The sequence below is a fragment of the Coptis chinensis genome, chromosome 7, assembly GCF_015680905.1.
Source record: "Coptis chinensis isolate HL-2020 chromosome 7, ASM1568090v1, whole genome shotgun sequence".
Taxonomy (NCBI): Eukaryota; Viridiplantae; Streptophyta; class Magnoliopsida; order Ranunculales; family Ranunculaceae; genus Coptis; species Coptis chinensis.
Window position 1 is genome coordinate 39,700,483 of NC_141462.1, and position 72,089 is coordinate 39,772,571.

Below are 72,089 nucleotides of genomic sequence, written 5' to 3' on the forward strand. Positions count from 1 at the left end.
CGACGCGGGCAGAAACAGCACACAAGTCAGCAGAACTTTCGAAGGCCGTATCTTTGGACTCAGACCTCGGAATGGGGCCTACCTTATGTCAAAACGACCGGCTCGGAAAGAGCTTTCCAATGGTCTAAGCCTTGATCTAATCAGAAGAGCAGAAGTGGACGAAAAGTCTGTTGAAGCCAACTGCAGTTGAAGATGCCTTTTTGGACTGAAAGTATTGGGTTTTGGGCCTGATTCTCTGGCCCAAAACATGGCTCCAAGCCTATGCACGATTTTTGGATCTGAAAGTATAAAAACCAAAGCTTAGCTCTTTGTTAGTAGTAGCTAGTTAGACCTAAAATCATATAGATAATTCTAGATCTAGTTTTCAGTAGATTAATTAAGTTTTAGTTCCATTTTCAATTCTTGTTTTAGATTAAGTCTTTGAATCATTGTTCTTGATTGATTAGATAAATAAAATAGTTATTTTGTCAATTTCGATTTTTGTCATCTCAATTTATAGATCTAGTTTTAATTATTGTTGATTATCATTTCGTAGTTTAAGTAGATTGAAACATTGTTAGTTAATTTAGTTAAGTTAGAATTTTAATATGACGAGTAGTTATAATTCAATGGGAAATGATGGTTTGATGACTCAAGGCTAAAACCTCCATTAGAGGGGTTGATGAAGCCTTGATGAAAACTTAGTGGTATAGTGTAGAAGCATTGTAGAATCTATTCCACTCTAGAAGGTCGTGATTCGCCATGAGAATGGGTGGACGACCTCACATGCTAGTTAGTATTCGGTAGAAATGTCATGAACACTAGGGATTAGAACTCGAATTTCTTGTCGTAAGAACGTAAGAATCGAGATACAAGAATCTATGCTAGGTTATTAAGTTGGATTCGAGGTGGATTCAATTCCCCTCTAATCCTTTATCTAGATTCATACACAATCATATTTCCATAGCATTCGTAGTTAAATTCAACATAATCAATTTCATATAGGTATCGTAGTATAACACCCTTCGTAAAGCTCTCATTAGACTTAAGACAGACTAATTAGACTAGAAAATATTCCATGCTAGAGCACTAGGAGTGGAACGAATTTGTTACTCCACTCTATTTCGATAGAATTGAGAGTAGAAACTTTGATAAACATATAGGCACATAGATTAGTTTTAGTTTACTTACGTTTTGAGTTCATCGTTCATTTCGTAGGTAAACTATTCATTTTATGTTTTATCAAATGTCTTTAGAAGATTTGGAAGAATCAGTGTTACTCCAACGGGTGCTTCGTGAAGCCTGTTTCTGAAGAAAAGTGTATGCTTCAGTAGCGCCTTTGTCCATGAAACACCCGCCGTTCATAATATCTAATGTTTCCTTTTGATGGTCAGAGAGACCATTAAAGAATGAACGGACTAAGACAGCGGTGTCGAGTTGATGATGGGGACATTCGAGAAGTAGACTAGTAAATCTGCTCCATGCTTCTGAAAAGGATTCCTGGGGGTGCTGGTGAAAGAATTGAATCTTCTTAAGCATTTATGTAGTTTTCTTCTGAGTTTAGAACTTTATCATGAACGCTTGTACGAGTTTGGCCATGTGTCAATGGATTGCGGCGCTTCGCCTGTGAGCCAAACTGAGGCTTTATCAGCTAAGGTGAAGGGAAACAACCTAAGCAAGACTTGTTCGTTGATAACGGTTAGATGGCGGAAAGTGGTGACTACTTGTTGCATCCGACGAAGGTGATTGTACGGTTTTTCATGGTCTAGACCATGGTAAACATGTAACAAACCGAAAATGTTTGGCGGAATGCAAAAATCTCCTACAATCTCATCAAGTTTAATGTAGGAAGCATGTCCTTTCTGTAAGGCAATATAGAAGTCCAAAAGGGGTTTATCGACTGTGGGATTTTCCTGGGCCATAATTAAGGGAGATAATGTCAACGGAGATACTTGACGAGGTTGGTTTACGGAGAAAAAACTATGTCTAGGAGATAACTTAAGCAGTTGTTTATTGTATTTCCTCCGACGATATATAAGTTCTACTTCCTTATTAGTACCAGACCGTAGTCTTATACAAACACGAGTTTTAATTCTAGGCTCATAAGGAACAACTTATGACAGGGGAATCGAGAATTAAGGAAGAAAGGAGGTGAATCACGTCTTCCTGAGCTGTTGCTAACTTGAGCAGGTAAGCTAGGATAACGTGTGAATATTCCAGCAGCCAGGTCACCTAAGAGAATTGAGGGAGGTTGTCCATGCTAGCACGTTCCTTAATTAGGTAACCTCATTCTCGCAAGTTTGCTAGACACTGATGAAATAGGATGATGATTTATGATGGTGTATTATGCGGGGTATTATTAAGATGATTATGATGAAATTTTAATTATTAGGATTTAATTATTTTATTTATTTATTATTTATTTATTTTTATATTTTATATTTATTTATTTTTTAGTTTACGTAATTAATGTATTATGGAGACATGATTACGAAACATGCAATTAAAAATGATAGATGCCAAAATAGAAAACTAAACATACAATTAACACAAGCTAGTTTTACACAAGAAGTCTATACATGCAAATCTATATTACTTATACGTGAATAGAATTATGTCCTACGCATGCAATAATCTATAGCTACCGATAAGTGCAACTATATGTGAGCTAGAGGAATGTCAAGAACGAACTCATGCAAATGATCACCGTATACGTGAATTGATGTAACATACACATACAAAAATATTCTAAACAGGTGGTTTGAAATTACGTATACATCCAAATATATTCGAATCATATCAATTGTATTAACGTGAATATTTAATGACGAACCATTTTACATGCGAAGAGTTCTCATGCCAACACACAAATATGTGGGGTAAAATAGGTTATAGCAAGCATAATATCTTCGCAAAGTTTGAGGAGTTTAAGAATTCGAAACCTGGCGTCTCATGATTCCTCATACAACGATTGAATTAACTCCTGAGCTCGTGAACTTACTGGATGGTGGATAAACAGGACTAGAGAGTCCAAAATAGTACTAAAAAGGAAAGTGGCCTGTACCTAAAAATTGGAGTGTTGATACTCCAGGTTAGTCTCGCGCGCTACTAATTTAGTATCGTCTGAGACCTTTTTATCAGTTCAGTACTTCAACTTCCTACGGAATACTTAGACTGTGCTAATAAAAATAAACAAGATATGGTTCACAGATATCTGTTAGTAGAAAAATTTAGGGCAAACAAGTACGTAACACGTTAGTATTGCAAAAGAAATGGAAATAAAAAAGATGAGGGGGTAGGGGAGGGGGTTTTTGTTTGATGTATTCAAGTTATTACGTTAAATGTCTAGAGTTCTTCGGCGTGCAGTGGCGCCATTTGATAAATCGTTGATTTCATGTTTTGGTTTTATACTTAAGTCCGAGGTTCACAGTTCGAAGTCCGAAGACCAAAGTCCAAAGTCTAAAGTCCGTATAGTCGTCCGTTTAGTCAAGTTACCTTACTCACGTGGGTTTGGTAGGATATGTTGAGTAAGGGATCGTCCAAACCTTAGGGCTCGGCAAGGTTTACAACTGGATTTACAACTTTTGGTGAGTATGATTTTAGGTTATTTAGTTGGTTTAAGTAAATTAACGGTAATACAAGTAACGTAAATTAATAACGACGATTTCGACGTAAATAAACAAAGATAGAGAAACAGGGAGAGGGTTATTCGTACTCATGTAAGAATCATTTTCAACAGTTTATACTACCACATCACTACAACTCTAATCCGTCTCAAGTTCATAGACAAACCCGAGACGACGTCGAGTATTAATCCCTAGCAAAATACACGCATCTCTGAGCGCATCTTACTAGCATAAGGAGTTGAACTAATATTTCATCTCTAGAATATCATTTCAGCTCCTGGTTCGATTCTACATCAGCTGGACAAATTGGAGAGCTGTCTGACACCATAGAGTCATGCGCGAGACATTTTGGGTCTCTCACGAGACTGTTCTGGAGTATCAACACTCCAAACTTGTACAGTTTCAATCATTTTGGGACCGGATGTATAATCTACACCTAATTCCTTAGTAGTGATTCTAGAACATTAAAGTGTCAATCCAGATTTTCACACGAGCAGCATAACCCTCCCCCTGAGGGGGGGGGATTAGCTCATGGTTATTAAAGGAATAATTAAACTTATTGTATACAATAAATAAGTAAATGCAGAACAGGAAATAATACTTGAAAAGAAATGACTTTTATTAAGAAGAAAGACTTACAGTACTGAAGCTGTTAAGCTACTGGAAGGAGAAATTGATGGAATGAAACTGCATAATGGAAAGCTAAACTATCTGCTAAAACTAAACTAACTAATAAGCAACAACTAAAGCGTGAAGGCTGAAGGAGAAATATTGAAGACCCCCCTAACATATATATAGGATGGTCTCCCTCGTGAAGCCATTTAATTTGGTTTTGTCCTTTTCCCCAATTGAGACATTCAAAACTTTGAAATACGAAGTTTTGGCTTCATATGAATTAATTTGGTTCTTTATCTTTTTGTACCTTATGTTTTGTCCTTTGCCCAATTCAATTCAAAACATTGAATTGGTACGTGTCTTTTCTTTTAGCAAGGTGGCACAAAATTGCGACAATCACTTGCCACCTGCCTATGCTGACTCGTCATGCCTTTTGGACCCGCATAGTGGGTCCACGTGGTGTGTCCTGTGGCGGCGCCAATTTTGGCATTTTTACAACTTTTGTCTTTGAATAGAGTTTGATAAGAGCCCAAAGCTGTAATTTTAACCCCTTTAACAATATCACTATAGACCAATTATATGATTAATAAGTAAGAGTTACTACGGTTATCGTGTTCTTCTGTATTTTAGGCATTGAGTCAAATATGTGAAGAAATGCACCCCTTTTACGAGATAAAGAAGCAAGGGTTGGTTGCTAAGAAGTTTATGATAAAATGTCAAGATTCAAGGAGAAAAAGCTTTTTTAAAGCCCGATCAAAGATGAAAAGTCAAAATCAACGAGGGCAGAAACATCACACAAAAGTCAGCAGAACTTCTGAAGGCCATATCTTGGACTCAGACCTCAGCATTGGGCCTACCTTATGTCAAAATGACCGACTTGGAAAGAGCTTTCCAATGGTCCTAGCCTTGACCCAATCGGAGGAGCAGAAGTGGACGAAAAGGCTGTTGAAGTAAAATCCAGCTGTAAAGCCCTTTGTGGACTGAAGAACTGAGGTTTTGGGCTCGACTTTCTATTCCAAAATAGGCTCCTTAGCCCATGCACGATTTTGTGGATCTGGTCTCCTCCATTTAACAAACAAAGACTTAGCTCTTAAGGATAGTTAGATCAAGATCAGAAAGATAGTTTTATAGTTAGTTTTTAGTTAGTCAATAATCAAATATTTAGTTTTAATTCATTAAATTAGTTTATATAGATTAATCTAGTTAGTTGTCAATTCTATTAGTTGTTAGAACAAGTTTTGAATCTTAGAATAAAATACTTAGTTTATATTTCAGTCTTCAAATTCGAATTCAAGTTATTTTAATCAAGTTTAGTTTAATTTAATTATGTTTTCTTATTATTGTTTATTTTTAATGAACCCAATGAAACTAGGCTAAAAACTCCACTAGAGGAGTTTTATGAAGGCTATGTGAGGGTTATGATTGTTCTTCTTTAGTTTTCTTATTGTCTTATGTGCTTCAAGTTCAAGTTCTATAGTTGTCTAGAGATAGAGATTATAGAAGTTGAATTAGAGAAAGGAAACTCCACAAAGAGATTTATGGAGGATAATTTCTCTTATGCTAATTATATCTTAGTACAGTGATTGCTAGGATTGGTTAGGGATCAATAATAAATTGTGACTTTTATTGTTTTACCTTGTGTAGATTAATAAAGGTTAAGGTTAAAACAAGAGAAACTAGTTAGAATAATCATAGCTTCACATAGATAAATTAATCCTTCCTCTATGTTCTTCCTATTCATTAAATTCACTTTTTAATTGCTTAGTTTAAATTAGTTTAATTTATAATTAGTTTATTGCATTGTCAGTTTAAATAATTTATAATTAGTTTTAGTTTAAATAAATCACAACACTACTTTCATTGTTCTCACCATTGTTTCCTTGTGTTTGATTAATTAAATTCGTTTAGTCTTGATAGATTAAGAGTGGAAATAATCCTGACTCTCTATATTGTATAATGAATTGAGAGTAGGAATATTGATGTAAGAACTTGTTTATGTGGATTGATTAATTGTGTTTACGCATAGATAGATAATCCACGTAAATTTGTCTTTATCAAATGGCGCCGCTGCCGGGGATAGAAAAAAATATGTGAGAGTAGGAAAAAAATATTGATAAACCGTAAGAATAAGGTTAGAGAAATGTAGTTGAGTTTTTACGGGTTATCAAATGCCCAATTACCAAATGGCCCCGCTGCCATCTTAAACTCTTTCAGGACAAGAATTCAATTGCTTGAATCCAAGGGGCAATCTCCCATTCTCAACCCACCCACCATTGTTTGGTTCTCACGTGATTGTCTGGTTCATAAATAAAAAAATAAAAAATAAAAAAATTCGCAAGAATAGCCTGAGCGCGACCCGCTCCCATACATGGCTACTTCTGAGCACGCCTAGCACTGAAGAGCCTAGAACTCGAGTTCAACCTGAGTGCGACCCGTGCCCTAACAAGGCAAATTTCGAGCGCCCCCCCGCGCTGAAGCACCTAGAACTAGAGTTGGACTTGAGCACGACCCGTGCCCTACCAATGCCATTTCTGAGCTCGACCCACGCCCTCTTCTTAAGTAACCCGATTTTCACAGGTTAGTCCAAATTTCCATTTCTTCAAGTTATTCAGTATTTCTAACTTGTTAAATACACTGAACTCGCGTATACAAGACACTATTCATAAGCATAGCAAGGAGGCATTCAGGTACTCCTTCTTTCACTCCTTGTTTCTTATGTCAGAAGAGTTTAATTCTAGTATAATCAGGCTTGTTTTTTGTAGACATAAATACCACACGCCTATCTAGAATTTCACACACTACACCTGCATTAATGGCTAAAGAACAAGAGACTCCTCTCTCTGATTTTTATAAAGCCCTAAACGATGGCCCTAAGTCGTGCATCGTTTTTGCAGACCTAGTGGGGGATTTCCGAATTCCCCCTAATATATTTAACTTGTTACTGGTTTTTCATGGTTTAGACCACGAGAAGCCTTACCAGCATATGCGTAGGATGGAACAAGTTCTCACTCATTCCATCATCCTAACGTAAGTCCGGATCAAGTTAAACTTAGGGTGTTTCCTTTCTCCCTAGTCGACAAGGCGGCGTCTTGGTTAACTGCCCAAACGCCAAACTCGGTGGACTCATGGGCTAATCTTGTTCAATTGTTCATGGAACAGTTTTACCCACAATTGAAGACATATGAAACACTTCAAAAGATTCATTTCTTCCGCTATAATCCTCATGAATCCTTTTCAGAGGCCTGGAATCGTTTCACTGATGTTCTCATTGAATGCCCGCATCATAATCTTGCGAAATACACGCTTGTTTGTGCCTTCTTCAAGGGGCTTTTACATTGTCATAAGGAGGTTCTAGATATCATGAATGGGGGTAGTTTTCTTAGTAAAGGAACCTTGGAGGCTTATAAATTCTTAGAAGATCAATCTAAGAGGAACAACAATTGGGGAGGTAACAAATCTTCCCACCCACTCCTTCTTCTTTTGAGGTTAAAAATGATTCCGAGCTTAAAACTCTTATCGATGCTCTCACTAAAAAGGTAGAAGCTATCTCTGTTAAACAACAACCCACTCCTGTCATGAACATTAAATCTACTCATTGTAATGTCTATTTTAGTCTTGGGCATTCCGACTTCTATTGTCCTCTTGTCTATGCATAACCACCAGCACAACCATCACACTTTAACCCGGTTAACTCAACATCAAGGACAAGGGAACTTAGGTAACCAGAATAGAGGTTTAGTGCCCATGACCCAGAACTATCAATATCAAGACATGAACGCTCAACAAACCTTAATTCTAGTTCAACCATCTACATAAGTAGCAGTAGTAACCTTGTTGGAAAAACAAAATCAAATTATGCAACAAAACTCTAACCTGATGAAAGATCAGCATGATCAAAACTCTAATATGATGAAACAAACGATGCAAATGATGTAGTCTTTGTGCCAAAAGGTTATTGACATGTCTCTTAACCAAAATAATAACCAAATAGGCATATTTCTAGGTCAAGCAGTGCCTAATCCTAAGTCAACAAACACCGCCTTCGAAATAAAAAGTATTTAGTGTAATGGTAATATAACCCCAGGGGACCTACAGGCAGTCACTACCCTTCGTTCAGGGCGAGTAGTTGATAACCAAGTGACTATGCCTAAAGATCACCCGCAAACTAAAAATGATACCATACCAAATACTATAATAGAAACTGAAGACCCTACAACTGTAAAAGTACCAGTTAAACCACAACCAAAAGAGAAAACATTACAAGACCCAATAATAGAAATTGAAGACCCTACACCTGTAGAGGTTCCAATATGAACACCTAGATGGAAAACAACTAAAGATAAAGCAAAGACTAATAATACAATTGACCCTTATGCTAAATATAGAGATACACCACCGTATCCCCAGAGACTAATTGTGTCTAAAAAGGATGAGAATTTTGATGAGATTAGGAAAGTGTTTAAAAATCTGACTATAAACCTACCTTTTCTAGATGCTATAAAAAGTCTACATAGACACGTTAAGTTTCTAAAAGAGTTGTGCACCAAGTAGAGGAAAACCAACATACCCCACGAAGCCTTCTTAACTGAACAATATCCCTTTTTATCTGAACATAACGGAATGAGTGTTAACTTACTCCCTTTTTATTTATATAAACAACTAGGTCTAACAAAACTTCAACCAACCAAAATGACTTTGTAGTTAGCTGATCATTCTATTAAGTATCCCGAAGGTGTAGTTGAAAATATTCTCGTTAAAGTTCAGGATTTTTACTACCCAGTTGACTTCGTTATTCTCAACACAGAAACTGCTCATAATTCTATTCCCATCATCTTAGGGCGTCCTTTCTTGGCAACCGCCAATGCCCAAATGAATTGTCGGGATGGCTCAATGACTTTTTCTTTTGGAAATCTTTTTGTGGAGATTAACATATTTAGACTCAAGCAGGGACAACTAGGTTTGCCTGTAGAAGGAGAAGTGAAGTCCATTGAGAGTTTTGTATCTCACATTAGTGTGGTCGACGCTTTCGTCCCCACACTAGTAGATACCTCTCTTATGGAAGAAAACAAAGATCATAATTTTGGCTCCTTAGACGAGATTGATGACTTTTTCAAAGATGCAGATAAATACCACAATTATGTAGATGCGACCAAGCTAGATGAGGAATTTTATGAGTTTCTAAAAGCCTGTGATGATCCACCCTCTCAAAAACTACCTAGAGCACCACTCGACCACCATCCACCTGAGCTAATCCCTCATAGATTCCAATCATTCTTTCTACCCTTTTCTTCTAACACTTATCCACATTCCAAGTATTTTCCACAACCATTCTTTTCTTCACGATCATTCACTTGGACACCCTTTCGTTCAAAAAAGAAGAGAGTACACGCTCGATTAGGTTCTAGGTCCATCAGATCTTGCTTTCATTCCACTAAGTTGCGTTATAGAAAGTCTTGGTGCTTGATTCTGTTTGGTGGTGCATTCCGTGTTAACTTTTTATAGAAATATCCACAATTATTTAGATTATTGATGTATGGTAAACTGCATGCTAATACATATATATCACATTACGTCTAGGAAATCTGACTTAAAAAGACACATAATTTTTTGTAACATACCACCTTTCTGGAGTATAAGCCAAACAAATATTTTCAAACTTAAAAAGAGTTTTACAATTTTGTTTGGGGGTGGCGTATTTTGGTATTTTATTTCAAATTTTTTTGCCACCCTTTGCCTGTCATGTTTACTCCAGTAGAGTTTGTGTTAGTTAGTACGTAATAGTTTAATTGTGCTTCATGTTATCATATCATCTTTAAAATATTTCTATTACAGGTACTACCAATTATTGCCACGTTTCTATGGTAAATTCTTTCTTTATCTTTTTACACTTTGATGACAAAGTGCTTGATTGTTTGGGGGTGGGATAGAAACATTTGCAAATATTAGGCACTTTTAGGATGTAAATTATGAACTTTTCTTTATAAAAAAAATAAAAAATCATAAATATTGTTTATACTAGGCACTTAATGATAATAGTATTGTTCCCTTCTCCATGATGATATTAGTCTAGAAATCTCACATAGTACTTGAATTAGGATTTAATTTTTGAAACATAGAATAATACGTAGGTAATAGTCATTGCATCTTTTCACGAACATCTTGCATGAGCATCTTTGATTGTACTTGACAGTATTTTTCTGAGACCTAGGTTAGAGTACTTAATACAGATCCTGTGAGCATCTAGCCTAAAAGCCTCATAAAAGTGAAATATATGAGTGATGACACAAGGGAGAAGTCAAATCCGAGTAGAGAAATCACACATCCACTTGTTTGATCACCACACCATATCCTGAGCAAGAATTTAGGCCCTCTTTGGATCGATATAGCCAGAAATTCACACCTATATGAAATTTATTATCGGCTAGTCGCCCCACTGAGCCTTTTATTAGCTTTTTCACAAACCACAAATCATTTACCCAATAAAACAAAATAAAAAATAAAATCAGCCTACCTATCTGGATAAGTATGAGAAATAGGATGAGTGAAGAAAAGAAAAGAGAAAAACATGTGTAAACAAAAATTAGTTAGTTGCTTAAGAAAAGAAAAAGAAAAGAAGTTTCCATCCAAAGAAAAGAAAAGAAAAAGAAAAATGAAAAAGAAAATAAAAACTCCAAAAATAGAATAAAAAGAGTAAAAAAAAGCCAAAATAAAAAGGCTAAGAATGGAAACAAAGTGTAGAAGCAAAAGAACAAGGTTTTCTCTAGTTACATAATATGGATACCCTATTTTCTCGGACTTGTCTTTCTGAATATCCATTTCCTTCCTTCTTTAACCAATACCTACGCCCTGTATCACCTAATAAAGACCTCTAGCTCAATTAGGAATATGTTGGTGTGATTATAAGTGGTAGATGTGTTTGATTGACCTCGGCTTCCTTGGATTGTCATTAAGATTGTAATGAAATGTGTGCCCACTGCACACTGGAGTTAGCAAACTTAAGTGGAAAAATCAGAGTGTTATGTGTTTTGACACATTCCTTGTGAGAACCTACTTAGGGACGCTACCCAAAAGTTTCAGAAACGGACCTGCCATTGCATTTCATATTATAGTTCATTGTATAGTTGTTTATCTTAAGATGATTTGATTATTATTCATATATTAGCTTAGGTTTCGACTTGATTATTCTATATTCATTGCTAGTGAGATGTACGGATATTTGAGAATAAATAAGGAAACAACAGTTTTATTTCTTAGTCGTTGTAGTATAGATGAAGTTTATGAGTACCTTCACTGGAAAACTCTCACGAGGCTCTAACTCGTCCACTAGGGAATTCCAAGTGGTTTAAGGCCTTGTTGCATATAGTCAATACAATCACACTCGACGAAACGAGATTAGTTAGAACTCTATTTTTGGTCACTTATTCTAATTTCTTATATTTGCTTGAGGATAAGCAAAATGCTGTTTGGGGGTGGTTTGATAAGAGCCCAAAACTGTAGTTTTAACAATATCACTTTTGACAAATTATGTGATTAATAAGTAAGAGTTAGTATTATCATCGTGTTCTTATGTATTTCAGGCATTGGAGTCAAATATGTGCAGAAATGCGCCCTTTTTGCGAGATAAAGGAGCAAGGGTTGGTTGCTAAGAAGTTTTATGATAAAAGTCCAAGATTCAAGGAGAAAAAACCATTTTAAAGCCCAGTCAAAGTTGAAAAGTCAAAGTAAATGCGGGCAGAAACATCACACAAAAGTCAGAAGAACTTCCGAAGGCCGTATCTTTGGACTCAGACCTCAGAATTAGGCCTACCATATGTCAAAATAACTAGGCCCAAAATAGGCTCCTCCGCCCATGCACGATTTTGTGGATCTGGTCTCCTCCATTTAACAAACAAAGACTTTGCTCTTAAAGATAGTTAGATCTAGATAAGAAAAATAGTTTTATACTTAGTTTTTAGTTAGTCAATAATCAAATACTTAGTTTTAATTCATTAAATTAGTTTATATAGATTAATCTAGTTAGTTGTCAATTCTATTAGTTGTTAGAATAAGTTTTGAATCTTAAAATAAAATACTTAGTTTATATTTCAGTCTTCAAATTCGAATTCAAGTTATTTTAATCAAATTTAGTTTAATTTAATTATGTCTTCTTATTATTGTTTATTGTTAATGAACCCAATGAAACTAGGCTAAAAACTCCATTAGAGGAGTTTTATGAAGTCTATGTGAGGGTTATGATTGTTCTTCTTTAGTTTTCTTATTATCTTATGTGCTTCAAGTTCAAGTTCTATAGTTGTCTAGAGATAGAGATTATAAAAGTTGAACTAGAGAAAAGAAACTCCACAAAGAGATTTGTGGAGGAGAATTTCTCTTATGCTAATTATATCTTAGTACAGAGATTGCTAGGATTGGTTAGGGATCAATAATAAATTTTGACTTTTGTTGTTTTACCTTGTGTAGATTAATAAAGGTTAAGGTTAAAATAAGAGAAACTAGTTAGAATAATCATAGCTTCACATAGATGGATTAATCCTTCCTCTATGTTCTTCCTATTCATTAAATTCACTTTTTAATTGCTTAGTTTAAATTAGTTTATTGCATTGTTAGTTTAAATAATTTATAATTAGTTTTAGTTTAAATAAATCACAACACTACTCTCATTGTTCTCACCATTGTTTCCTTGTGTTTGATTAATTGAATTCGTTTAGTCTTTATAGATTAAGAGTGGAACAAATCCTGACTCTCTATATTGTATAATGAATTGAGAGTAGGAATATTGATGTAAGAACTTATTTATGTGAATTGATTAATTGTGTTTACGCATAGATAGATAGTCCACGTAAATTCGTCTTTATCAGAGTTCATCACCCTGGTTGCTCTGGTAGTTAACTAGCTGAAGTCGGTGTCCAGGTTTGAAAGATGTGAGCTTCGAAAGTTTGCTGCCTCTTTACATGTGGACCCGTTCTGCACTGGTTTTGTTCCTTTGGAAACTTCGGCTCTAGTCAGGCGTTGTTGGGCTTCACTGTGGCTGAGTGGGAAGACTTCAAATATTCCAGTATTCCCATACTTCGATTCATGTTTTATCATTATATTTACGTTAACTGTGGAAACCTGCAAAAGTACGAAAATATAATTATTACATGATTATTAAACACATAATTGACCAAAACACTATGTCTCTCGGGGTTTAATATTACAGTTTGGGGTGCTTACACTACAACAAATATGACATATGACATCACTAATTTTACATCACTTTCAGTGAAGTGATGTCATAGCTTTAAAAAAAGTGATGGCATATGAAAGCTATGACATCACTTTTCTCAGCATGTGATGTAATAATTATCACAATGTTTTTTTAACATCATTTATTTCAAAAGCTGATATAGTAGAGTTGTATAACATCATTTTAATAAGTGATGTCATGATAGTGATGTAGTAACATTTTTTTTATGTCACTCACTAAGTCACTTATAAAGTGATGTAATATCTATGTATTCAACATCACTTTAAAGGTGTTGTCACTCACCGTGTCACTTATAAAGTGATGTAATATCTATGTATTCAACATCACTTTAAAAGTGACTTTGCCAAGTTTTCAAAATCACTTATAATATGACTTCCAAAAGTGTTATTATTAATATAGCTCATTTTAATTAAGTTAATTAGTTAGAAAAAAAAAACCGTAGAAAAAATTAGGTTAACGTTAAAATGTTAAATAGAAATGGAAAAGGGCCCCGCATGGTTTGCTAGGTTTGCTAGAGTAGCCACCCTTAAGGCCTTAAACAAAAAAAATAAAATAAAAAACCTCTGGACTCTTTTCTTTTCTTGCACCAAAAATAGCCCAACCAAAAACAAACCGAGAAAACTGGTTATCCTCTTCATCTGTCTTCTATTTCAATCTAGCCTCCAACTTCTCAAAACATTTTGGGCTCATTTGAATAACTGACGTGAAAATATCAAAGGTTTGTTTTTTTTAATCAAAGATTGTTTTGTTTACACTAACACTTCAAATAATCTTTCACAGTAGTTAACACCAAAACAATTGCTAATGATTTCTAACTTGTTGTTTTAAAGATCATTAAATGCTTTTATACTGTTAGGGCTTAAAGGTTTATTGAGTTTGTTTTGGCATCTTAGTATGGAGTCTTACGGTTTCCAAGTCTTCGCGGATAACAGTGCATTGCATTGCAGTGAATTATTTATTACATTGTTGCCCTGATACTTTGAGCTAGTTATAATAGTTTTTATAATCAGTATTTGATTCTACTCATAAGAGATTGCCTTGGGAATTCTAGCAATCATCGCCTTCCATGATGTCCTAAGAAATAGTATAGTTTCTCTCCCAGGATTGATTGACACAGTTGTGGATCACTTATTTGTAGATGACTCTCTGTGCCTTTGCCAAGTTTTCTGGTAAGACTAGCAAAACTACTCTTGGTTGTTTTTACCGTCTGATCTATGAGTAGTTTGTTTTTTGTAAAATCTTGTTCCAAATCAGAAGTTCACATGGATATATAAGAAATATATAGTATTTATGGATTCAAGAATATCAAGGTAGTGACTGAGTCATAGTGATCCAAAAAAGAAGAGAAAAAAGCATTTGCCGTCTTCTATCACTGAATTTGGGGCTGTTGGAGATGGGGCAACTTTAAATACAAAAGCATTTCAAAATGCCATCTTCTATCTTCAGTTATTTGCCGACAAGGGTAGGGCCCAGCTTTTTGTTCTAGCAGGTCGATGGTTAACGGGAAGCTTTGAACTCATTAGCCATCTAACTTTGTTGTTCGATAAGAAAGCTGTAATTCTAGGATCAGAGGTGAGCTTTTACTTTCTTATTTGAATTGCCTAGGTATGCTTTGTGTGGAAATGTATATGTTCGGTTGATACGCATAACTGTTACTTTTATTTGCACTATATATGTGCTTGTAGACATGGATACTAATCCTTTTTCCGAGAATCGCTAGACTCTTTGCAGTCATGAGGTCTTCCACCAATTAAGACTAACATTGACTACTCTGCTATGTTTCAGGACTCAAGTCATTGGCCAATGGATGATCCTCCCCTTTTTACAGGGCGTGGGAAGGAGCTTCACGGTGGAAGGCATCGGAGCCTCATTCATGGCCATAACCCCGGCCGGATGTTATAATAACGGGTTAGTGACATGGATTTGGAGCTAGCCCCTCCGAGATCCGCATTGTCCATAGTACTTCTTTTGACATTGTGTATTTTGGGGGAAGGTGATAATGGGACAATTGATGGGTAAGGGGAGTGTGTGGTGGAACCGGTTCGGAATCAAATCTTGAATTATACTCTCCTCATCCGGTTGAGATCACGAACTCAACTAGTGTTATCATCTCGAACTTGACTTTCTTGAACTTCGCCATTTTGGACCATCCACCACAGTATATTGCAGGTTTGTGTCTTCCATTTCTCGTACTTGTTTATACTCATTTTGGTTTCTCTTTTTCATTTATCTACATTTTCAAAACAGTGCATGAAAGGAAACTTTTAAGTATTGTGAGGAATTATGAGATCTATTTTTTGCTGGATAAACAGCCGAGTTCTTGTTCAGAATGTCACAATCCTAGCACCTCTTGATTCACCAAATACAGATGGGATAGATCCAGGTGAGCATCGCAACAGGTCTTGCAACTTTTCTTTCTCTTTAGTTTACAATGTCATAATTCAACCGATTCAAGATACGATGTTGTCTTTGTTGGCAATAGTCCTTTTGCTGTAAAACGAATTTAGGAACTCTAAAAAGTCGCTTAAATATCATAAACCAGTAAACACTTGGAAAATCAACTCTAGAAGAATTTGGTTAGGATTCCGAACTACTTGGGAGACCCTCAAAGTACATGTCTATCTAAAATAAAACATCTTGACTGTCTACTAATTCATTGCTCTATTCAGTGAAATTACACACAGGTGCTTAATAGTGATTTGTTTCAGACTTTGCAGTTCTTAAATCATTTTCAATTTGAAGTTTGAACATCATGCAATACATTTATCATAAATACAAAATTTTGCATTAGCATGGATGGTGTTGATTCCTAATGTGTCAGTTGAAGGGGGTGAAGTGTGTTTGTACTTTGTAGTGATAAACAGGAGTGGTTCCCAAGAGATGTGCTATTGCTTCATTTTCAAATTTCATGCATGTTGGCTGATCTACTCCAAATCTATCTAAAAGCCAATAATAACAATGTTTTCCTCCAGTATTCAATTTGCACAACAACAGTGTACTTTCTTTACAAACATATAAAACGACAGTGTATTCAATTTGCGCCTTGTTGGTTTGGAAGTACATTGGTAGTTTTGCGCCTAAAGTTCTCAAGAAGACATTGGGATTCTGCACCATGCATGTAAATAATAATGACATCTTCTTTTTTGAAATTAAGCAGGATTTTCATTTTCTGGTTTTCAAGTATATGTTTTTTTACTGATTTTGAAGGGTTGGGCCAATTAATACAGAATGAAGGAAAGGAAAGTTATGACTCGTGGAAACTTGGTTAGTGTGTGAGTGTGGTGTTGTGTATTGGGTCTTTCTTCTTTGGGTACCGGCTTTGCTTGTTCTTCTTGGTGTGTTGTTCTTTGGTGGTGCCCGGCCGCGCCATGGACTGCTAGTGCTTCTTCGCTGCGCGGGTGTTCTTCTTCTTACCCGGTGCCCCTCTTTTTCTTTGGTGTCACCGCTTTGCTGCCATGGACCTGTTGTTGGGTGTTGCTGCTGCCGCTGGTGCCTGCTGCTGCTGCCTTGGACCTGCTGGTGCTTGCTGCTGTTGGTGGTGGTGTCGCTATTGGTGCCTTTGGTGTTTAGTTCTTCTGTGAAGGGCTAAGTATCAAAAGCCTTTGGTACTTAAGTCATGATGGCCTTACTATTTCTGGCAACCATTTTCGCAGAGTACGCGATGTTATTCATAGAGCAATTGTTGATGCCATTCACAGAGGTGGTGGTCAGGTCATTCCAACTGCAAGGAGAGTCATTTATGCTTCACAGATTACTGCCAAGCCAACGCTGTTGGAGCCTGTTTACATGGTCGAGATCCAGGCTCCAAAGCTGGCACATGGTGGCATTTATGGTGTTTTGAATTAGAAGCGTGGGCATGTCTTTGAGGAGATGCAGAGGCCAGGTACTCCATTATATAACATCAAAGCGTATTTGCCAGTAGTCATTTAGGTTCTCCGGTCAACTCAGAGCTGCAACATCCGGACAGGCCTTCCCACAGTGTGTTTGATCACTGGGACATGATGTCCTTAGATCCTTTGTAGGCTGGGTCGCAAGCAGCAACCCTTGTGTCTGAGATTTGTAGGAGGAAGGCCTTGATGGAGCAAATGACACCTCTCCTCCGAATTTGAGGACAAGTTATAAGGTGTTAATTATCAAGTTGGGGTTTTCCCATCGTACTTTTGGCTGTCATGTGATATGTTCTTATTATGATTTTAACACTCTGTTGACTGCTTTACACACTTATGTTTCCGACTTTCATGTTTTAAGGTTTACTTGTGGTTATTTGGATTTAGTTATTTTAAGGTTTACCTCATAACTGTTTAAATGTGATTTAAAGATGCATTTCATTTTTATTTGATGATAAATGACAAGGAAAATGGTATTATATTGGGATGATATTGGCAATTTTGTTTTTTTTTATTATTTTGTTTTATTCTTTTGATAAATGGGACATCACTTTTAAAGTGTTTTATAAAGTTATTTCACATCACTTTACAAGTAATTTGAAATTTGAATGAAAAGTGATGTTAAACGTTATAAGACATCACTTTTGAGAGTGTTGTGAATGGTGGCGACGTGAAAAGTCAGTATTTTCCACATCACTTTTTAATCGATGTCGACAAGTGATGTTATAATGTTTAACATCACTTGTGGACATCGATTAAAAAGTGATGCAAATTTATAACAACACTTGTGGACATCAATTAAAAAGTGATGTGAAATAATATCACTTGTGGACATCGTTTAAAAAGTGATGTGGAAAACCCTGACTTTTCACGTTGCCACCATTCACAACACTCTCAAAAGTGATGCCTTACACTTTTGACATCACTTTTTAAGCGATGGGAAATGCCATTTATGTTGTAGTGTTATCAGCGAGGATCCTTAGGTGGAAGAAATCTATTTATAAGATTCTCAATGAAGTCAATCCATGCAACAGGGAGCTCTGTGTCTGGTAAATCTCGGATTGATTCTCCATTATGAGATTGCAATTTGCCAAGAACTGGTTGTGGCTGTGCACGAATTGTGCTTGATCCTCGTTGTGCATTGTCCGAAGGTCGTGAAACTCAAGAAGACTAGTGATAATGATGTTCTGACGTGTGTATAATGTCATTAGTCCTTGGTGAATTAAACAAAGGCCTTCCATAGGATTAAATATGTTGTGTATTGCATTATCAGCGAAAATGTTGACAAAGGAAAAAGCTTCATCGGTTTCTGCACTAGCATGGTTTTGTGTAACGTCGGGAGTCCAAAAACCGTTCATACAGACAGAGTGAATGGTGAGAATGTTAGCTGTTCTGAGATAGGTAGTAGGAGCAGTAATCCAACACACCATGATAAGTGTCACAATGGTTGGCAAAGGAGCTAACTTTTTCCTGGCACGTGCAATCGCGTTCCAGAGAAATTGAATTATGCAAAAATCATTGTTTTTAGTCTGCAGTACCCAGAGTAAATGGAGGAGGGGTTTCAGAAGTCTTAGATGTGCCGAGCACATTATGGGCTAGCCATTGGATCACAGATAATTGGTTCCTTTGCAAGGATCGCTGATAAACAGTGCGGTTTTTCCAGTTGTATTCGCTGTAAAGGATAGTTGCAAACATTAGATGCTTTATATTGTCGAATGGTGAATCCTGAAGGTGTACTCCAGGGTTCGTTATGGGAATTTGAAGGACCTCATAAATGATTTCCGGAGTCAATTCACGCTTGCATCCGTTTGCACGAACAAAGAATTTCTCGTTTTGGAAATAACCATGTTTATAGAAATGCAGAACCAATTCTCTGGAATAAAGTGTCTCCTTATGATGTAATAGAGGGAACCATCCTCGACGTAAAATTTCAGTGTCAAAATATTTTTGAAATAGACAACTCTGAAAATTTTCTATAAAGTTTTGCTCAGGCACGAAAATTCGAGTGAGGGCCATTAAAGATGGAAGGAATAGAGTGGTGAAGATAATTTAGTGAAAAAGGGAAGACTGGATTTGAGAGGTGTATAACCTTGCTATAAATAGGCACCAATCCTAAAGTTAAGAAAATATGGATCGAGGTGTCACAAGGTAGTTAGACCACGTGTATCTTCTAAAATAATTCTATCGAGGTGCTTGCCCAAAATATCGTTTAACGTAAAATCCTTGAGACTGTGAATCAAATGTGGGAAGAAATAGAATATACGAGAGAAGGTTTCACAGGGTAGTTTGACCAACTTGTATATTCATAAATCAATTCAACAAGGCGCAAAAGTGGATGTAGTGTGGAGGGGAAAGAATAGGGCATGCGACTACAAGGAGTGGCACACTATTCCTAATTAATTAATTATTTTTATTTTTATTATTTATTTATTTATTTTAAGTGGAAATTTTATTGATAATGATAGCGAATTTTAAAAATAATTAGGACAAACGTGCAACAAGCTGCGCCACAAATCCTTTCTAAATAGCAAATCTTATTCTTCTAAAAACAAACTTGTTAGAACCAGCTGCCATGACTTTACTGTCCATAACTTTCTGAAGTCTCTTGAGGAGCTCAATAGACTGTTGTTCCAAGAAACCAAAAGTGTCGAAACTGAACGGAATGAAACAATACTGGTTAGCCCTGCAAGCTTCCTCATGTTTCTCCATCTTCCCTGTCACTGCTCTCTTAGCTGCTTCTCCCACCTCAAAGTCACCATTCCCTAACCCTACCAACGGAGAGACTCCAGTTACATCAACACATGCATGTTTTCCCTTAGACCAACTGTAAGTCAAGACATCCGTGGGCCGAAGTGTCGATCTGCCCTCATTCGGATCAGTGAGAAAGTTAACAGGAGCTTCTTTCTTCACTTGTACCCCTGCCCTCCAAAATGCATCACACAAAATGTCTCTAACATGATCATGTTGGTATTTAAACCCTAGGAAAATGTCTATAATGTGCTGCATGGTCCCCAAAAGCATCTAATCTACTCTTCTTGCATACAGGGCAAAGACTACCATCAGGGCATAAAGCATAAGTATTGTAAGTAGAAGAACAAGGAATACATAAATGTAATCCCACAATAAGTTGTAACAACATACAAGGATGTGAAGACACACCATAATGACAACGGGAAGACAAAATACAAATCTAGATATTAGATAGGACTATATGCTACATCAACAACATTACGATAATAAAACTAACGAGCATGAAGACTTGAGTAACATATTCAATTTGCTGCTGCTTGAACTTTTCTAGTGCATCCATGAAGCTGAAGATTTGTAAGAACTTAAAAAAAAATGTAATTGGAATTAAAGAAAAAGTGTAGAGGGAAGAAGATGAAAGGAGTGAATGTGAAGGATGTAGTGAACTTTCTATTTATAGAAAGGAAATGGAGCCATTTTCTAACTGTTGTGGTGGCGGTTTTATTACTGTTTTGTGACCGTTTCAATTTGTTAGTTGACGGTAAAGCTCGCCGTTATGTGTGACGTCAAATCGTTAGTTAGAGATATATAATACCTAATATAATATTTGACAAAGCAGGAAATATAAGACATACTTAGGTAGAAAATTAAAATGGAAACACGTAAATAAAATATCCTACATAAATAAAATACAAGGCCAGAAAAATAAAACGTCTACTGGGAATCCTCAGGGGCTGCTGAAGAAGAACCAGGAGTTCTGCGACGGCGTGCAAGACGAGCTCCCATGGAGGCTAACTGCTTCTGGATATCGCCTAGAGTATGCATCACCTGGTCTTGAAATTGGTGCTGGTTTTCCGTGAGCATTCGCTTGAACTGATTTTGACAAGTTGTCATATCATCCTGAAATACATTCATGGAAGTGCGCATTTCTTGATGAAATTTGCCCATGCTGTCCGTCAGTGAATCATGGCGAGTGGTAATATCCTCCCTAAATTCGCCCATATAATGTTTCATCGATACTTGGCGAGTATACATGTCTCACATGCCACTATTTATAGTGCGGAGGGCATCTATAGGATGGCTCATCTGGCTCATAGTAGTCTCATCAAAGAAAGGTGGAGGTGGTGGGGGAGGTAGAGCCACGTTATCGTGTTTAGTTGCCATGCGTGCTGTGGGTTCCCATCGGGACAATATTCATATTCTTATATGGAAGCATAGGAACTAATGGTGTGGCAGACAAGAAACCCAAATTTATCATAACTAGCGTGACAAGAATGACAAGAGGGGCTGACCTGAGTGTGGCATGCATAATATAATGTCGAATAGAAAAGTCACATTGCAGAAGTTTCCCTTTCGCTCTGGAGGACCCAGAGTAGGTGGAGAAATGTCTTGTTAATGTCTGATGGCTTAGAGGTGCCAATGACATTCTGACCTAGCCATTGAGTCACGACCAGCTGGTTCCGATGCACAGAACGTTTATACCGCATTTCCCATCTAGATTATAATCACCCTCGATTAGCGTGTCAATCATGAGGTTGTAAGTCCGTGGATACATGGACTACTGCTGAGTCAGCACATGGTCGACCAGAGGTATGCCCGTGTTCCCAGAGATCAAGGTGGGTGTGACTTGGTAGGGCACGTCGTCGAATGTGACCCAAAAATGGTCGCCATTAAAGCCGCCATTGTTGTAGAACTTCAACACCAAATCCATCGAATAAAGTCCGCCATTAGCATACAATTGATACTCCCATCCTCTAGATTGTATTTCAGTATAAAAAAATGGGGCAAACATCCCACTTTCAAAGAGGGATCCAAAATTTTGTTCTACTGAAATTCGCCTGTTTCCGGCCATGTGGTGATCAGAGGAAGAGGACGGGTATTGTTTTGAGATGAGGGGAAGAATTTGAAGTTAGTGGCGGAACAGAACTTGAATCAGAGCTGTGGTGGTCGCACGCGAGACTCGATTTGAACCTGGTGCTGTCTTGTGCGATACTGGAATTTTAAGAGACGAGATCCAGTTTTTGTGGGAAAAGAAAGAGGGAATGGTGACACGTGGTGAGGTGTGTCTCGGGTTATAAATGGGCCGAGAATCAAGAGATTTGGTTGGACCCAAAAAATTTTCCAATCCCAAATCAAACCTAAAGCCCAAATCAACCCTAAAAAAGTAAACACACACACATGACTCGTTCGGACTCCAAATTGGATAAATGAGCTACCGAAATGATCGGCACAAAAAATGCCATCCAATTATATGTGGCATGCTCAAAGGCCAAAAGAGTTTTTGAAAAGAAGGAGAGATGTTTTCTTTATAAACAATGTTTTTTTTTTTGTAGTTTTATTTCTATACAAAGGAGATTAATGTGAACAACACTAGATGTCTAGAAGACTCACCATCTAAACTCTTAGGCAACTGTCATGTCGGCTCTGGAGCGAACCCAATCCAGCCAGACTGTGGCTTCATCTTTATGTATTATGGGTCTAGGGGCAGGACGGTACCATCCTGGACTGTGCGCGCTACGGTCTAATAATATTACCCTTATTACATACGACTAGCCTCAAACCGCCCCAAAGGGAACTCAAAGTAACAAATTCTAGGGGTTGGCCTTGTGGAATACATTTCTAGTGTCCCAAGTAGGCAACATCTGAGGTTGAACATGAATCTCTTTGTGCACAACGTTAATGCAAGGGGAATTTTAAAAGACATCAATATATACATATATACAAGGTGAGTCTTTTAACGTCAAATCCTCAAGTCGAATCCCAACCTGTGGGAGGAACGACCTGGTGAAGTTTATCTCGAGCTGCTGGTGTCAAACAAGTGTATACATTAAAATAAACACCTTCACCAAGCGGCTGAAGACCAGGGTAGTTAGGGGTTTAACAATGTATACACCACCCCATTCTGCGTGCACGTCATCGATGAGTGAAAGTACTGCGACCTTGTCCAATTCGAGAGGGGTGAGACTTTGTCTAAATGACGATTTGAACGTGGGCAGGAAGAAAGTAGAAAATAGTGGAGAAAGAAGGAGGAGAAATTTTTGGAACCCACCCATCATTTACCAGCAAGAACGTTTGCTCGTGTTTCAGAAGACATTTATACTTAGTTCTGAAGTAGAGTTTTTGTAGACTACGGCTTCGACGCTTGCAACCACACACTTCAAAGTACTTTTGAGATTATAAAATAGAAGATGGCCTGGCTACCAAAATGACGTACCCTTTACAGAAAAACAAGATTGAGTACGTCAAATGAAACATGTAGTCTATGTAGACCGAATCCTAAAGAAGAGTCTGTTCAACAGTTGGGGAGCATAACTCGTGGTAATGTTTGAAGCGTTGCTCATTTACTTGAAATTCACTGTTATCTTATGGATTAAGCAAAGAGATTGCCCCATAATGGGTCACAGCTGACACAATGAAAGGACCAAACTATCGTGTTTTCAATTTACCAGGAAAAATGTGTAATATGGAGTTGTAAAGTAAACCTTTTTGGCCAATTTTGAAATCTTTACGTAAAATGTGCTTGTTGTGCACTCTTTTCATATAAGCTTTGTAGGATTTCGAGAGATCATAAGCATCACTCTGAATCTCCTCCAGCTCATTTAATTAGAGTTTTCGATTCTCGCCTGCCACGTTGATATTGTAATTTAGGCTTTTGATGGCCCATAGGGCACGATGCTCAAGTTCAACCGGCTGATGATAAGGTTTTTCAAAAATGATGCGGTAAGGAGATATCCCTATAGGTGTCTTAAAGACCATTCGGTATGCCCACAAGGCATCCGATAAGTAGAGAGACCAGTCGTTTCTTGAGGGATTGCCAATTTTCTCTAAAATGGACTTTATCTCTCTGTTGGAGACTTCCACTTGGCCACTCGTCTGTGAGTGATACGGAGTAGCAACTTTGTGAGTAACTCCATATTTCTTCATTAAAAACCAAAAAAAAATTATTACAAAAATATGTACCCCCATCACTGATGATAGCTTTGGAAACACCAAAACGAGAGAAAATGTTTTCTTTTACAAATTTCACGACAGTCTTATGGTCATTTGAGTGACATGCGAGTGCTTTAATCCATTTGGACACATAGTCCACAACGACTAGTATATAGAGAAAACCTTGAGAAATAGGGAAGGGTCCCATAAAATCAATGCCCCAAACATAAAAAATTTCCATAATTAAAATGGGATTTAGGGGCATCATATTGCGTTGGGTAATGCGACCTAGGTGCTGACAACGAATGCAAGCTTTGCAATGTTCGTGTGCATCGTGAAAATGGGTAGGCCAGTAAAAACCACATTGTAAAACCTTGGCCGCAGTTTTCTTCCCACTGAAATGACCACCAAAAGATTGTTCATGGCAAAAAGATAACACGTCAGTGTGTTCCCAGTTGGGAATGCAGCGATGAATGAGTTGGTCGGAACAATACTTAAAGGGGTAGGGATCATCCCAAAAAAAATATTTTATAGTAGATAAGAACTTTTTATGATTAGGACGTGACCAAGAGGAAGGAACTTATTCAGTAACTAGGTAGTTAATGATATCCGCGTACCATGGAGAGGAGAAAATGGAGTACAAATGCTCGTCTGGGAAGGAATCACAGATGGTGTCAGAATCACTATCAATGTCACCAACCAGCCTTGATAAATGGTTGGCCACCACATTTTCGGTTCCTTTCTTGTCTTTGATTTCCAGGGTGAATTCTTGTAAGAGAAGGATCCAGCGGAACAATCTCTGTTTCACACCCTTTTTTGCGAGTAGGTACCGAAGTGCGGCATGGTCAGTATATACGATTATTGAAGATCCGACCAAGTAAAGGAGAAACTTATCCAAAGCATAGACAATAGCTAGGAACTCTTTCTCAGTTGTCGTGTAATGACGTTGAGCGACATTAAGAATTTTGCTAGCGTAGTAAATGACAACGGGTTTGTCATCACGTCGCTAGCCTAGTACGGCGCCAATAGCAAAGTCGCTAGCGTCACACATCAGTTCAAATGGTTGAGACCAATCAGGGGGTTGAATGATAGGAGCGGTATAGTCAGGGTGATTTTTAGAGTTTCAAAAGCTTGTTTGCAATTGTAATTAAAGTCGAAGACCCTATCCTTAAGCAGGAGATTGATTAAGGGTCGAGCAATTTTAGAAAAATCTTGAATGAATCGCCTATAAAACCCAGCATGGCCTAAAGAGGCACGGATATCGTGAACTATTAAGGGGATAGGTAGAGAAGCAATTTTAACAATTTTAGCTTTATCAACCTCTATCCCGTCTTTTGAAACAACATGACCTAGAACAATTCCTTTTGGTAACCATGAAATGACTCTTCTCCCAATTAAGTACCAGATTTTTCTCTTCACAACGCGTTAACACTTTAGAAATGTTAGATAGGCAGTCGTCAAAGGAGTTTCCATAAATGGAAAAGTCTTCCATGAAGACTTCCATATAACCCTCCACCTGATAGGGTTATATACTAAAACCATTACTTTTGTATTAACTCCAATTCTTTATATTTTGAATGAGAATCATATGAGCAAATGTTATGCATATTATATATGTTATTAGTTATATGCATGCGTCTAATACTTTATGTTGTAGATGATATGGTATGTGGTGACACACAGAATATGATATCATCAGTACCTTATAAAGTATAAGTAAGCATTCACAACCTAGATGGATTTGGATAAACCATTGGTACGATTGTAGTATAATCTGGTGTTAGTCTATCTTGACTACAGGATTACACTAGTACACTTTGTGTGTATTGAACAGGACCAAGTGAGGTTGTTTATCTTTATATTGACTATATAAGAGAACAAACACCTCTATTATTATGGATGCTTGTCCTCTTAATCCGGATATAATAACGGGCACTTACGTGCATTGTACATTGCTTTAAATCATCAATGAGTGAGATTCATTTGTGAATCAACAAACTCGATGGATTGGGTAATGACATTGTATGTAACATGTGATGTTGATTATAGAAGGAATCCGTGACCCGCAAGAAGTTGGGTTGATGATGTCCCCTTGAGGAGCTCATAAGGATTGTCATGTAAATCTTGCAGGTGGATTTAATCCGACATGATAATGAGGTTGAGTGGTATTACTCAAGGACATAAGAAGTTGATTAATGTAGTTGTCAGTAACTTGACTTAATCAACGGGCATTCGATATCTTAAACATGGGGAGATCAACAAGTATATAATATGGAGCCCATAAACGTAACACGTAATTTGGGATTAGGGCAGTAGTGCAACAATGGCCTTTAGTGGAATAAGTCATTTGTTGACGGACTTGGACCGTGTGTTCTGGGCGAACATGAGAAGCCCAAGCCCGTCAGGAGGCCCAACCCTAATTTCTCCTCATGGTCCCTGTTGTAGCCTATAAATAGAAACCTCTTTCTTTGTCCGTTTTTTACCAAGTTTTTGCTCAAGAAAAGTAGATATAAAATCGGTTCCAAATTCTGTGAGTAAGAAAGGCCAAGAGAGAAAGAAGGGGTGGTAGATCGTTGCCCACACAACGTCCATTACATTGATAGGAATATAACAGAAGATCAAGAGGTCGATTCGGATTCATAGAGCTTAGATTCTCAGAGTTATATTAGCCGATCTAAAGGTATGATTTCTATCCAAAACCGTGGACACCCCTTATTCCGCTGCGCGTGGGTTTTCGCAATTTGTAATCATTCGGTGGAACCATAACAGTTCCTACAATTGGTATCGGAGCATGTAGATTTGTTGGTAGATGTAGAACTGTTCTAACATGGTTTTGCAGGCATCTAGACTAACTGTTATGGTCAGAATGATTTCTTGAAAGAAATGGATCGATTTTGATTTTATGAAAAGTGATCATTTTTACGGTTTTTGTTTATTGGTAGATGTAATTTAAATCACGGTATGTATCGTATTGTTGTTTTTTATCCATGATGTAATCATATGTAAAGATCAAAAGATCAAAAGATCAAGAATTGGATTGGTCGAAATCCGGATCTGAGTTTTTTATGCTGGTGCGCGGGTCGTGCTGATACGCCTGGAGCATGAGCGCGCCACGCGCCTTATGCAGGAAAAAATGGAGCGTGGGTCGCGCCCTTCACAGCAGAAAGAGAATTTTTTTTTTCTCTACAAGGTGAAAACTGTTTGCTGTTCGGGGGTCTATGCGGTGATTTCATGAGGTTTCCGGTGAAGGAAACTGGCCACGATTTCTAAAAAAATAAATAAATGGCGAACAGGATGGAGCAATGAATATGGGCCATAACAGTTGAAAATTTATTTTCCATTTTATTGTTCATATTTGCTTATTCTGTATGCATGTTTTTATTTGTGGATGTTTGCACTAAAAACTAAGTCCACATGAATAATAGATGACATGAACATATGCCTGACCAGTAAACAGAAAGATCCTCATATCTAAATAACTAAGTGGGAGCGGAAATTTAGTTTCGTATAAATCCCACGGTCTCCATTACTGGTTTGTTGGTGATGTAATTATACTTGCGCGTCGGTTTTAGTACCTTCCTCCATATCGGATGAGTCTAATTATGGATCACCAGAACAAACTTCTAAAGGACAACTATATGAAATTATTAATGAATGGATTCACTTCTCCATCTGAAGGGATTTGTTACAAATAATGGACTTAACGTTGAGTAATGGTATACACTTAGATGCAAGTAATGGTATCCTCCCCATCGGAGTCACTGCTATTATTTGTAGGACCAAAGTAAGGTCAGCATTTTAGTTTTACTTGTCTAGATGGTATGTGTCTACTCTAACGAGTAGTGTGTTGTTAAGTTGACGAGAAGTAGAACTAATAGGAAAAACCTCTCTACACGAATGTAGATATGGTAAACGTCCACACTATCGTGGCTTACTAATTCTCGGCATATAGGGTGCTGACGGGTAATTAATTAATTTTTAAGTTAACTCCAAAAGTATTTCCACGAATGTAGAATGGTAAACGTCCACACTATCGTGGCTTACTACTTCTCGGTGTGGAGGGTGGTGATGGGTTGATTAATTAATTAATTTTTGTTATTAACTCAAGAAGTTTTTTGCCCTACATAATAGTTATTTTATGTGATTCTCAGGTTTTCAAAATGGTTACTTTCAGCCCACTAGTAACTATTCTTAAGGAAAACAAACTTCTTAGCCCTAATTACATAGACTGGAAACGCAACTTGGATATCATGTTGACTGCTGAAGAGTACAAATTTGTACTCAATGAGGAATGCCCACCTAAGCCTGACGATATTGCTGGAGAAGAGGAGAAAGTAGTATATAAAAAGTGGAACAAGGCAGATAAGATGTCGCAGTGTTACATTCTGGCATCTATGCCAAGTGTGCTGCAACATCAGCATCAGGCCATGACCACGACTTATGATATGATGCTCAATCTCAAGGAACTCTTCAGACACCAGAATAGGGCTGCTAGGCAAACTGCCATGAAAAACTTAATGACCACAACTATGACTGAAGGGACTCCTGTAAAGGTTTATATACTCAGGATGGTGGCTTATCTTAATGAGTTAGAGATCCTTGGAGCTGATATCGATGCCGAAATGCAGGTCGATATCATTCTCATGACGCTGCCTGAAAGATTTGAACCGTTCCGCCTTAACTACAACATGAACAAAAGTTTGTATTCTTTTGCGGAACTTATGACAGAACTTCAGTCAGCTGAGAGTCTCTTTAAGCAGAGTTATGTTCAGGTTTATGCTACTGAGAAGGTTTCTACTTCTATGCCTAATGGCGGTAAGAAGAAGAATAATGTTCGAGCATAGGAATATGGCAAAGAAGGGTATAGGACCTCAAGGAGCTATGAAAAAGCCTAAGGGCAAGTGCTATAAGTGCAAGCAACCAGGACACTGGAAGCTAGATTGTCCTCTTCTCAACCAAGAGAATAATGGAGGTATGTCTCATGCACTAGTCGTTTAACATGTTTAGCGGTGTTATCTACCAATACCTGGTGTGTAGATACAGAAGCCACTAACCATGTCTCAGATTTCATTCTTGAGAGGTTCCGGAAACCGTAAAAACTTAGTCTTTGGAGAGATTACCATATCTTTGGGGGATGCTACAATAGTAGCAGCTGTTGCAGTGGGAGATGTTTGTTTATCTTTTGGTATAAATAAGACTATGGTGTTAAAGAATTGTCATTATGTGCCTAATTTTAGAAAGAACTTGATTTCAGTTTCTATGTTAATTAAGAATGGATATTCTGTTTCTTTTAAATGACAGGATGGTCATTAAGAAAAATAAACATTTTATCTGTTCTGGTGCATTAGAAGACAATTTATACATCATTAATCTTATTCAGTGCATTAAATTTTACCCCGAGTAGTATTATTCTAGAAGTATTGAGAGGAGAGACATTAAACTACTTCAGTACCAATTATACAAGAATAGGAACCACAACATGTCACCAATGACGTACAAGAACAAGAGGTGTTTCGTCGTAGTGGGAGGGTTGTTAGACAACCTGATAGGTGGATTAGTTTGGGAATGTCTTTAGACATAACCACTGATAAACAAGATCCTGATCCCTGGACCTATAATGAAGCACTCCAAGATAGAGATGTAATATCTTGGCAAAAGGCAATGAATTCTGAGATGGAATCTATGGATTCTAATTAGATCTGGGAGCTTGTAGAGCCACCCAATGGTGTAAAACCCATTGGATGCAAGTAGGTCTATAAAATGGATGTCAAGACAGCTTTCCTTAATGGAAGTCTTGAGGAAACCATCTATATGGAACAACCAGAAGGATTCATTGAAAAAGGTTAAGAGCATCTTGTTTTGTACAAGAAATTTGATGGAAACGTAGTGGTATTTCTTGTGCTTTATGTAGATGACATCTTACTCAATGGAAATAATGTGAAAGTGTTGTCAGACATAAGGGTATGGTTATCAAAGCAATTTGATATAAAGGACTTGGGAGAAGCGGATCACATCCTTGGGATCAAAATTATAAGAGATCGCAAGAAAAGGATGTTGTGCTTATCTCAGGCTACCTATATTGATACTGTGTTGACTCGTTTTAACATGCAAAACTCCAAGAAAGGTTTCTTGCCTTTCAGGCATGGAGTTCCTCTATCAAAGGATATGTGTCCCAAGACAACAAAAGAGATAGAGGACATGAAAGCGGTTCCTTATGCTTCGGCTGTAGGAAGCTTAATGTACGCCATGTTATGCACGAGGCCAGACATCTGCTTTGCCGTAGGCATGGTTAGCAGATATCAGAAGAACCCAGAACAAGGGCACTGGACTGCAATAAAACATATTCTGAAGTACCTGAAAAGGACTAAGGATTATATGTTAGTATACCATGTAGATAGTTTGTTTCCCTTAGGGTATACAGATTCTGATTTTCAGTCAGATAGGGACAAGAGTAAGTCTACCTTAGGTTGTGTGTTTACCTTGTAAGGTGGAGTCATAGTATGGAGGAGTGTCAAGCAGAAATGCGTGTCTGACTCCACCATGGAAGCTGAATATGTGGCAGCCATTGAGCAGCCAAAGAATCAGTTTGGCTCCAGCACTTCTTGTAAGCAAGTAAACTCATTGAGCGCAAGTACCACCTAATAAGAGGAGATGTTACTGTTACCAAGATAGCATCAGAAGATAACCTAGCTGACCCCTTAATAGGCATGTTGAGGGGATGCGAATCAGATGCTTGGCAGCATAGTTTTAAGTATAAGTGGGAGATTTGTTAGTAGTATAGTAAAAAGCAATGCTTTAAGTATAAGTGGGAGATTGATAGGGTTATATACTAAAACCATTACTTTTGTATTAACTCTAATTCTTTATATTTTGAATGAGAATCATATGGGCAAGTGTTATGCATATTATATATGTTATTAGTTATATGCATGTGTCTAATACTTTATGTTGTAGATGATATGGTATGTGGTGACACACAGAAGATCATATCATCAGTACCTTATAAAGTATAAATAAACGTTCACAACCTAGATGGATTTGGACAAACCATTGGTATGGCTGTAGTATAATCTGGTGTTAGTCTATCTTGACTACAGGATTACACTAGTACACTTTGTGTGTATTGAACAAGACCAAGTGAGGTTGTTTCTCTTTATACTGACTGTATAAAAGAACAAACACCTCTGTTATTATGGATGTTTGTCCTCTTAATTCGGATATAATAACGGGCACTTACGTGCATTGTACATTGCTTTAAATCATCAATGAGTGAGGTTCATTTGTGAATCAACAAACTCATTGGATTGGGTAATGACATTGTATGTAAGGTGTGTTGTTGATTATAGAAGGAATTCGTGACCCGCAGAAAGTCGGGTTGATGATGTCCCCTTAAGGAGCTCATAAGGATTGTTATGTAAACCCTGCAGGTGGATTTAATCCGACATGACAATAAGGTTGAGTGGTACTACTCAAGGACATAAGAAGTTGATTAATGTAGTTATCAGTAACTTGACTTAATCAACGGGCATTCGATATCTTAAACACGGGGAGATTAACAAGCATATAATATGGAGCCCATAAACGTAACACGTAATTTGGGATTAGGGCGGTAGTGCAACAATGACCTTTAGTGGAATAAGCCATTTGTTGATGGACTTGGGCCGTGTGTTCTGGGCGAACATGAGAAGCCCATGCCCGTCAAGAGGCCCAACCCTAATTTCTCCTCATGATCCCTGTTGTAGCCTATAAATAGAAACCTCTTTCTCTAGCCGTTTTTTACCAAGTTTTTGCTCAAGAAAAGTAGATCTAAAATTGGTTCCAAATTCTGTGAGTGAGAGAGGCCAAGAGAGAAAGAAGAGGGTGGTAGATTATTGCCCACACAACGTCCATTCCATTGATAGGAATACAACAGAAGATCAAGAGGTTGATTCGGATTCGTAAATCTTGGATTCTCAGAGTTATCTTAACCGATCTAAAGGTATGATTTTTATCCAAAACCATGGACACCCCTTATTCCGCTGCGCGTGGGTTTTCGCGGTTTGTAATCATTCGGTGCAACCATAAAGGTTCCTACACCACCATATCATTGAAAATGTGAAGCATGCAGGGTTGGAAAGTACCAGGGGCATTGCAAAGACCAAAAGGTATTCGTTTGTATGCAAAGGTTCCAAAAGGACATGTGAAAGTTGTTTTTTCTTGATCAGCTGGATCGATGACAATTTGGAAGTAGCTGGAATAGCTGTCAAGAAAATAGTAGTAAGTATGATCGGCTAAACATTATAGCATCTGGTCAACGAATGGAAGAGGGAAGTGATCTTTACGTGTTACGGCATTAAGTTTGCAATAGTCAATGCAAATTCTCCATTTCACCGAGACACAAGTGGAGATGCATTCATCATTTTCATTTTGCACAAACGTAATGCCAGATTTCTTTAGAACAACGTGGATAGGACTAACCCAAGCGCTATCAGAGATAAGGTATATGATACCCACATCAAGTAAACGTAAAACTTCCACCCTCACCACCTTTTCATGGCAGGGTTAAGGCGACGTTACAGTTCTCACGATGTCTTTGTGCTATCATCTAGATGTATGCGATATGTGCATATACTAGGGTGTATTCCTTTGATATCATCTAAGGACCAACCGATAGCGGAGCGGTGTTCACGAATGACATGAATCAGACACGCTTTTTCGTCGGTAGTCAAGTGGGAAGAAATTATTATAGGGTGACTACCATCGGGATCGAGATGCATGTACTTCAAATCAGAGGGTAAAGGTTTTAAATCTGGAGTTGGAGGATTAAGGATCAAGGATTCGTGAGGGACCGCCTCTTCAATGGAAAATAGCGAGTCAGGTTCTTCTGAATCGGTTGGTATCGCAACAGTAGGGTCAAATAGTGGTATTGACTTTAATAATGCATGGACATCCTTAATGTACGAGTCATCGTCAAACTCAGGAGTATCAAAAGAAAGAAATTGGTGTACCTCGTCTGTGGGAAAAGAGTTTGTGAAATATTCTTGTGCTAGACTATGAACCATGCTAATCTCACCCTCAATGTCAGGATCGGGAAGTTGTTTCATTAAGTTGAACACACTAATTTCTATAGAAAGGTTCCCGAAAGGCATTGTCATTCAACCATCCCAACAATTAATTAGAGCATTAGCAGTTGCAAGAAATGGATGTCCTAAAATGATAGGAATGGAGTCACAGGAAACTTCGGTATCTAGAATGACAAAATCAACTGGGTAGTAAAAATCTTGGACCTTGACTAGGACGTTTTCTACTATGCCCTTTAGGTACTTGATGGAGCGATCTGCAAGTTGCAGGGTCATATTGGTAGGTTTTAATACATGAAGACCTAATTGCTTAAATAAGTAGTAGGGAAGTAAGTTAACCGTCACACCTAGGTCTAAAAGGGCGGTAGCGGTTAGGAGTGTAAAAAAAAAACCGTTGACCCATCATTCGGCAAGGTACCCGGTCTTCACCTGCCACCCAAACCCGCCCCAACCCAAAAATAGACCCACCCCGCCCCGCCCCGCCACCGTTTTTACACGGTCGGGCTATGAGTGTAGGTTCTATGCTCAAACCCGATCCGCACCGTGTCAAAAGCCGTTCACCCAACCCAGTTGACCCGCACAATTTCAAGACTCTAACTCTAATATTTTTGTATTTTGTTTATATTTTCTTTTAACTTTTGTAGGAATTTGGGAGATATGAACACAAACTTATGATTTCAACATCAATTTCAAATATTCAAGTTTGAACATTGGGCAAATATCAAAAGTTCGAATTCAACTTTCGAATTTTGGAGAAGATGAATCATTCATTCTTGTATTAATTTTGAATTCTTTTAGTTTGGATTTTGTACCATAGATCCTCGCTCCCATCTTCATTTTATCATGCTATGAAAAATAATCAATTTACAAATGGTAAATCATGATAAATAAGTTTCAAATTTATAGATATGGTTTTGGGTTCAAGTTCAAGTTTTTTTATTTTTGTTTATTTTTTATTGATTGATTCAATTTTTTTTCTCTATGTTGTGAATTGGAAATATATTACTTGCAGAATTAGAAAGTTTTTGTTTGGGTGAAATTGGGTTAAAATAATAATTTCCACCTGATCCGGATGACCCGCCCAAAACCAACCCTGTAAGTTGACCCAACAGGCCGGGTGATGGTACTAAGACATGACACTTCAACCCGCCCTGCCCCGCCTCGTCGGGGACCACTGGATTTGTATCCCCTAGACCCGCCCCGACCTGCCCAATTACTATTTGACCCGTGGTTGATCCGGCCCGCTCCGTATTACACCCCTAGTAGCGGTATACTTGTCGCCTAACGTGCATGGTACAGTTGGTTGACCTGGGTCCTTGTATTTAACCACACCATTTGTAGTAGTAATGGAAGAAAACTACTTAGTGAGGAATGTTTGTTGAGGAACATTCATTCGTTGTTTGGTGGTGCACATGTCCTTCAAAAACTTGGCATGTTTGGGCAAATGCTTAAGTGCATCAAGAAAGGTGGTTTATGGTCAAATTTTTGAAGGTTTCTCGGATCTCATCGAAATGCTCGTCAAGTTTGTTCTTTACCAAACGGATAGGGAACGGAGCTTTCGGGCAGAATTTAGCATATGGATCAGTGGCGTCTTTCCCCAAGGACGTGGTTGCTGATTTGGAAGGAACAACTTTGTCCGTTATAAGTTGCGAGGTAGGAGTTGGAAGGACATCATCTGTGGCATTCGTCGGTTGAATGTCTTGCATACGTATGCGATTGTCGACGGTTCGGCCAGAAGGAAGGGTGGTGATGGCATTCACCTCACCCTGGCTGGGATTACTAGTGCATTGGTGAGTTCAAAGGTAGTGTTTGTGGGCTTAGGGTTGGGACCTGCTTGGCCAGGAAACACACCGTTTTGACTTTTATCCTGTGCTAGCAGCTGAAAAGACTGTTGGATATATGCTAGGATTTGAGACTATTGATTCATGTAAGTCAGTAAAGTTTCAGCCGTTTTATCAGCAGTGGATTGTACCAGTGGGGCAGCAGGAACAAATTCACGATTATTGTTTACGGGTTGATTTTGGTAGCCATAACTTGGATTAGCAGGAACAAGGATGCGGTTGTTTTGGTACCCTATATTGGCGGTGTTGGAAAATTGACTTTGCCCTTGTGGAAATTGCGGAGGATTCCTTTGACGGTAGGAATTGTAGTTCGTGGATGGCCGTATAGGAGGGTTGTTAAAACCCAGAGGAGCTGGCTGTTGGGATACACCAAGCCAAATTCAAATGTTGTCGCCAAGGTGCATTAGGGATGTTGAAAGCACAAGCCTCTTCAGATGGTTGGGGAGGGCACTCATATGCCAAAGGGCAATATGAATCGGAGTGCTCAGGACTTAAGTAAAGAAGACATGGGGAAGCATTGGTGGCCATGACTTGTTTGGGTTTATGATCATTCACTTTAACTGAAAGAGCATCGACTTTTTTGGTTAGGGACTTGATCAGAGTTCTTAATTCTAGATCGGGTTTGACCTTGATCATAGACGTAACTTGGGTAGGAGTGTCTTTAGAAGATCTGGAAGAATCAGTGTTACCCCAATGGGTGTTTTGTGAAGCCTGTTTCTCGAGAAAAGTGTATGCTTCAATAGCGACTTTGTCCATAAAACAACCGCCGTTCATGATATCTAGTGTTTCCTTTTAATGGTTAGAGAGACCATTAAAAAATGACCGGACTAAGACAGCGGTGTCGAGTTGATGATGGGGACATTCGAGAAGCAGATCAATAAATCTGCTCCATGCTTCCGTAAAGGATTCATGGGGATGCTGGCGAAAGAATTGAATCTTCTAAAGCATCTATGTAGTTTTCTTCTAAGTATAGAACTTTATCATGAATGCTTGTACGAGCTTGGCCCATGTGTCAAAGGATTGCAGTGCTTCGCCCGCGAGCCAAACTGAAGCTTTATCACCTAAGGTGAAGGGAAACAACCTAAGCAAGACTTGTTCGTTGGTAACGGTCAGGTGGTGGAAAGTGGTGGCCACTTGCTGGATCCTACGAAGGTGATTGTATGGTTTTTCATGGTCTAGACCATGGTAAACAGGTAATAATTAGAAAACGTTTGGTGGAATTCGAAAATCACCTGCAATCTCATCGAGTTTAATACAGGAAGTAGGTCCTTCCTGAAAGGCAGTATAGAAGTTCGAAAGAGGTTTCTCTACTGTGGGATTTTCCTGGGCTATAACTATGGGAGGTAATGGCAACTGAGATGCTTGATGAGGTTGGTTTACGGAGGAAGAACTATGTCTAGGGGATAACTTATGCAGTTGTTACTCGTATTTCCAACGACGATATGTATGTTCTAATTCCTTATTAGTACCAGACCGTAGTCTCATGCAAACACAAATTTTAATTCAAGACTCATAAGAAACGAATTATGACATGAGGATTTGTAATTATGGAAGGAGGGAGGTGAACCACGTCTTCCTCAGCTATTGGTAATGTGAGCAGGTAAGCTAGGATAACGTGTGAATATTCCAGCAGTCAGGTCACATGAGAGAATTGAGTAAGGTTTTCCGTGCTAGCACGTTCCTTAATTAGATAACCTCAATCTTTCATATTTGCTAGACACTGATGGAATATGATGATGATTGATGATAGTATATTATGCGATTATTATTAATATGATTATGATGAAAATTTTATTATTAGGAGTTTTATTTTTATTTTTATTTATTTTTATTTTTTATTTTTAAGTTTACGTAATTAATGTATTATGAAGAATGGGGGGGGGGGGACACAGATAATATATTCGTGCAGCTGTATATGTATCCTAAACATGTGATTAGGAAACATGCAAATAAAGGAGAGAAATGCCGAAATAGATGAATAATCATGCAATAAGCACATGCTAGTTATACACATGAAGTCTACAATGCAACTTCATATTACTCATACGTGAATAGAAACACGTCCTACACATACAATAATATATAGCTACCGATATGTGCAACTAGATGCAAGCTAGAGGAATATCGAGAACGAACTCATGCAAAGTAATGTCGCGTATGTGAATGGATGTAACGTACACATACAAAAATAATCTAAGCAGGCGGTTTGAAATCACGCAGACATCCAAATATATTCAAATCATATTAACGATATTAAAGTCAAATGACGAACCACACATACTTAGGAAAATTTGTATACATGCAAAGAGTTCTCATGCCAACATACAATTATTCGATGTAAAACAGGTTATAGCAATCAACCAAATAATTTCCTCGACAAAGTTTGAGGAGTGGAAGAATGTGAAACCTGTCGTTTCCCGCAACTCCACCTATTAGAATTAATCGACCGAATTAACTCCTGAAACGTGTTTAACTCGTGCACTTACTGGTAGTTAGATAAACAGGTCCAGAGAGTCCAAAATAGCACTGAGAAGGGAAGTGACTTGGGCCTAAAAACTAGAGTGATGATACTCCAGGGCAGTCTCGCTCGCAACCGGTAAAAGACTCGTCCGAGACTATAAGATAAATGCAGCAGTTCAACTTCTTACAACATGCTTAGAATGTTCTAAGGATGAGAATTCCGATCTGGTTCACAGGATCCTGTAAGAAGAAAAATAAAAGTTGGTACAAGTAGTTAAGAGAAACGTTAGAATTGTAAAATAAATGAAAAATCAAAAGGAGGATGGGGTAGGAAAGAGGGGGTTGTCCAGTGATGTATTCCAGTTGTTATGTTAAATGTCCGGAGTCCTTAGGCGTGCAGCGGCGCCATTTGAAAATCAGTCCTTTATGGTTTTGTCTTTTGAGTCCAAAGTTCGTAAAATGTCCGATTAGTCAAGTTACCTTACTCATGTAGGTTGGTAGCATAGGTCGAGTAAGGGATCGTCCAAACCTTAGGACTAGGCAAGGTTCACAACTGGATTTACAGCTTTAAGGGATTAGTAAGTAGGATTTTAGTTTATTTCTTATGTTGCTCAATTAAAACTTGGAATGCAAGTTAACGTAAAATTACAAAGATTGCTTTCTAAGTAAACTAAATAGAGAGAGAGATACAGGAAGAGGGTTAATCATAATCATGCAAGGTTAGCTACAAAAGTCTAGCGTACCTTATCACTACAGCTCTAATCCGTCTGGAGTTCATAGACAAACCCGAACGGCGTCGAGTATCGATCCCTAGTGAGATGCACTCATCTCTGAGTTTATATCACTAGCATAAGGAGTTGAATTAATTAACACTCCATCTCTGGAATATCACTTCAGCTCCTGGTTTGATTCTACATCAGCTGGACAAACCAGAGGGCTAATGACCACCATAGGGTCTCTCACGAGACTTGACCTAGTGTAAACTGGGTCTCTCGTGAGACTGGTATGGAGTATCAGCATTCCAAACTTGGTCAGACTCAATCGTTTTGGGACCGAAAGTATAATCTAAACCTATTTCCTAAGTAGTGATCCTGGAATACTAAATTGCAGCTTGATCCTCACATGAGCATCATTAACTCTCCCCTTAGGAGGGTTTTAGCTCATGGTCCTTGGATAGATTGATTGTTCTTGATGTATGCAATGAATAAGTAAAAAGGAATGAATGAATAAGAGGTATTTAACTTGAAGAAAATGGATTTATTTGAAGTGAATACTTCCTGTACCAACCTAATACAAGCTTCAAAAGAAAGGAAACTACTACTGTATGAAAGTGTAAAACAATGAAAGGAAAATGCAAGAATGACCCCCTCCTTTCTCCAACATTCAAATATATAACCCATGGGAATCTCATGTGAAGCCTTCCCATATTTATGAATTTGTGTTTTCCTTTTATAAAACTTCCAAACTTTGTTTCACAAAGTTTGTCTTTTTTTTCTTTTCAAACATCAAATCATGCATTTAATTTCTTGTTTTGTCATTTCTTGCAAGGTGTCACAAAAGTGTCCATCACTTGCCACTTGTCTATGCATGATGACTCATCATTTCTTGTGGGCCCGTAGAGTTGGTCCATGTGCTGTGTCCAGTGGTGGCCCAAATTTTAGTGTTATTACAACTTTCTTTCTTTGCGTAGAGCTTGTCATTTTGGCAGTTCACTTGCCAAAATCGGTGTCCAAATTTGAAAGATGTGAGCTTCGGAATTGAAGTTTGCTGCTTCTTTACCTGTGGTGCCGTTCTGCACTGGTTTTGTCCCTTTGGAATCTTCGGCTCTAGTCAGGCTTTGTTAGGCTTCACTGGGGCCAAGGATGGAATTTGAGCCGAGTAGCTCGGGTTCGGCTCGGGCTCAGCTCGGGCTTGGCTCATTTAAGCTCTCTCGTTTAATTATGTGAGCCGAGTTCAAGCTCCATTTAAGACTCGACTCGTTTAACAATTTGAGCTGAGGCGAGCCTGAGTAGCTCACGAGCCAGCTCAGTAAATTAGTTGTGATACATTTTGCACAAGCCCACTCAAAGTAGTCCATTACCCAAGAGTTTAAGTCCGAGACCCAAGATATAAAAGGGCAGTTTCTTTTTTCTAGGTTTCCAACTTCCACATTCAAGTCTGATGTCTCAGCCTCCATAACCTTTTCATCTTTTTCCCACTCACGTACTCTATCACTAACACTAGTACCAAGTCAGGTACTTTTCTTACTCAAATTACTAAGCCATCTTCCTTCATTACTCATTTTACATTTTTTTTCCTTTTTAGATCCTTATTTTTAAAAAGTATTGTTATGAATCATTTTTATTTCTTGTTCTTTAGCTGATTTTTGCTACTATTACTTCACATAGCCTATTGATTTAAATGTTTGTTGCATACAATTTTTTTGGTAGGCATGTCTCATTTACAACCTCAGTTTGTACCCGACATAGATGGGTTGAATATCACGTTACCCCTCCAGTCTGAAAATATCCAAAGTGAAGTGACAGAAGTTCCAAATATAGGTAAACCAAAGAAGAGGCCCAGGCCTAAGACGTCAAAAACTTGGAATGAGTTTACTGTGGTGCTTGAAAAAAATGGCGAAGTAAAGGGTGTTCAATGTAATCACTGCAAGCAACCATTTTCTTGTAAGAAAGGAGGGGCAACAAGTCATCTTACAAGGCATTTGGGTACATGCGTTCCTCATGGTGCTGCTAAGAATGTCAAAGGTAAAGGTATGAAACAAGGTTTGTTGGTATTTGAATTTGGTGAAGGTAATTTAACTGATAAGGATAAAGTAAAAGATATATTAGAAAAGGTTATTATTGCACATGAGTACCCTTTCATGATGGTTGAACATGAACTGTTTGTGTTGTTTTGTAAAGCTCTAAACCCTCGTTTTGATCCAGTATTTCGAAAACCCATTAGAGACTATTGCTTGAAAATTTATGAAGTTGAAAAAGAAAAATTAAGATCGACATTTGCGAGTATTGGAAAGATAGGTCTAACGTCAGATTTATGGACCTCAAACCAGACTGTAGGTTATATGTGCCTTACAGGTCACTTTGTAGACTTTGAGTGGAAGCTCCAAAAGCGTGTGTTGAACTTTTGTTCCTAACCACCTCCCCACACTGGAGTTAACATAGCTGATGCCATTTTCAGTTGTCTTAGTGAATGGGGGATTGAAGATAAAGTGTCCTCTATTACACTTGACAATGCCTCAGCAAATGATGCAGCAGCCACTTGCTTGAAAGAGAGTTTTGGGGATAGACTTTACTTTGGTGGTAAGGTATTTCATGTTAGGTGTTGCGCACACATTGTTAATCTTATGGTACAGGATGGGCTGAAACAGATTAAAAAAGTTGTAGAAAATATTCGTGAAACTGTGAAGTACGTCACAATGACCCCTTCACGTCTTCACAAATTTGATGAAATTGTGAAACAACTAAAGTTGCCTAGCAGCCAAGGGTTGACTCTTGATGTACCCACGAGATGGAACTCAACTTATTACATGTTGAGGAGTGCACTTATATTCAAGGATGTCTTTCCAAGGTACAAGGAAAGAGATCCTCATTACAATTACTTATCATCCGAGGAAGAATGGAAAAGAGCTTCAGATGTGTGTCAGTTTTTGGAGATATTTGATGATACGACACTTGCATTTTCGAGACAATGTTATCCAACATCAAATCTGTTTTTTCCTGAAATTTGGAAAGTTAGGGAAATTTTGGATGTAATGTCTTTAGATTCTAGAGAATGGATGATATGTATGGTAACTGCCATGAAAGAGAAATTTGACAAATATTGGAAAGAGTGTAACTTATTGATGGCTATAGGTACTGCCATCAATAGTAACCAAGGATGAATATGTTTTTAAGAAAATTTATCTTGAACAAGAAACCAAGGATGAACTTGAAGTTGTTCGGAAAGCATTAGTAGCTCTTTATGAGGATTATGTCTCTAAAGAAGCAAGTACAACAAATCATAGTACAAAATATCGCGATGTATATCGAGTTTTCACCAAACGATATAAAACTATCCCGGATATGCTTTGGATATTAACTTGTCATTCTTTTGTAATTATCGCCGATATTTAACGATATATCGCGATATAATCACGATATATTGATATTTTACGAAATATCCCCAGAAACAAGAAATTGGTCGTCTCTTGCAAGAAAAAAGTTCCAGCAAGCTAAGCCTTCGATGTGACAAAACCACAACCTTCTACTTCAACTTGATGTAGCAGGACTTATTTCTTCTTCTTACCACAAAGGCCTCAAGAGTATAGACTCCATATTCAAGTCTCAATCTTAAGGAAAAAAAAATAGACCTAAAACTATAAAATCTGTCATCTTCCTCACTTATGAAGTTCCCAACTGATATTGCAAGAAAGTGTGAATGATATGGTAAAGATGAAGGTGAGGACAGAAAACCCAATTCCAATTTGTTCGAGTTATCTGGTTATATTGGGGAATTTGAATTGTAAAACAAAAGCAAACAAAGAGAATGAAAAGGAAAGCAAAACAGAAAGGGAAACAAATAAAAAATTGAAAGCTAAAGGATCATGGTTTGGTTTAAGTTGAATATGAGTAGCAAGAAGAACAAGTGAAAATGGGTATGAAGAACACACATCAATCTTTTATTCGTCATTGTTCTGTTGGGCTTATATATCGACGATAACATCATTAAATATCGCCCAAATATCACCAATTATCAACGATTTTTTTTATTTCTATCGATATATCCACGATATCAACAAATGCTCCTATGTAAAATATCCCCACACAAGGGATATATCGACGAAATATATCGAGATTTCAAAAGTCGATATATTCCCATATCTTGATATTTGGTACTATGCAACAAATAATGTTAGCAGTGAGAGTGGTGTTGGAGGTAGCAGGTCAAGTGGAAAAGCGAAGTTGAGAGATGAGTTTGAAATGTGGGCCACATAAAATAATAGCACTCAATCTTTACTTAAATCTGAGATAGATGTGTATTTAGATGAAGGCATTTATGTTGGTGATGATGGGCAGCATATAGATATTTTGGATTGGTGGAAAGCAAACACTTTAAAGTTTCGTATCCTTTCGAAGATGGCTCGTGACATTCTTTCGATCCCCGTGACTTCAGTTGCTTCTGAGAGTGCTTTTAGTGCAGCAAAAAGAGTCATTGATGATCATCAAAGCTCATTAAATTAGGACACAATAGAAGGTTTGATTTGTACTGGAGATTGGTTGCGCACTGAATTTGGGATTGGTAAATCAAATGTAAGTTCATTTTATTTGTTCAAGTTTACCATTATTAATATTTCTTTACGCATATATAAATGTGTTTATATAGTGTTGTGTTCTTTATAAGGTCAGATGTAATTTTCTTCCTGTTCATCATGTTCTTTTTCCTTGATATGGTAAGGTCTTATAGAATTTTCAATGTTGTTTTTTTTTAATTTCGATTTTGGTGCTAACTTATATCTTCACTGAAGTTGTTTTGGAGATTTTTGGTTGTGTTAGCATGAAAAACTTTCTGAACTTTTGGCATGTTAAGGTACATTTCATTTCTTTCTTTTTTCTTCTTCTTCTTCAGTTTTCCACTTCCTTTTCTTCTCCTCTCCTACTTCTCTACCTTTTTTTTAGGTGTAAGACCGCACTACCGCAAAGAACTCAAGCTTGAGATGTTCAAAATGTATTCAAGCAGAATGAAGTGGATCAAATGGTTTAAATGTGTCCAGTGTGGTTGTTGATAACAAATAACTTCTTATTTTGTAGTATGTACTGGACGATGCAGTTGTATGTAACCACCTTTTTGATATGTTTGGAATGAAATTTGAACCTTAATTTGTTCTATTTTAATTCGAACCTGGCATTCAATTGTAAAACAATTGCAGTTTTAAGATGAAGTATTGAAGTGATGAGATGACATGCCGGGTTCAAATTTAGTATACTAAACTGCAGTTTTACAATTTGCAGTTTTAAATGTGTCCAGCCGCTCTTATACTAAAGGAGCTTGTAAAACTAAAACATGCCAGGTTCAAATTTAGTATACTAAATTTAGTTTTACAATTTGCAGTTTTAAATGTGTCCAGCCGCACGTATACTAAATGAGCTTGTAAAACTAAAACATGTCAGGTTCAAATTTAGTATACTAAATTTAGTTTTACAATTTGCAATTTTAAATGTGTCCAGCCGCTCATATACTAAATGAGCTTTCCAAGCTCAAGCTCGGCTTGGGCTCGTTTGGGTAACTGAGCTTATTGAGCTTGAGCCGAGCTCAAGCTCAATTTGAAGCTCGAAACTTAGCATGAGCCGAGCTTGAGCCTTCACTAAAATTTACCGAGCCGAACCCGAGCTCACCAATACTCGGCTCGATTAGCTCGAATTCCACCCCTAACTGGGGCTGAGTGGGAAGACTTCAAGTATGCACAATATTCTCATACTTTGATGCAGATTTTATCATCATATTCACGTTAACTGCAAAAACCTGCAAAAATACAAAAATATAATTATTTCATAATTATTAAACACATAATTAACCAAAATGTTATGTCCCTACGAAGTTTAGTATTACAGCTTTGGATGCTTATCAAAGAGTTGGGTTGATGATTACATGATATTATATTACCAGAAAAGTGAAAACACACACACACACATATATATATATATGGTCACAATGAGAGACAGAAAGATGTGATCTCTTACCTTTCTATGTATAGTGGTGTGTCAAGCTCATCTCAAGAAATATGTCCTTGTCATCATCTTCAAGTTCTAAACAATTCCAAGAGAAGCACCAAATTACAATGGATTTAACATGCTATATTTTAGAAATACTTCTACTTTATGTAATCGACTTTGGCTAAAAGCATGTAAGCTGATTGCTAAATGGTTGTGAAAAATGATAAAACAATATGGTTTAACGAACCTTATATGTATATTCGTCCTATTATGAAAATCCTGCATTAATGCCATGCTTGTTGTCTTATCCACAATGATACCTAAAAGCAGTCCTCCGTAGCAGTCAAGTGGTAACTAACTTGCGTTATCAAGCTTACTAAACCTTATAAAAGTAGATACATAGAGTCCATATTTCACAATCCTAATACAATTGATAATCATCAGTGTAGACATGAAATATTTTTGAAACGATCCATGCACATAGTAAGGACCTTGTATGAAATTCAAAATGTATCCAGAGACAAAATTAAAGCAATGAGATTTGTAAACAGGTGATTGCCATTTAAACTAAATTATTCGAAAACATGAGCAGAAATCCAGGGACACATGCAAACAACCACTAAGGATAACCGGAAAATCCTGAGCTGCGAATTCCACTGTTTTATATAAGATGGTAGGAGCCTAACTATGGATTTCCATAAGAGAAATACACCTTGATGACTTTTGCACTTCCTCTCAAAAAAAGCAATGCACTACCGAGTATTGACAAAGAATTGATGCTTTGTGTTTTATATTTCACTTTACTTCTTAACATTCCACCAACAAATTTGCTACCACTGTGACACATTATCATTATCTGCAACCACAACTAAATCTCACAACAAAACCCCGCCCAAATGCATAGTTCATCCAAACATGGATTCCAAAAATTAGATACCAACCTAACTGATAAAAGCAACGATGGATGCCTTGTTTCTTATATGAACCATTAATACCTAGTAGTTGACCAATCAACCTACCTCATTCTCTAACTGCATCTTATGCATTAAAGTTGACCTAATAAAAAATGATTTATTACTAACATAACGTTGTAGTTAGCATAAAAACGTGTAAGATGGTCTGAGCTATGTATCTCTTTGGAGGTATAAATTTCCTTACGATTCTAATACCCACAAACACCATAGACACTACATTGCCAATACCAATGATAATTGGGTATGACACCATGACTACACTATGCATAATATCAAGCAGGTCAAAATAGCAGGTCTTAGATATAACCCAAATTCTAATTTATGTCAAAACCAAATTGTACCATTGCTACTTCTTTTACTAAACTTAAAAACTAAACTAATGCAATAAGCCAAACCATTGGTATTACAGACCAAAAGGAACTATATTGTTTTGTTTCAGTGTTGTCGTGAATTAGCTCATGTCGAGAAAGAGAAGAAGCAGTCCCCTTTCTAGTCCAAATTCAATAAGCACGTACATAAGAAACATCGGTCAATGGAATAAAAATAATTTCTCGAGTGATAACATGAGATCGATCAATGGAATAAAAGATAGTTTTTTTGTTCGACTGCTAACATGATACTTCTTATTCCAATATCATTTAAATGTAAAAGTTAATAGTAACCCAATTATCCCCGGTCCCCCTATAAGAACCATTGAAAAAAATTGAAATTTACCTTTTGAGCATCTCTGGATTCCCATAACCACTGTTATAAGCCAAATTATAGTCCCATCACATCAAATAGAAAAACTCTGCGTCATCCATTTTTTTTTGCTAAAGGGTGATTTTGTATTAAAATGAAAAAAGATACAAAAGTAGCAAAAAGAAAAAAAATTACATTGTCGCCTGGGCTATTTGGGACAACCCTCAAAACCTAACTAATTAAGAAACCTGTAGTAGGTTAACTCAGGGTTCTCGATCTGGGTCAGAAATGGTGGTTTGCCATTCCACCACTGTTTACATCCTCTGTTAAGGCCTAGGCCTTTGTTTGCGCGGTGATCAGCGGCAAAGTTAACTTCGCGCCAAGAGCTTGTGATCCTCAACTCAATGTTACTGAGTTTAATTCTATCCCATTTTGCCCATACTTTCCACAAAACATTGTCAGTTTGGAAGGCTTTAGCCGCTGTCGCAGAATCCGTGTCCACCCAGATGTGTAGCCAACCTTGCTCAATAGCTTTCGCTATACCCTCCACTATAGCAGTAGATTTAGCCTCATAATTCGTTGCCACTCCCAATCCTCCAACATATGTACCAATGACAATACCATTATGATCTCGATACACTGCTGCCCATCCAGCATTGCCCGGATTCCCCCTTGATGCACCATCAGTGTTCACTTTTATGTACCCTGAAAGAGGAAGATACCAGTAGCACTCCAACATTCGAGGGGCACTCCTTGTTCTTGTTTGTAGCTGGAAATTGTGCAAAGTAGTGAGGTCCTTGGTCGTGTTATCCATATTCCCTTTGGACTATTCATATGCATATTTCGCTGCCTTTGAGATACAAGGCACCATGCTATGAAACCTCCCACTTTTGACTTTGTCATACACCATTCTGTTGCGGAACTTCCAGATGTTAACCATATATCTTTGATTAATGGGCTTCTATCCTGAAATGCTCCCATCATATCAGACACTTGATCGATGTTTTTTCTTTCACAAAACCAATTCGTAATCAGTTCCCACAACCTTCTAGAGAGTGGGCAAGTGAAGAATAGATGATTGAAATTTTCAGCACTGTTTTTATACATACAACACCTAGATGCCAGTTGAACCCTCGATCTATTAGGCTTCCGTCATAGTAGATGCCTTTATGTAGAATCTTCCACCCTAGTGCGGCTGTTCTTGGGTGTATTTGGGCAGTCTAGAGGAATTTGTGCCATGGTGGTGAGGGTTGTTTGTCTATGATGGCTTCGCATGCAGATCTAACCGTGAATTGGCCATTGGGAGTGTGTTTCCATACTCTCTTATCCTCCTGCTGTGCCACTGGGTCTTGCAACTGTGAAACCTCAATACCGACTTGACTGAGAATGTAAGTCATAGTGGGTGAGAAATTCCACCCAGTTGGTTTGATGTACGCACTTAAAGTGTTTGTAAGTGGCTTCCAAAAGGGGTTGTTTGCCATCAGCAACTCACTCACACTCTTCTCTCCAGCCCACCTATCCTTCCATAGATATATGCCCTTTCCATTGCCCACGACCCATGTGGAGTGATCTTCAATAAGTTTTAGAGCTTCTTTCAGACCACTCCAGAGCGTAGAGGATTTCTTCATGATTTCTCCAGCCCTGTTATAGTATTTCCCTCTCATGTATTCTGCCCAGATGCCATCTTCGGTGAGGATGCCCCAAGCCAATTTCATCAACATGGACCTGTTGATGTCTTTGAATCTCTTAAGCCCCAGCCCTCCCTCACGCATAGGTTTGCATACCTTGTCCCATGCCACCGTAATCATCTTTCTGCTGTCGGTAGTTTTTCCAGTCCAGAGAAAGTTTATCATCATATGTTCACTCTCTTTTCTTACCGCCAATGGCCATCTATAAATGGCCATGTTATGCACTGGGATACTGTTCAACACATGCTTCACCAGCAGAATTCTTCCTTAAAAGGATAAACTTTTGCCAATCCAACTAGAGATTCTAGTTTTTATCTTATCCAACAGTGCAGTAAGCATAGCTTTCTTGACTCTTCCTTGGAATAGAGGTACGCCCAGATACTTTTCCGACAGTTCACCTTCCTTGATTTCAAGTAGTTCCTCTATCTCTGCCTTTCTCTGTCGGTGCACCTTGCTTAGGAATATTGTGCACTTTTTCTTACTGATTCTCTACCCCGATGTCTCTTGGTATCTATCTAGGATGTCCAACAGATTGTTAAGAGTCCTCCTTTCAGCCTTACAGAACAAGAAGATGTCATCCGCATACATTAAATGTGTTGGGCTACTGTGTGTTGCATTATGTACCATCCTCTTCATTTTATTTTTCCTTTCCAGCTTGTGGATGCTCCTGCTTAGGCACTCCTCCACAAAGGCAAATAGCAAGGGTGATAGAGGATCACCTTGCCTAAGACCCCTCTGAGCTTGAAACAGACCGACTGGGCCTCCATTGAACATAATTGAGAGAGAGTTATAAGTGATTGCCCCCTTGAGCCAACCAATCCACTTGTCATTGAACCCAAATTGTTGCAGTACTATCCACAAAAATTCCCAGTGGAGTGTGCCAAAAGCCTGAGAGATGTCAAGCTTTATGCCGATGCTTCCTCCATGTCGTTTGGTCTTAAGCTCATTTATCATTTCAGAGACCAGTCCTATATTTTGGTGAGAGTTTCTATGCCGGATGAACCCACTTTGCTCCTCTAAGATGACCCTCATGGCTATGCTACTCAACCTCTCTGCAAGGACTTTAGTAACAATCTTGTAACAGAAGTCAGACATACAAATGGGCCTATATCTATTCACTTTATTTGCATTCTTGTCTTTGGGGATAAGGACCAAGAAATTAGAATTAAAGCAATTTGGCATTCAACTTATCTGAAAGAAACGTAAGACTGCATTTGTTACTTCCCTTTCGATGATATCCCAGCAAAAGTGGTAAAAGAATCCATTGAATCCATCGAGCCCAGGAAAACTGTTGGGGTCTAGATTGAAAACAACATTTCTTATTTCCTCCTTGGTTGGCATACCTGTGATTTGTACATTCTCTTCCTCAGTGATCATCTCAAGTACATTCTGGATTAACTCCTCGTCCATGTAAAGATCATCCCTCTTGAATTTTCCTGTGTAGTGCTTCACAATGTATTATGATATTTCCTTCTGGTCTGTCATCAAGTTTCCATTCTCATCTTGCAATTCTCTTATCAAAGCTTTGCTTCTTCTGATTCTGGCCATAGTGAAAAAAAAAGCTAGTACATCTGTCCCCATGTTTGTACCATTTGTTCCCTGACTTTTCTTTCCACATTGTAGCCTCTTGATCGAGCAAGTTGTCCAGCTTAGTCTCCTGATGTTCAACTTGTTGTGCCAACCCCTCATTTTCACAATCAATGTCCAGCTGTCTCTGGATATTTTCTAGCAATTGCGTTTCCACCTTGATGTTGGTCTGAAAGTGACCAAAGGTTTCTTTGTTCCATGTTTTAAGAGATTTCTTTAGTCGCTTGAGCTTTTGTATGAGAATAAAGAAAAGATTCCCTTCAATAGGAACCTGCCAGTTCTCCTTAAACCATCTCCTTGAAGTTCTCATGAGAGCACCACATTTTCATGAATCTGAACGGGGCGTTCCTTGGCTTCGGTATATTATGATTCCACCCAATAAGAGGAGAGTGATCAGAGGTAAGCCGATTTAGGGCTTTATAAGCCCACCCTGTATGTACAGAGAGCCATTCTTGGTTAATAAGCATGCATCCTATCCAGTTTACCAATGATTTTATTTCTGCCCACTTGCTTGTTCCACCAAGTGTATGTGACTCCGGAGTGCACAACTTCTACTAACTAGTTGTCATCCAAAGCTTTTCTAAAGTCATCCATTGCCACTTGAGAGGGGCAGGGACCCCCCTTTTTCTCCGATGGTGATAAATATGTATTAAAATCCCTTATCACAGCCCAAGGAGTATTATGAGGGTTCAGAGTTTCCAATTCAATCCATTGAATTTTCCTTTGAGGGTAAATGCTTTGGGCATGCACAAAAGTGACTAAATTCGCTTGGAAGTTGATAGTTATCTGTTGCATAGAAGTGCTTATTATTGTAGGCTGAGCAATGTTTTGCTTCCAAAGGATCCAGATGTTGGCATTTCTGTCTGCAGTTTCATTAGATATGATAGAAACTGAGCATCCCAGAGAGTTCAAAAATCCATAAGCTATGTTTCTTGTCCATATTTTCGGCTCAGCAAGAGCTATGCAATCCGAACTATACTCCTACACAAGCTTGAAAAGCCTGTCTCTTCTTTTCTGATTCGCAAGACCGCGTACATTCCAAAAGATGCACCTTATTATTAAGTGCTTATTAAGGTTATTCTGAAAATGAGTCAGGTCTCCTTCCCAGACCTACGCCTGGTATGTGGAGGAGATAATTCTTGTTGCTTCCATTTTGGGGTGTATGGCGTCTTGCTCATGGTCTCTTGTACTGCCTCTCCCTCCATAGATTCTGCCTAACTTAAGGGTGCCTTATCGGGTGGAATTTGTTTTTCCAACACCTGTAAGACTTGCTCTGCCTCATGATCAGCAGCCCCTTGTTCTTGTGCTGTGAGTGATGCCTCCAGATGCCCAGAACTTGTCTCTACCATCCCAGTTTCTTGTTGTGCGTTCTCATATCTCCGAGCCCCTATCTCTGTACCGTCTGTTTCAGCTGCTTATATAAGATTCTCAGCCATTTCATCTGCTTGGAGAAGATTCTCAGCCATCTCAATTGCCAAGTGTTCACTTGCTACCTGCTGCGTCCCAGTTTGGACACAAGAATTCCTCTCTGCCAAACTAGGCCTTTCGTCAGAATTAGGGATTTCTTCCATCTCTGTGTCCTTCATTGCTTCCTCCTGTGCTGTTAAAGGTGATTCCTCTGCTGGTATATGCTCTTGAATCTCACCAGCCTCAACCTCTTGTACTTCTATGTTCCCATCCTCCGTTTCCTGTAGCACTTGGAACTTGTTACTTGCTATAACCATGTCGACAACCTGAGGGATGCTTGTGCCTGCCTTATCTAGATTCAAAAACAATCATATTTCCATAGCATTCATAGTTAAATTCAACATAATCAATTTCATATAGGTATCGTAGTATAACACCCTTCGTAAAGCTCTCATTAGACTTAAGACCGACAAATTAGACTATAAAACATTTCATGCTAGAGAACTAGGAGTGGAACGAATTTGTTACTCCACTTTATTTCGATAGAATTGAGAGTAGAAACTTTGATAAATATAGGCTCATAAGAAAGATTTAGTTTACTTACATTTTGAGTTTCATCGTTCATTTCGTAGGTAAACTATATCATTTTATGTTTATCAAATGGCGCCGCTGCCATCTTAGTTTCACTTTAGCATTGTTTTCATAGTATAATTAGTCATTTTTAAGTCCCATTTCACCCACCCACCCTTGCTTGATTCATACTGTGGTTGTTCGTTTCAGCATTGAAAAGTTCCGCGAAAAATTACACGGAGCGCGACCCGGCTTCAAAGGGCGCACTGCGCTTCAAATGCACGGAACCTTGAGCGACCCCATACCGCCACCCGCACTAAGTTATTGAACAACGGAGCGACCACCCCCCATACCGAGCGCGACCCGAGCTAAGTTAAGTTATGGAACACGGAGCGACCAAGACCCAAAGCGAAGCACTACTAAGTTGAAATTGAAATGCGGGATTTCCACAGGTTTGTTTCGAATTTTGATTTTTCAAGTTTTTCAGTGTTTTAACTTGTTATATACACTAAACACGCGTAAACAAGACGTTATTCATAAGCGAAGCAAGGACGCAATCATGTATTCCTTTCTTCCACACCTCGCATCTCCAGTTAAAGGTTTCTACTAGTATATCAGAATTGTTTGGAGTGTTGCATGTTTAGTTAAGTTCGACTTAGTCTTGCATGAGATTAAGGTCTGGTCGAAGAAAAACAACTAACGTACTTACAGGGCAACGTCAACAAACAAGTCTATCTAGTTTCCCACCCACTACACCTCTAGCTACTATTTCACACACACCACCACCGATATTATGGTGAAGAAAGAGAGACCTCTCTCTCGACTTTTATAAAACCTTGGCGATAGCCCTAAATCTTGCATCGTTCTAGCAAACCCAGTGGGGGATTTCCGCATCCCCCCAAATATATTTAATTTGTTACCCGTTTTTCATGGTTTAGACCATGAAAAACCTTATCAGCACATGTGTAGGATTGAACAAGTCCTTACAACATTCCACCATCCTACGGTTGGTGCGGAACAAATTAAATTGTGGGTATTCCCTTTCACCTTAGTTGATAAGGCGGCGTCTTGGTTAACTGCCCAAGGGCCTAATTCTGTGGACTCGTGGGCCAAACTTGTTCAGCTGTTTATGGAACATTTTTACCCACCTCTAAAGACGGATGAAATGCTTTCTAAGATTCACTTCTTTCGACAGAATCCTCATGAATCATTTTCAGAGGCTTGGAATCGTTTCACCGATCTCCTTATAGAGTGTCCACACCATCACCTAGCAAAAGACACGTTAGTTCGTGCCTTTTTCAAAGGACTTCTACACCACCATAAAGAAGTCCTAAACTTAATAATGGGGGTAGTTTCCTAAGTAAAGGAGCCTCGAGAGGCATATAAATTTTTGGAAGATCGGACTAAAGCGTAATAATAATTGGGGGGTAGTGGCGATTACTTCCGGCTCCGCTAGTTCTTCTTCAACAGATTAAGGCTACCGGTATGTTTGAGGTTAAATCAGATCCCGAGCTTAAAACTCTAATTGAATCCCTCAAAAAAGGTAGAGGCCATTTCTGTACAACAAAAGCCTATCCCCGCATGAATATAAATTCAAATCCGGGTAGTTCTGTTTGGAGTCCCGAGCATCCCGACTCCCATCGTCCCTATAGCCTATGAACATTCTTGTTCCATTAATAGTGAACCTAACGCCCTTGAGACAAAATCCCAACTTCGGTTGGAGAAATAACCAACAAGTCACACCTACGGGTACAATAATCAATATGTTAGGCCAACGCACGCTTATAACCAAGCTCCACCACAACAAGGACGAGTCGGGGTAATTATAATAATTATAACAACCAAAGCGCCAACCTCGACAAGGTCAAGCACAAGGTCAATGTAGTTATAATAATTATAATGCTAATAGAGGTATCGTTCCGTAAATAATAACTATCACAATCCGCCCACAAATAATCAACGCGAGATAGTTCCAAATCCACACCACCCGTGACTACTACACCCACACAACCGGATCGTTTGACACCTTCATACAAGTGAGCCAACAACTATTCCAAACCATGGCTCAATCTAACCAACACATTCTACAATCCGTTAATAATTTAAACCAACGGTTAGCCCAAGAGAAAGCACAACCAAAAGGCATGTTTCCGGGCCAAGCGATACCCAACCCTAGAACGGCAAACCGCGCCTTTGGGGTAAACGGTAATACTAGTGCGGAAACTAGAACCGTGGGTGAAGCTAAATGCCATCACCACTCTCCGTTACGGAAGAGTGGTTGATAACAAAGTAACTATGCCTATAGTTACCCCATCAATACTCCTACACCGGATATCGAACTAGATACCGAATAGAAACGAAGAACCTACCACCGTAGAGGTACCGGTTAAACCACAACCTAAGAAACGAAAGCCAAGGCTACACATCAAGTCGAGCCATACGCTAAATATAGAAGCGAAACCACCGTTCCCTCGAGAAATTAGCCATGCTAACCCGGGGATACTAACTTTGAGGAGATTAGGAACGCGTTTTCAAAAATTTAACGATAAACCTTCCTTTTCTCGGCTATAAAAAGCTGCCTAACCACGCTAAAGTTTCTTAAGTTGTGCACTACTAGGCGTAAAGACCAACATACCTAAAGGCGCCTTTCTAACTGAACAGTTTCCCTTTTATCTGAAAATAATGGAATTGTTAAGTACAAGGACCACCGGTCGCCCCATTGCAAAATGCACCTTAGGAGATTCTCACACGACGACCGCACTACTAGACCTGGGGGCTAGTGTTAACTTACTCCCATTTTATTTGTATAAACAAATAGGTCTAGAGAAGATGCAACCTACTAAAATGACATTGCAATTAGCTTATCGGTCTATTAAGTATCCTAAGGGTGTGGTTGAAAACGTGCTGGTTAAAGTCCAAAATTTTTACTACCCAGCCAACTTCGTTATCCTAGACATAGAAGTCACTAACGACTCTGTACCTATCATTTTAAGGCGTCCCTTCTTGGATGCGCCAACGGCTCATAAAGCTGCCGCGCGATGGTTCGATGTCCTTGTCCTTTGGCCATCTTTCGTTGAGAGGTAAATGTTTTCAAAACGAGGACCGCGATATCGATTCATCTACAAATGGCGAGGTTAGCATGATCGAGAGCTTAGCTCAAGATTACTTCAAAACATGTTTCCGGAGAAACAGATTAACAAATTCCTTTCCTTCGAAATTCGACTTTAACAATGACTCCCTAAGTAGTAGACGAAATCGAAGAAGAATTCCTGCAACTCTTTTGCACCGCTTCTTTACCACTTCATGCGAGTCCCCTTGCCAACAACCATTCATCCCTTGATGCTATGGCCGGAAGATGAATTTTTCAATCTCTATCCCAGGTGATCCTTTTGACCCACCTATTGAGGAATGTCTTGCATATATCAAGATTTCGATGATATGGACTTGAGAGCTCTAGCTGAGAATCATTCACCTTCCATCACCAATATTCCCCACCTCCACCTTTTCAAAGGAACCTCGAGTTTGCACTCGATCCTTTAATTTCTCCGTGCTTCATGATTTTTAAATCCACCTAGTAAACAAATACTTCCCAAGGATAAACCACTTGACACCTTCATTTTCAGACTTGAGATAGTCCCTAACTACACCATGAATGAGAGTTTTGTGCTAAACCCACATCCTCATTTTTCCATGCTTTTTCTCTAAAACTTATCCCAATCCACCATATCTTCCACAACCATTCACTTTTCCACACTTATTCACTAGGACACCCTCTCGTTCAAAGATGAAACATAAGGTGCATGCTTGGTTATGTTATAGGTCTATCCGACTTCGCTTTCATTCCACTAGGCTGCGTCGTAGGAAATCTTGGTGCTTGATTGTGTTTGGATATGTTTTATGTGATATTTATTTATGGAACGATCCACAACTATTTTGGTTATTGATATATGATAAACTGCATATTCATACATATGTTTAGATAAAGTCTCGAGTATCTGACTATAAACGACTCAATTTTTGTGTTTGGTGCATTTTCTTTCATTTCTATATATTGGTGAATGCACAATTCAGGTAACTGGGCCCTCCCTATGGAGTGTGTGGTTGTAAGTACCGGATCCTAAGTCCACGGTTCACATAATTCACGTTTTCCACTCTTGCATGTTTTCTTGGTTTTTGAGTCATGTTTCTCTATGGTGTTAATTATGTCTTTACTGCTTATTATTTTCCTTTATATTAAACCTAATTCATAAAAAGTAAAAAAGTTTAAAGCTATAAAAATAGTAATCTAGCAAGTCTCGAATTTGACCTTAAAACCCGTTTTAAAACAAATTTTTACAAACCTGTTTTCAAAAATTTGTTTGGGGGGTGTTGTTTTTTTTCCATCCTTGATCACTCAAATTCCTATTCTTACCCCCCCCGCCTCGCTCCATTGAAAAAAAAAAAAAAAAAACAAACAAACAAACAAACAGGCGACTCTCAAGCTTCAAGGGGAAGCAGCTCTGCTACCGACTTCCGTGGACCAGAAAAATTCCAGTTTTCTGCAGGTTGTTGCTGGGTCATTCGCAGCTGTTCCAGAGTGTAGTTTCGAGATGACATCTCCTACAATAATACCGGAATAGTCTTTCGAAGATTTGTTCCAAAGCACTACTTATGGTGCTTGGTCTCGCGAGGTGATCACACACGTAGGCTGGGAACCACTTATGGTTCTTGCTAGCATTTGTTCTTGAACTTGCCATGCCCACTGAAATACAAGACCCATGGTGCTATTGGGTAGATAATATGCATGTCCGGGAGATAAGGTAAGTTTTAATTCTAGTTAGTGTCTGCTTATGTCCCAAGCAATTTGATTCTTCTTAACCCCATAATGGGTGGAACTCTTATAGAGTTGCGTCAGTTTTTTATTTCCTATATTAGTACGTTCTAACCTTGTTTTGCAGATGTTCCTGAATTTCACGCGCTTCAATGGTATTTTTCCTACCCTCTTTATTTAAATGCTTTGAGGACAAAGCATGATTCTTGTTTGGGGCATAGAAACACGTGTAATTAAGGCATCTGTTAGGATATAGATAGGTATAATATGCATTTGTTTTCTAGTCAAAAATTCAAAAATATAAATAAATAAGTTCGTGCTATACACTTAGGAATATTGGTATTGTTTTCCTTCTCTATGCTCTTAATAATCTAGAAGTCTCATGTAGCTTTTGCATTAGAATAATTTTTAGAAACTTAGGTTAATATGTAGGTAATAATCTTTGCATCTATCTATAAATATATTACATGAGTATCTATGATTGTTAGCAGTAAGTTTCTGAAATCTAGGCTAGAGTACTTATTCTACAAATCCTGTGAGAATATAGCCTAAAGCCTTATATGAGCGAAACATTTGAGAAATGACACAAGGGAGAAGTAAAATCGGATAGAAAATCACACGTCCACTTACTTGATCACTATGCCATATCCTAAGCGAGAATTTAGGCCCTCTTTGGATCGATATAGCCAGAAATTCAAACCTATGAATTATTTTTCGCTAGTCGCCCCTCTGAGCCTTTCTTTAGCCTTTCATAAACCACAAATCTTTTACCCTGTTACAAAAACAAAACAAAATAAAAAATAAAAAAATAAAAAAAAAAAAATAAAAAAATCAACCTACCCAATTAGAATAAGTCTGATAATAGAATGAGGAAGAAAGAAGAAGAGAAAAACCTGTGTAAACAAAAATTAGTTAGTTGCTTCAGAAAATAAAGAAAATAAGTTTCCATCCAAAGAAAAGAAAAAGAAAAATAGAAATAAAATAAAAACTCCAAAAAATAGAATAAAAGGAGTCAAAAGCCAAAAATATATATATATATATGGCTAAGGATGGAAACAAAGTGTAGAAGCAAAAGTAAATAACAAGGTTTTCTCTAGTTACATAATATGAAGACTCTTTTATCTCAGACTTGTCCTTTTTGAATATCCATTTTCTTCCTTCTTAAACCATCTCCTAATCCCCGAAACACCTAATAAAGACCTCTAGCTCAATTAAGAATAGGTTAGTGTGATAGTAAGTGGCAGATGTGTTTGATCGACTCCGGCTTCCTTGTGTGTCATTGAGATTGTAAGGTAAAGTGTGCCCATCTGCGCACTAGAGTAAAAAACTTGAGTGGAAAAATCGAGTGTTGTATCTTGACTATTATTGTGAGAACCTACTTAAGGACGCTTATTCGAAGTTTCCAAAAACGGACCTGCTATTGCATTTCATAGTATTACTCATTGTATATATGTTTATTGTAGAGGATTGATTATTATGCATATATTAGCTTAGGTTTCGACTTGATTACTCTATATGCATTGCTAGTGAGAGATATAGTTAATTTAGAGCATGAATAAGGAAACAATAGTTTTATTTCTTAGTCATTGTAGTATAGATGAAGTTTGTGAGTACCTTCACTGGAAAACTCTCACGAGGCTATAACTCGTCCACTAGGGAATTCCTAGTGGTTTAAGGCCTTGTTGCATATGGTCAATGCAATCGCACTCAGCGAAACGAGAGTAGATAGAACTCCATTTTTGGTCACTTATTCTAATTTCTCATCTTTGCTTGAGGACAAGCAAAATGCTGTTTGGGGGTGGTTTGATAACAGCCCAAAACTGTAGTTTTAACCCTCAGAATCATATACTTTTAGACCAATTATGTGAGTAATAATTAAGAGTTAACACTGATTACGTGTTTTTATGCATTTCAGGCTTCAAAGTCCATTATGTGCAGAAATGTGCCACTTTAGCGAGATAAAGGAGCAAAGGTCGGTTACTAAGTAGTTCCGTGATTAAAGACCAAGATTCAAGAAGACAAAGCCTTTCTAAAGCCTGGTCAAAGCTGAAAAGTCAAAGTCAATGCGGGCAGAAACAACACAACAAGTCAGCAGAACTTCCGAAGACCGTATCTTTGGATTTAGACCTCAGAATTTGGCCTACCTTGTGTCAAAACGAGCGGCTCGGAAAGAGCTTTCCAATGGTCTAAGCCTTGATCCAATCAGAGGAGCAAAAGTGGACGAAAAGTCTATTGAAGCCAACTGCAGCTGAAGAGGCCTTTTTGGACCGAAAGAATTGGGTTTTGGGCCTGATTCTCTGGCCCAAAACATAGATCCAAGCCCATGCACGATTTTTGGATCTGAAAGTATAAAAACAAAAGCTTAGCTCTTTGTTAATGGTAGCTAGTTAGACCTAAAACCCTATAGATAATTCTAGATCTAGTTTTCAGTAGATTAATTAAGTTTTAGTTCCATTTTCAATTCTTGTTTTAGATTAAGTCTTTGAATCATTGTTCTTGATTGATTAGATAAATAAAATAGTTATTTTGTCAATTTCGATTTTTGTCATCTCAACTTATAGATCTAGTTTTAATTCTTGTTGATTATCATTTCGTAGTTTAAGTAGATTGAAACATTGTTAGTTAATTTAGTTAAGTTAGAATATTAATATGATGAGTAGTTATAATTCAATGGGAAATGATGGCTTGATGACTCAAGGCTAAAACCTCCATTAGAGGGGTTGATGAAGCCTTGATGAAAACTTAGTGGTATAGTGTAGAAGCATTGTAGAATCTATTCCACTCTAGAAGGTCGTGATTCACCATGAGAATGGGAGGACGACCTCACATGCTAGTTAGTATTCGGTAGAAATGTCATGAACACTAGGGATTAGAACTCGAATTTCTTGCCGTAAGAACGTAAGAATCGAGATACAAGAATCTATGCTAGGTTATTAAGTTGGATTCGATATGGATTCAATTCCCCTCTAATCCTTTATCTAGATTCAAAAACAATCATATTTCCATAGCATTCGTAGTTAAATTCAACATAATCAATTTCATATAGGTATCGTAGTATAACACCCTTCATAAAGCTCTCATTAGACTTAAGATCGACAAATTAGACTATAAAACATTCCATGCTAGAGAACTAGGAGTGGAACGAATTTGTTACTCCACTTTATTTCGATAGAATTGAGAGTAGAAACTTTGATAAATATAGGCTCATAAGAAAGATTTAGTTTACTTACGTTTTGAGTTTCATCGTTCATTTCGTAGGTAAACTATATCATTTTATGTTTATCAGTTATCGCCATCGTTTGTCATGTTGTCAACCACCACTCCTTTGTTCTTATCATGTGTTAAAGCAGACCTAAGCCTTTTGCAGTCACCCACCAAGTGCCCCTCAATTTTGCAGTGATTGCAAAACTTGGGCAGTTTGCCCACTACTATTGTCTGCCAAAACTCATTGTCTTTTGCTTCCACAAAAACTTGTTCTAGGATGTTTTTGGACAGATTCACATCTACCTGACAGCTTGCATAGTACCCATAGTTTCTTCTCAGCGTATTTTCGTCGACCTATATGGGATAGCCCACCGATCTGGCCAATGACATGATTGTAACCTTATCTCAGTACTCCATTGCAAGTCCAGGGAATTTAATCCAGACTGAAGCATGGGTTTGCTTCTGTGTTTCTGGGCAGAAATTCTTCTCCCATTTGCTAAGTCGGAGAATTTGACTTTCAAACTTCCATGGCCCCCCACACCAAACTTTGTTGAAGTCAGTTGCATTATCAAATCTAATGTATAGATACCCGTTTCCAATTGGAGTGATAACCCATTCCCCACTGGGTTTCCATGATTGTGCTGCCGCAGAGCGAAGTTCCTCAATAGACATCTTATTTAGATTGAAACGAGCAAGTAGAGAGTACTTACAATATTCTAAGCCTCTCTCATAGGCAGCTTCCAGAATTTTAATAGATGAATATTCTCCCTTGTGACCAGGAGATGGTAGATCTGAGAATTCTACTGAAGTGTTATCCTTCGTCTTGGTAATATCAGCATATGACAAACGTGTCTGTTCCACTACTGCTTCCTGTACTTCCATCTTGTTTGATTCCTTTCCTGAACTCACACTGTTAGCAATGGAGGATTTTACCAGAAAAGGAAAGAAAACATGAAGACTTAGGATAAGAGAGGGAAGCCTAAAAAGTTTAAACTAGTTGCGGTAATAGAAAGGGTACTGGATCACGATAACAACTTAAGAAACATTACTACCAGTCACCCTAAAGAAAGGCCCCATTCCTAAGTGTTCCACTCTGCGTCACAGAAAACATATGATGCCTTATCTTACAGAAGTTTTGAACACAAAAAAACAATACAAAACAGAATATAGGGCTAATTGATTATGTATTTGGAGGCGAACATGGTTAACAGAGTCTAAAAATCAGATTATAATAAGAGATGAAGAACATTGAATGTCTTAACTGGAAAATTGATTTTTAATTATAGGATTGAAAAGAAGTAGTTTGATCTTAAAGAAACAGAAAGATAAAATGATTTTAATAAGGAAAACAATCTTTCTTATGAAGGCTTTGGAGGGTTTAGAGAAAAATTGGGATTCCATGTATTGCACTAATAAATGAGAATGTACTTGTTCACTTCTCTTTAAGCTTTAGGCCCAGGGGATATGAACTATTGAAAAGAACACTTGCTTTATGGAATTAACCCATGAATGAAAGGCAGACACATTATTGCATAACCATATGATCGTTGTTGAAATAAGAAACACTGACTCAATCAAAAAAATTCAAAAAATTATATACGCCTTTGAAAAATTAAAGAGCCTTCAAATTCAAATCTCACCTAAGAAAATGTTTGCTTAGTGAATGCATAAACTTAAAAAAAAAAATAGCATCTTCAAACCATTGCAAGAATCAATAAAAGAATAACCCGACAATCTCAAATAAATCCAACTTGAACAACACAAAGTCAATGAATTTCATATGCAATTCCATACAAAATTAAGAGTTCACCTGAATCATGAGTTCGCCACTGTGACTCGTCATTTTATTCTCTTTTATTATATTAAACAGTGAAAAAAGTAACGGTTTATATCAAGTAATAAAAAGTGTTTACCTTCGAGGAAAAAGATGATGTGTGCAACTATTGAGATGTGAAGAAGATGCAAGAACAAGAGATGGGTACATAGTTCGCTTTTCTCATTGGCTCTACCACCTAGTAGTTTGCCTTAGTCGAAAGAAAACGAGTTGCAATGCGATGGCGATGGAATTAATGCTTGATAATATTAGGAAATTGCTTATTTAAATCGTTTCTAGGGAAGCTTTTTGTTTCTCTTTAATGGGGTTTTTCCAATTTTTCTTGCTCTTGCCCGAGAGAGATTTGAGGCATATATGTTTTTTGGAGAGAGTTTGTCGATTTTCTTTATTTTTTGGCTATAGTGCCACTCTTATCTCACACCCCTCCTGGTCCGTCAGATCTCATCCTGAGATCATCAGATCTAATTCATTTAAAAATCACAAAATTTTGAAATTTCATAAACCAAAAATGGGGGTAAAAACGTCTTTTACGTCTCATCTTCTTAAAAACAAAAACAAAAAACCAGATCTACAAATTTAAATCAGTTCCTTAACCAGACATACAATTTACAACTCTTGATATGATAGTGAAACACCAATACCCTTTGGTCAACGTCGATAACCAATATCACTCTCATTTTGGTATTCAAAGCAAAGTAGAATCATGGTTATGAAGAAGTTAAATATTGCAATTCAAGTGGTGAGTACTACAAATCATGGATGGTTTATCAGGCACCAGCATTCTACAATGACCAATTAACGAACTTAGTTGGACATTCCAGCACACCTTACCACGACCATCTTTCACTCACTCACTCTCTGTCTGGTGAAGCATGAGCATGCACGCGCTTTTCTAACACCTATTCACCAGATGCAATTCGAGAGAGAGAGAGAGAGTTAATCTTTTTGTGGAGAATGTGGAGAAAAGAATTGAAAATCTCTTTGTGCCAGAGTTGTGTCTCTCTCGAGTTTGACTTCAGCTTAGCTTCACCATTCCAACTCCACATTCTTTTTCTCTCTCGAGTTAATGGTTTTTGTGTGCCAGAGTGCTTCACCATTCCAACTCCACATTATCTTTTTGTGGAGAATTTGGTTGACAAAAAGAATTTTCAGTTCTGGAATGTGGAGAAAACACAGAGAAATCATGGTTTCTCTTATTGTCGAGATGGGGGAGAGAGAGATCCAAGGCGTGGATTTCTAATTTGATCTAGGAAATGATGTTTTTACCCCCAGTTTGTTGTTTGAAATTTGGAGTGTTAGATCTGATGACCTTAGATTAGATCTAACGGACCAGGAGGGGTGTGAGATAAAGGTGGCACAATAAGGATGGTTTTATAGCCTAACCATACCGTGTATATATATATATATATATATATTTTTTTCCAGTCTGAGGAGGCCATAGTAAATTAATAATAGAATAGGGAGAATTAAACAAATGCAGGGATAATAACCCCTTTGCCGATTTGGAGGAGATTGACAATTTCCTACGTGTTCCACAACACAGAGAGAACAGACGCTGGGAATCTGGTTTGAAAATTGATCTACCCGAGTTTCATGGTAGCTTACAACCAGACGAACTGATTGATTAGCTCGGGACTGTGGAAGAAGTTATGGAGTTCAAAGAAGTGCCCGATAACAAACAGGTGGCGCTCGTGGCAACTCGGTTTTGAGGTCGTGATATCGTGGCAACAATTGAAGGTGACTCGTGAACAAAGAGGCAAATCTAAGATTATTGCATGGGAGAAACTTAAGAAGCATCTCCGTGCTGATTTTTTACCTTTTAATTATACTCGTGAATTGTATCAACGACTTCAGAACTTGCGCCAAGGTGCTAAGTCTGTCGATGACTATACTAAGGAGTTTTATCAATTATTGGCTCGCGTTGAGATCACAAAATTGGATGACCAGTTGGTGGTGCGATTCATTGGGGGTTTTCGTTCTAATATACAGGATGCCTTGAATTTGTTTGATGTGTTTTCTGTGTCTGAGGCTCATCAGTGGGCATTACTTCTGGAGAAACAGTTGAACCGTCGGGGTGGGGTTACTCCTTCCCAAACCCCAGTTGTTCCTATACCTAGGCCGAGGGGCCCTCTAAACGTTGTGGCTCGTGGTCCTAACTCAGTTAAGTGTTTCCAATGCGGGGAAGTCAGTCATTATGCTAATCGCTGCTCTAAACCACCTGTTCCTGGGAAGATTTTATTTGCTGAGAATGAGGATGTGGATGAGTGTGGATGAGGACCCTGTTGGTGGTATTTTGGGCACCCTCATCTTTGATGCTGACTCTACGGTTGTGCCTGAAGAGCTTGTCCAGGGGGACAGGGGTGAACTTCTTGTTGTTCGCAGGTTATGTTTGGCTCCTAAGGAGACTGAGGGTGACGGTTGGCTACGTAACCATATTTTTCAGTCTACTTGTACTATACAGGGTAAGGTCTGTAAACTTATTATAGACTCAGGGAGCTGCGAGAATGTGTTCTCTTCCGAGGCAGTTCGCAAGCTTGGGTTACCGATTGAGACACACCCAAATCCTTATTCATTGTCTTGGCTTAAGAAAGGTACTATAGTTACTATCTCTAACCGCTGTTTAGTTCCATTTTCCATTGGTTCTACGTACACAGATAAGGTGTGGTATGACTTCGTCACTATGGATGCGGGTCATTTATTATTGGGCCGACCATGGCAATTTGATCGCAGAGTAGCCCATGATGGTTGGCGCAACACCTATAGCTTCTTGTTCGGCGATGTAAAGATCGTCCTGGTCCCCAGTAGAGAGACGACTCCAGTTCCTCCTCTGACCCCCAAACCCTATTGTTTGGCTATTCGTAGTTTTGAGACTGAGCTGCTAGCGGCGGGTCAGGGGTTTATTTTAATGTGTGAACCAAGTTCCCTAACAGCCACAATTCCCGATTATGTACAGGGTTTGGTACATGAATTTTCCAATCTTTTCCCATCTGAATTGCCTACGGGTTTGCCCCCCATGCGGGACATTCAACATCAAATTGATTTGATCCCTGGTTCAAAAATCCCGAATCATCCTCACTACCACATGAGCCCAACCGAGCATGTTGAATTACAGAGATAGGTGATTGATTTGCTTGATAAGGGGTTTCTTCGTGAAAGCCTCAGTCCTTGTGTGGTGCCCGCACTGTTGGTTCCAAAGAAAGATGGCACCTAGCGCATGTGTGTCGACAGCAGGGCTATTAACAAGATTACTACGAAGTACCAATTTCCCATTCCGTAGTTGGACGACCTCCTTGATCAGTTACATGGTGCTAGCGTGTTTAAAAAGCTTGACTTGAAGTCTGGCTATTCTCAGATTCACATTCGTCTTGGTGATGAGTGGAAGACGGCTTTTAAGACAAAGGAAGGTCTTTATGAGTGGCTCGTTATGCCTTTCAGCCTTTCTAATGCTCCTAGCACCTTTATGCGTGTTATGAATCAAGTCCTGAAACCATTTTTGGGTAAATGTGTGGTGGTGTATTTCGATGACATTTTGGTATATAGCAAGGACACCCAGTCTCATCTCTAGGACCTCCGAAATGTCTTGTATGTACTCCGTCAGGCTCAGCTTTTTGCTTTGTGGCTAAGTGTGTGTTTTGTACTAACTCAATGTTATTTCTGGGTTATGTGGTTTCTAAGGAAGGTATTTCGGTTGATCAGTCTAAGGTGGAGGACGTTCGGTCTTGGCCTAGCCCAACGACCTTGACAGCAGCACGCAGTTTTCATGGGTTTACATCATTTTATCACCGCTTTGTTCCTCACTTTAGTACTATTACTACTCCTATTACTGATTATTTGCGTAGCGGTAAATTTTTGTGGTCTCATGCTGTGGAGGAGAGTTTTCAAGCGCTCAAGGCCCAATTAATTTCGGCCCTAATCCTTAAATTGCCAGACTTCTCTTCTCCTTTTGAAGTCTGTATAGATGCGTCAAAAGTTGGTATTGGCGCTGTTCTTAGCCAGGGTCATCATCCTGTGGCTTATTTTAGTGAAAAACTCACTGGGGCGAAATAGAATTACAGTGCTTATGACTTAGAATTTTATGTTATTGTTCAGACTCTCAAGCATTGGCGGCACTATTTGATCCACTCGGAATTTCTGTTATACTCTGACCATGAGGCCCTTAAACACATTGGTAATTAGGATAATGTTAGTGCCCGGAAATTACGTTGGTCCAGTTATTTGCAGGATTTTACTATTGTTTTCCGTCACAAATCTAGTGTTAAGAACTGTGTGGCTGATGCACTGAGTCGACGTTCTTTCTTATTGGTGTCATTGCGCACTACTGTATTGGGTTTTGATTCCTTCCCTGATCTCTATCCGACTGATGCTTATTTTGCTCCTATCTTGAGTGCCATCCAGGAAGGTCAGCTATCTCCATTTTCTTTACAGGACGGTTTTCTGTTTAGGGGTAAGCGCCTTTATGTTCCTGACTGTAGCCTCCGTCTTCGTCTCCTTACTGAATTACATAATGAGGGTCATTTTGGCCGTGACAAGACTCTCAAACTTTTATCTGATTCATATTTCTGACCATCTTTGGGCAAGGAGGTCCAAAATTTTGTTGCTCGTTGTCATGTCTGTCAGGTCTCTAAGGGACATGCTACTAATGCCGGATTGTATATGCCTCTCCAGTTCCCACTCGTCTTTGGTGTGATATTAGTATGGATTTCATTCTTGGTCTCCCTCATACTTAATGAGGCTTTGATTCTATTTTTGTGGTCATGGATAGATTTTCCAAGATAGCTCACTTCATTGCCTGCAAAAAGACTACTGATGCTGTCAATGTTGCAAAATTATTTTTTCGTGATGTTTACCGTTTGCATGGCTTACCAGATTCCATTATTTCTGATCGTGACACGCGTTTCCTTAGTCATTTTTGGCGTTCTTTCTGGAAACTATTGCACACTGAGTTGAAATTTAGTAGTGCCTACCATCCACAGATTGATGGTCAGACAGAGGTCGTTAACCGTTCTTTGGGTAATTTATTACGTAGCTTGATTGGTACTAAGGTGAAATAGTGGGATTCTTCCCTCGCACAGGCCGAGTTTGCTTTCAACCGGTCGGTTAATCGGAGTTCTGGGTTTAGTTCTTTCCAAGTTCTCTACGGGTTCAATCCTTGGGTGGCTGCTGATCTAGCGCCTGTCCCTGGCTTACACCCTGTTCATGCTATCTTTGCTCGAGTTGATTCAAAGACGCTACGATATTCATACTGCTGTTCATTCTAATCTCTTGGAATCTACTGCTAAGTACAAGACTGCTGCTGATAGGCATCGTAGACATGGTGAGTTTTAGGTTGGTGACTTTGTTTGGGCGGTCCTCACTAAATATCATTTTTCTGCTGGTGACTACAATAAACTGAAACATCGCAAGATTGTTCCTCTTGAGGTAGTTGAGAAGATCAACACCAATGCCTATTGTCTCCATTTACCTAGCCATATTCGGACTTCGGATGTCTTCAATGTTCGACATCTCATACCATTCTATGGTGATTCGTCTAACAATGAGGATGATTTAAATTCGAGGACGAATTCCTTCCATCCAGGGGGGAATGATGCAGTGCAGGTTCTTGCTGAGAAGTACCTTGATGCATATGATGGTGTTGTGAAAGTCTGAAGAGTGTTGTTAACAGAGGTGAAAGTGCGCCTGCGCTTAGTTTGCCCTTCTAACAGGCGTGCACGCGCTTAGGGCTTTTGTTTGGGCTTTTATGCGAACAGTCTTTTGTTTCGTTTGTTTTTTGGTAGGATTGGTTCGGTGAAATCACCGCTTGTTTGTTTTAGGATTAGGACACCTATTTAAAGGCTTAGGAGAATAGTGAGGGATTATTCATTGATTTTTATAAAAGTTATTTCATCGTTTCTTGGTTAAAGAGCGATTATTTGATTGTTTATGAGCTAACACACTTAGTATTACATTACCAGTGTAGGCCACCTAGATGGCTCACGTGTTCAGTTGGACATCTGAACAACTCACAGGTTCAGTTAGCCACTTGTGCCGGTCAAATGTTAAGTTGGCCAGTCTTATCCAGTGAGAGTTCTTGTGCTCTAAGAACTCCTATTTCTATAAAGGGTTAGATAGACTTACCCCCCATTTTAAAAATATTAGTGATACCCCCATTTGTGGATCCAACGGGTCCGATTTCTTCATCCTGAAAAAAATTCATCTCAGAGTCGTTGGATCTTGCAATTGGGGGTATCACTAATATTTTGAAAATGGGGGTAACACTAATTGCAACTATTAATGGGGGTAAGTCTAACTAACCCTTCTATAAATATCACTCCTCACTTGCAAAAGCACTATGTTTTTAAAGACTTGATTCTAGTAGAGGCTTATTCTGGATACGTAGGCAACCATTGAAGGCATAGTCTCATTTTCCCCACAACATACTCCCTTGCAAATTTGTTGTTGTGTTTGAGTAAAGTCTTACCCAAACATAATTGGCATCGTTTATTGTTCTTATTGACGCGCCCTCTTCCACATATCTCTCTCAATCCCTGTTGATGGGCTAATACTACTAGATCTCAAGTAAGCAAGAACACAACAGTCCGATGGAAACAACTTCGCAATTCCTGAAGTTCTGGTCAATCAAGTTCCATTAGCACAACAAGCTCCACCTTTACAACTTCAAGTACCTCGATAGCTTAGATCTAGACTTCCAAGGTCTCAAGCTCCAGTATCTTCTCCTCCTAATGGTGCAATCCCGCCAGTTGCAGATCCATAAAATATGGAGACAAATGATGAAAACATGGCCCTAGAAGCATTAAGTGACAAGCTTAGAAAGGAAAAAAAGCATAATGCGAACTTGCAAAAGCAAATAAATGAAGGGAAGCAAACCCAGACAGATAATGATGATGCTACTTCATCCAATCCGTCAAGAGTCCCTAGATCTAGTGAAAACTGCAGCGTATTCCACCGATTGCAAGGCAATAACAAACGATTCCGACCAAATGATATTGTCCTCGAAGATCGTCTGAATCAATCCAGGCCCAGAAATATTTCAACAAATTTATTAAGGCGATTAAAGTCCCCCGATATTCGCACTAATAGATACAACAGTGGCCATAACACCAGGCATGATGGGCATCATTATAGGTTATCTATCGGTCATCATGTCTCACCAAGGGAGTCTGATTCAAACCCAACAAGCTACCAGCCATACTACCGACGTACTACCGAATCCCTAACTCAAAATAACAGCACATCAAGGAGGTCAGATCGAATGCCACAATCCAACAACATAATTGACTTGGAACGACCACGCTATGACCTCAGGCAAGAACTACGACACGACCTGAGACATGACTTGAATGAAAGAAGTTAGCACATAAGACATCTTGAAGATAGATTCAAAATTCAACCTCATCAAAAAAGTTACTCCCAGTACACTAGTATAATCCGAACTACCATCACAGATCTCGCAGTCCAGGTCACCAAAGACTTCTGGATCCAAACAACAATTGGGAGCGAGCACATGTGACACAAAGTCAAGAAGTTCCACCACTAATTGTCAGGAACCAGGCAAATGCTGAGCAACAAATTAAAAATATCATTAAGAAAATAATGAACAAGACTGATGTGGTTGAAAAACGCTGGAGAGACCTAGCAGTGTAATGAAAATGTTGTCGGACATTTTTCTTTGCATATACAAAACGCAGAACATCAAGAAGGATTCAAATAGCCAGATGAATTGCCTAAGTACAATGAAGTAGAATGAGATCCAAGCGACCATGTTATGGAGTTTAAAAGAAGGTTAGTACTTTGGCATACGGATGATGCTCTCTTATGCAAACTTTTTCCATTAACACTAAAAGAGGAAGCCCTTCGGTGACTCTCTGAGGTCCTAGCTAGATCAATTGAATCTTTCCAAGAACTAGCAGATCGGTTCACAAATTGATTTCAACATAATTGGACTCGTCCTAAAGATGTCAACATCTTGTTAAACACAAAACAACAAAAGGATGAAACACTTGCAAAGTCCGTTATTCGTTTCTACCAAATCCAAGAAAGTGTTACTGATGTGCCAAACATGATGATCATTCACACGTTCAAAAAAGCTCTTCGTTTTGATACTAATGGTATCTATAACTCACTTGTAAGGGACCCTCCCCAGTCGATATCTGACTTGTTCTTGCGAACGCAACAATTCAATTAATGTTGAAGTAAATGCAGCAACAAGAGCTTCCAGTGACAAAGATTTTTTAGGCAAAGATTCAACCAAAAACAAAAATAATCAGAAACAAAGCACTACATAAGTTCAACAACAAAAACAAGATCCTAAAAAGACAAACACGTTTCATGAAGAAATAAAGCTCACTCCATTGAATACCAAATATGCCTTGGTTTATGAAAAGATAAAAAATCACAATCTGTTATCCCCTCCCATGCCTCTACCAGAAGATACTAATTCTAGACGTGACAAAAATCTATGGTGTCATTTCCACAATGATTTTGGTCACGAGACTGAACAATGCACGTCCTTGCGAGGAAAGATACAATAGTTAGTAGAGAGAGGACAGCTGGATGAATTCTTGAGACAAAAAATGCTCAGTAGAATTTAAGAATCTCTGGATACAATGTCATCAAAGCTGGCCATGCTAGGATCAATGACATGTCACGCACAAGTTAGAAACATGAGCAAATAGCGAAATTTGGCTTTTTACGTGAATTTTATCACATAAATAGTTTCAATTTTCTTGAAGGAACTTGCTCAGAAACCACCAAACCTAGTCAATTATGTTTCACTAATAGAAATCTAATTGGAGTCCATCATCCTGATAAAAATGAAATGAATAGTCTACCTACGAAATGAACTATGAATTCACAACGTAAGTAAACTAAACTTTTACTTTTACGTGCTTGAATTATCAAAGATTTCTACTCTCAATCCTATGAGATATAGTGGAGTAGATAAGTTCGTTCCACTCCTAGTGCTCTAGCATGGATGTTTTCTAATCTAACTAGTCGCTTTTAAGTCTATGAGAGTTTTAATTGAAGGAATTATACTACGATGCAACTACCCACAAGATGCAACTAGTCGATTATCTAAATAATTATGGGAAGGCTACGTTGATTCTATGAAAGGAGTTAGAGGGGATTGATTCCACCTTAACTCAACTTAATCCACTAACGACGAATGGTCGTAATCCGAATTGAATCGCCAAGAAACAATTGGTTATTCCTAATCCCTAATTATACATGGCATTTCTACCAATTCATAACTAGCATGTGAACAATTAAACCCATTCTCATGGTGAACTAATCATTTCTAGAGTGGAATAGAGAATACGGCGACTTCTACGATAATCGAATCAAGCTTTCATCAAGGCTTCACAACCCCTCTAATGGAGGTTTAGCCTTGAACCATTCCTTAATCATTTCCATTTAGATTAACACTAAACATAATATAAAGCATTGAAATTTACTTAATTTAACAATAATGAAATATAATTTAATGACTAAATTGAAATAAGGACATGAATTGAAATTAGATCTAGAATTGGAATTGACAAAAATCGAAATTGATAAAGAATACTACTTTATTGATCTAATCAAATTGAAGAACAAGATCCAAGGGTTTAATCTAATAAAGGATTTGAAACTAATTAAATAAAACAATTAAATCTAGATCTAGAAGCTATTTTAATGGCTACTTTCTATTCTAAGCTATCTACCCTAATTCTCTACTATTTTATCTACCATTTTTTCTACCATTAACAAAGAATTAAGCTTTTGTTTTTATACATTCAGATCCAAAAATCGTGCATGGGCTTGGAGCCATGGTTTGGGCCAGAGAATCAGGCCCAAAACCCAATTCTTTCAGTCCAAAAAGGCCTCTTCAGCTGCAGTTGGCTTCCATAGACTTTTCGTCCACTTTTGCTCCTCTGATTGGGTCAAGGCTTGGACCATTGCAAAGCTCTTTCCGAGCCGGTCGTTTTGACATAAGGTAGGCCTCATTCCGAGGTCTGAGTCCAAAGATATGGCATTCGGAAGTTCTGCTGACTTTTGCTCCTTTATCTCGCTAAAATGGCACATTTCTGCACATAATGGACTTTGAAGCCTGAAATGCATAAAAAACACTTAATCAGTATTAACTCTTACTTATTATTCACATAATTGGTCTAACAAGATGATTATTAAGGGGTTAAAACTACAGTTTGGGCTCTTATCAAACCACCCCAAAAACAAAGATTTTGCTTGTCCTCAAGCAAAGATGAGAAATTAGAATAAGTGACCAAAAAATGGAGTTCTACCTAATCTCGTTTATTGAGTGCGATTGCATTGACCATATGCAACAAGGCCTTAAAACCACTAGGAATTCCCTAGTGGACGAAGTTATAGCCTCGTGAGAGTTTTCCAAAGGAAGGTACTCACAAACTTCATCTATACTACAACGACTAAGAAAAATAAAACTATTGTTTCCTTATTCATGCTCAACTATCTATACATCTCTCTAGCAATTACATAAGAATAACCAAATAAAACCCTAAGTTAATATATGCGTAATAATCAATCATCTACAATAAACATACATACAATGAGTAGTACTATCAAATGTTTAGCGGGTTTGTTTCTCGAGAACTTCGGAATAGCGTCCCTAAGTAGGTTCTCACAATAATAGTCAAGAAACAACACTCTGATTTTTCCACTCAAGTTTAAGCTACTCCAAAGGTACAAATGGGTACACTTTACCTTACAATCTCAATGACAACAAGGAAGCTCGGGTCGATCAAACACATCCGCCACTTACTATCACACTAACCTATTCCTAATTGAGCTAGAGGTCTTTATTAGGTGTTACGGGATTAGGAGGTGGTTTAAGAAGGAAGGAAATGGATATTCAAAAGGACAAGTCCGAGATAATAGAGTCTTCAGATTATGTAACTTAGAGAAAACCTTGTTATTTTTTTTTTTGCTTCTATACTTTGTTTCCATCCTTAGCCATATTTTTCTTTTTCTTTTCTTTGGCTTTTTGACTCCCTTTTATTCTATTTTTTTGGAGTTTATATT

At 38.3% G+C, this 72,089-nt stretch overlaps 2 protein-coding genes across 2 annotated transcripts; both read left to right on the forward strand.

The window, feature by feature from the left end:
• The first annotated feature begins 28,615 nt into the window (after window positions 1–28,615).
• LOC147487495 (uncharacterized) lies at window positions 28,616–29,092 on the forward strand. The gene has a single exon (XM_086574048.1). It carries the CDS (start codon window positions 28,616–28,618, stop codon window positions 29,090–29,092), a length of 477 nt encoding a protein of 158 aa, XP_086430174.1.
• Window positions 29,093–29,096: 4 nt separating this feature from the next.
• LOC147487496 (zinc finger BED domain-containing protein RICESLEEPER 2-like) lies at window positions 29,097–42,827 on the forward strand. The gene is made up of 6 exons (XM_086574049.1): window positions 29,097–29,220; window positions 40,038–40,682; window positions 40,812–40,912; window positions 40,961–41,356; window positions 41,460–41,595; window positions 42,631–42,827. Exons 1-6 carry the CDS (start codon window positions 29,097–29,099, stop codon window positions 42,825–42,827), a joined length of 1,599 nt encoding a protein of 532 aa, XP_086430175.1.
• The last annotated feature ends 29,262 nt before the right edge of the window (window positions 42,828–72,089 follow it).

Excerpts from the sequence above, each read along its gene's own strand:
- LOC147487495 (XM_086574048.1), top strand. The coding sequence starts at position 28,616 with ATGTCGCAGTGTTACATTCTGGCATCTATGCCAAGTGTGCTGCAACAT.
- LOC147487496 (XM_086574049.1), top strand. The coding sequence starts at position 29,097 with ATGGCAAAGAAGGGTATAGGACCTCAAGGAGCTATGAAAAAGCCTAAG. Across the intron at positions 40,683-40,811 it reads AGGTTATATGTGCCTTACAG|ATAAAGTGTCCTCTATTACA; the intron begins GTCACTTTGTAG and ends GGGGGATTGAAG. Across the intron at positions 41,596-42,630 it reads TTATGTCTCTAAAGAAGCAA|ATGAAGGCATTTATGTTGGT; the intron begins GTACAACAAATC and ends ATGTGTATTTAG.